Source organism: Lactuca virosa, chromosome 1 (assembly GCF_052849685.1).
Source record: "Lactuca virosa cultivar CGN04683 chromosome 1, Lactuca_virosa_CGN04683_v6, whole genome shotgun sequence".
NCBI classification, from domain to species: Eukaryota; Viridiplantae; Streptophyta; class Magnoliopsida; order Asterales; family Asteraceae; genus Lactuca; species Lactuca virosa.
Window position 1 is genome coordinate 105,517,864 of NC_136426.1, and position 72,089 is coordinate 105,589,952.

Here is a 72,089-nt window from a genome sequence, read left to right on the forward strand (position 1 = left end):
GGATTTGTAATTATAAGATAATTACGATTGGGCTATGGATCACCTAATAATATATAGGTTGGATGAATTCTATGGGAAGCCCATTAGAAATCGTCCAAGGGATATGTTAAAGGAGTCCATGGGCTGCTTAGGGCCTAAGCAGTCAGATTAGGGTTTCCTAGTTGCAAACCCTAATAGCCTACATGTATACAAAGGACCCTTAAGCCCCAAAAACGTGGTGAACACTTCCTTTAGGGTTTACAGCCGTTTTTGGTGGCTCCTCTCTCCTCCCTCTTCATCCAAGTTGCTTAGTGGTATTTATGACTCCATTAGAGGTGCAACACTTGAGGCACTAAGCTTTCTGAAGCCAATCAAAGCAAGGATTGATTGTTATTGCTATATAACAATCAAAGGTAATTACTAAACCCTTATTTCAGTTCTTATTTGATAGATCTAGGGTTTGTAAGTCTTGGATTCATTGCATGTACAATAGAGAAACCTAGATCCAAACATTAGGGTTTGTATGAGCACATAGGATTGTTCTTATGCTTAAAACCCATCAGTGGTATCAGAGCCTTGATTGATTTCTATTGTATGTGATGCAATTGTCGTTTTTCTGCTAAAAATAAATTTTTTTGCCTCTGCCCGACTCAACTCGGCGAGTCAGTATCTGGACTCGGCGAGTTGGCCCTACTAGGCGAGTTTAGGACTGACTCGGCGAGTCCGGGAGTCTGACAGAGTATATTTCGGGATTTACTTGTTGTTTTGTTGTAGGATTGATGCCAAAATCGTTTTTTGATAATAAAATCCGAATTTTATTGTATGTTAATGATTATCCTTACCAAAACAAAAGATAATTTCAAATCTTTTGAATAATAGTTTCTTTATATGAAAAATATAGATTATTCAAATTATTTGGTAATTATCTTGTGACTAAAATTGGATTAGGTCAAATATAGATAATCACAAAATTAATTGTTTGATTTATATTATTTGTTATTTGATCCCTAGTAAGTTTGAATAGTTTCAAATTACCCCCTTTAGGTTTTATAGTTTAAATTTGAACTTAAAAGTTTTGTTTTTGAAATTTAAATAGTTAAACCCAAATGTTTTGAAATGTTTCAAAACTTGCCCTCATGTTTTGGAATTTAAAATTTTTATTAATAGTTTAATTATGTAATATTTAAATTCTAAAACTCTAGTATTTTGAAAAGTTCAAATTACACCCTCATGGTTTTGTTAAGTTAATTAAAAGAGAAAGTTAATAAAACCACCTAGTATTTTAAAAGTGTAAAATACACCCTATACTATATATATGTAACATTAAAAGTCTAATATTATATATGAGTAAAGAGTCAGTCTTACCGTTAGTAGGCCTCATTCACGAAGTTGGTCTATAAGGGGTGTTTAAGGAAATTGCCTATAAAATGGCGATTGAATGGGTATCCACTCTTACCCACCGCACTCTTGACTAGTGGAGGGTCGTTAGCCGAACGGGTAGGATAGGACGAAACCTTCCATTATAAGTATAATGAAGTACAAAGTAACTAAATGCTTTTACAAATTCCCAATCTTAGTTACTTTAGGGCAAAATGTGAATTTGTATGCTAATCCATGGAATTACACTCCGTACCATTGTCAAACGTTAGTGGAGCGTGTGTGGCTAACCGGCACACTAATTTGGGATTGACATTGGTGGCGAAGGGTGGCTCGATGTTTATCATAGATCAATGGAGCGTGTGTGGCTAACCGGCACATTGATTAGGTGATAGTAGCAATTGGGTGCACCACGTGATTCGTATGGTTATTCACACCTTGTTTGTGATCCTCGGCATCCCAGTCGCAAACTTGAAGGGCATAATCGAGATTAAACATGCCACTGAAAAGTTCAATGAATCTCAAAAGATCTAGGAGTTTCAATTCATTTAAAACTTAAAAGTCTTTTTCGTTTTTCATGGTGGGAATTGGTAAATCGTCATTTACCTACCTTCAAATATTCTGCAACTAGATTACGGCATCCCTCTTCTAGTTTGTAGAATGTTGTGTTGGATCCTAGCCTTGATGTTTCATTTGGGTGTTACATCAAGGATTCTTATCAACTAACTTGAATTTTCTCCCGTTTTGTAGATGTCTAAATCTTACAATGGTCTTCCCAAGTCCATTGGAACAAGCTTTCCAAATGAAGATGACGTTCCACGATACGATCAAGGAAATGAGAGTCATGCTTCACTTCCTCCACCTCCTCCAATTATTCTCCCTAACCCAGAAGTTCAAGCTCACTCAAGCCCTTTTGGCAAGTAAACACGAAGATGGGAAACCTGTGTGTGCACACGTCTTAGAGATGAAGTCGCACATTGATAGGTTAAGGATGATGGGTGTCGATATCTCAGAAATATTGGCTGTTGACTGGGTTCTTCAGTCACTTCCTGAATCATATAGTGAGTTCGTAAGAGAGTACTATATGATGGACCATGACGTGACCCTCATTGATTTGACCTATTTGCTTATAGCTGCTGAATCAGAAATGATTTGGCGTGCTGATCAAGCAAATTTGTCTGGCAAATCAAACTCCCAAACTTCAATGGACATTGAAAATGGTGACGTTGGAAATCCAGAAAAGGTAAATTCTGAGATAGTTCCTTGTGCCATTCCAAAAGAGTCCATCTGCTTCTACTGCCAAGAGAATGGGCATTGGAGACGAAGCTGTCCTGTTTACTTGAGAGATCTAAGAGATGGGAGAGTCAAGACGTATGGCTCTACTTCAGGTAAAATCTATTAACTAACTCTATAAGTTCCTATTCTTTGATTTTTAATACATGATGTGATAAGATTACATTTTGATGTTTATGCAGGATCGAAGAAAAGAGAGGAAGCTTAAGGCAGAAGCGTGCTGAATCTGATCATGAAGAAATGGATTTCGATAGCATGGACTCGAGGATCAGATTTTTGAGTTGCTTCTCTAGAGTTAGGATAGATTGATAAGAAATATGTAATAGCATAGTTTTTCAGTTGAATTACATTGTAAGGACAAGTTTTTCCGCAATCAAATAAATTTTGATTTTGTCTTATTTATTTATCCTTGCAATGGTGGGTATGAAAAAAAAATGTTTAATTGTTTCTATAATGGATTTGATTCTTAATTAGGTTATTTGTGGAAATGTCGAGAATTTTTCAAATAAGGGAAGATTCTCATCGCCCAAGTTTCAGTTGGACAGAAACTTGGAGTCATGGAACTTGGTTGTGTGATGAATGAGAAACTTCATATTTGGAAATTAGACTAATTCTTTGACAAAGTGTTAAGAGAAGGACTAGGAGATCGAGTACACTAGGTTGTACGTTGATCAAGTCCACCACAAGAGTGATAAAGATATTCGTCATGATTTACTAAAGTTTAGTAAATATGGTTATACTTATAAGATTAAGTATAATTCTGAGTTGATTGAAAGAGTTTCAATCAATAGCAGAACGAATAAGAAGAATCAAGTAGGCAGAAAGATAAAAGTTTCTCTAAGAAGGGAGAGTACCTTTTATTGTGTTTTATGATAAGTCTTAATGATTAAGAACCATATCTCAATTGATCCTCTAAGTGAGTCTTAGTGCATTTGTATGTCTAAGAAGAGGAATCGAGAATTGTGGAAATGGTTAAAATCGAGAAGTCAATCATACTTCGTTCCAATATCAAGTCTTAGAGTTATATTCCAAGATTGTGAATTGAGTGACAAGTATCTAGTAGGTTTATAACACTCAACAAATGTGGAATTGGAAAAAGTCTTCTTATTCGTGCACATTTGAGATTGGTAAGTTGTGATGTCTTGGATAAGACAAAGACCAACTAGAACCAATTATGTGAAGTGATAGTCTTGATAAAAACTACACTAACTCTTGAATATTTGTTGTGTCAAGGAATGTTTCTTGACAAGAGAACCCTATATGTCAAGGAGTCAGTGGGAGTCTTAATGGTCTTGAAAAGTTTCAAGAACAGATCAAAAGTAAACCTAGTTAATCATCATTAGCGCACGACTTGAGGTTTATAACCTATCGTGTTGACATTATTTGTTTCTGTGCCATTCCAATTAAGCTAAATATGTATGTGAGTTCTATGAGTTCTCATTTGAATGCATAAAGACAAAGCACCTTGATCAATGGAAAGTACATTGATATGTAAGGGTGAGTTGCTAAACCACTTGGAAGACATGGTGGGCACTCGTGTTACCATGAGGCAAGAAATCAAGATTGAACAAGTTCAGTCCATATGGTTTTGGATTTGTCGCAAACTTTCGTTTTGACAAATTCACATGGATAGGAACACATACATCATAAAATCTAAGTGTCATAAGGTTTTCCTCCTTCATGAAAATGATTGTGAGGAAATGCTTTCACTAAGAGAGATTTTAAGAAGATAGCAATTGTGAAAATTGTATTCTCAAATTAGATTATGATTACGGCATCCCTTTTCATAGTTCGAATTGTGAGATTTGGCAATTGATCTGAACATTTGGGACTTAGTAACATAAATTCTGAATTGTTTAGAAACACATGTGAGCTATCTAAGGCAAAGGTGTATGAGCTTAAAAAGCTTAGATAAAGGCTTATCAAAGCATTAGGTATTAGAAATATGAACTTAAGGAATTCAATAAGCATTGTTTTCTAGAAGTTCAATTGTTTTCTGAATACATGTCAAAGCTAGTGGGAGCATAAGTGTTATGCTGGTAAGAAAATAATCATCATGTTAGTGGGAGCATGATTATTATGGTAAGTATTGCAAGTTAGCAATATTAATTATAGAAAACAAAGATTCACTTTGCAAAGTTGCAAGGGTTGAAAAGTTGTTTTGCTATAATTAAGGGAGAGAATATTATACTTCGTTTCAAAATTCTAAAGCTTAGATCGAGAAACATTAATAAATATAGTCAAGGATACATAGTGCATTCTCAAAATTCGATTATGATTACGGCATCCCTCTTCATAGTTCGAATTGTGGGAACAGGGCACATAAAATATTATGGCAGAAGGCTGATAAAGTATCACGTCTTTATGTGAGACATTATGCATCGTGTCCAATACGCTTCGGGTATAGGATCGATTGCATATGCTATAATATTTGACCATTCTAAAATTTTCCAAATGCCTAGGGCATTAAGAGGGAAAAAGGACTAGAGTCGGTTTTGACTAAAATAATTAAACAACTATCAAAGGACGATCTGAGGTTCACTGAGGATTTGTCGCTTGTGAGTAGTTGGAAGTATAGTACTGGATGGACTATATTGACATTATTATGAATAGATAAGATTCTATTAAGAATGAGTTGTCATATGGCAAATATGGAAATGTTTCCATTAATGGGAGTTGGATATTAACAAATATGTCTAGATTAGAAACTTTTATGCTAGAAGGATGTTCAAAGGAATGTACTTTGAATGTGAGACTTCACGTCTATGGAATTGTCTTGTAACAATTTCCGATAGAATACCTTGTAATTTCATTAGCCGGGTCTTGGTGACTTTTGTGCTATGACATTACGAAAGAATCATTGCATAAAATGTTAGAATATGACATATTCTAAAAGTGGGAAGAATTTGGTATTCTTATACTAATAATAAGGATTGGGGATTGTGAAATGAGTTTCATTGGAAAAGTTTTCAATTGATCTATTTCACAAAGTATGGACCATAGGAAACCAAAGTGTGTATGCTTGGAGCATGGGACAATTGTGGTTATAATTCGAGTTATAAGTTGATTTTCTGAAACAGTAAGCAATGAATAATGAGTAATCAATATGGTGTTTAAATAAAATTGTTTTATTTACGCTCAAAAGTTTTGGGACCACATAGGATTAATATTATTATTGCGTTTCACTTTGCATGTTTTGACTTCCAGAATAACTAGGTTATTCAAACCTCCACAGTCGGTCATACGTTGGGAGTAAGTATGAAGGAAGACTGTCATGAATATGTCTGTAGATTGTCTAAAGTGTTTAGACATAGCACAAGTTTGCTTCAGAGTTCATGAGTGCTTTGATAAGATTAAAGTATTGGATTAAACCCACGCTCACTTGAATCACTTCATGGTTTTATCACGGGTGATTGGTGAGACGATAACATTGTATATTCTTGAAACCGAGACGTGTGAGTTGTTATTTGCTGGCAGGTTGCACATTGATGATAAGTAAACACACCAGTAACTTGGTGTCATAAAACTTATTGTTGTGTGTGATTCGATTAGTAGGTGCAAGCAAGCATTTGAGTCAAAGTTTATCCATTCCTTTTACCCAAGGTGGGATAAAAGCGATATCTGTGGGCCCCTCGATGATTTAGTGATGACAAAGGAAAGTGCTCGGCCGCGCCAGGACTGATTTGATTTGTTCAATTAGTCAGTCGTCATAAATCGGAAATCGGGAAACGACACATAGACTGAGAGAATGATTTCAATCCATGTCTCGTATCTATACGATATCTTGTAGAATGGAGGAATATATGATCCCTTATCTAAAGGACACGCGTATCTGATAAGATCAGAGTTGACAGCGGCTTTTGGAAGCTACGATTGCTGATCAGGTTCTGAAGTCATACGCAGAATAGTTATTAGACTTATCCAAGTGGGAGACTGTTGGATTAGTGTCTAAGTCCATAACTATTTTGGTATGTACTTGACCCGATTATGAGCATGGTCCTTTTGAGTTGCCTTCACCATAGCAATATGTAGGATGAATTAAGGAGAGAAAGGTTTAATTATGATTTATTAATATATTATAAGAATAATATATTAAAGGAGAAATCATATTGTTTAATTAATATTAGTCAAGAATTAATTGAGAGTTAATTTTGTGACTAAAAGAGATTAATTGAATTTAGGGGACTAGATTTGTAATTATAAGATAATTACGATTGGGCTATGGATCACCTAATAATATATAGGTTGGACGAATTCTATGGGAAGCCCATTAGAAATCGTCCAAGGGATATGTTAAAGGAGTCCATGGGCTGCTTAGGGCCTAAGCAGTCAGATTAGGGTTTCCTAGTTGCAAACCCTAATAGCCTACATGTATATAAAGGACCCTTAAGCCCCAAAAACATGGTGAACACTTCCTTTAGGGTTTACGGCCGTTTTTGGTGGCTCCTCTCTCCTCCTTCTTCATCCAAGTTGCTTAGTGGTGTTTGTGACTCCATTAGAGGTGCAACACTTGAGGCACTAAGCTTTCTGAAGCCAATCAAAGCAAGGATTGATTGTTATTGCTATATAACAATCAAAGGTAATTACTAAACCCTTATTTCAGTTCTTATTTGATAGATCTAGGGTTTGTAAGTCTTGGATTCATTGCATGTACAATAGAGAAACCTAGATCCAAGCATTAGGGTTTGTATGAGCACATAGGATTGTTCTTATGCTTAAAACCCATCAACATGTACCTCCATTATTTATACACAACCCCTTTCTTGCTAAGTCCTAGGAGAAAAAAGAGGTGCCTTCTTGACCTCTTCACTGAAAGCGTGAATGAGGATTTAGGTACAAACCAAAAAATAAAATTCAGAAGATTAAGATCAGATATCTCTTCCCTATTTTCCAATCACCCATCGTAATCTTTTCCATATGAAAAAGACCCATCCTTCCCATCACTATTTTTCTTTGCTCTTAACCTTCTCCGGTGAAGGATCTTGATCATATCTAATCAGCTTCCCCAACGATAACTGCTCCATGAGAGAAGACTCATTTATCTGAGAAAAAAAATTACATGTAAACAACCTAGATAGAATAATCAGCTTGTAAACAAACCCATTACAAGGATTGAAATAGTGAAATACCTGTAAATCTAAACAAAATCTGAGGCGAATCAAGTATAAGAAGTGGTTTGGGATCAGAGGTGGTTTGAGGGAAACACCGATATCGAAGGAAGTATGAGGGTTTTTGAATCACATAAGTGGTTGATTTGGTTTGACTGTGGTCCAAAAGAGGCGGTGATGGGGGTAAATAGAATCGAACGATGTAGAAAAGAGATAAGGGGAAAGAAACAATGGTGCTTGATTCTGAAAATCGGTGTCGCTAGGGCGAGGGGTGACTTTTGGACGCCAGTGGCGGTAAAGAGGGCGGCGGAAGACAGTGGCAGCAGAGAGGATGGTGAACGCCGGCCCGATGGGAGTTTCAAGGAAGGAAAGTTTAGGTGTCGGCGATCAAGATGGAGAAAGTGCAAGAGAAGAGGGAAGTAAGAGAGTGGGTTTTAAGGGCATCTCCAACCCACCCCCAAACTCCATTTTTTCCCTCATTTCTTCCCCCATTCTTCTCCAACCCTACCCCATTTTCACCTCCATTTTTGGAGATATGAATAGTATTCCCCCATATATGGGGGAATACTATTCATATCTCCAAAAATGGAGGTGAAGTTTGGTTGCCAATTTTAGTCCCTCTCATTTTTATTTTATACATTTTTAGTTTATTTTATCTACTAATTATAATTTAAATGCAATATTTAATATTTATAATATCATGTTATATACTAATTTATATTAATTAATCATAAATATAGAGTTTAATTAGTAGAGGGGTGTATTTGACAATATATATAAGTTATAAAAATGGAATATTCTAGGAATATACTTTTTGGGGTAAAAAATGGGGTAGATAATGGAGTATGGTTGGAGATGAAACACTTTTTACTTCATTTTTTACTCCATTTATGGAGGGAAAAATAGAGATGGGTTGGAGATGGTCTAAGTGGTGGGACTCACATGGATTTTTTAATAAATAGTTTTTCTAAATAAAAATACTAATAACAAATCTGAAAATAAAATTTTAAGGGTAAAATTGTCTTTTTATGTATAGTAGAGACCATTGACGCAACAAAAACATATAGTATGGACGTTCCGAATTAAAAAAAAATCAAGTTAGGACTAGGCACGCAAATTATCCCGAACCACAAGCACCTTCCATGTAATTTACTCTAAAAAAAAATGCCGATTGAACTTTTTAGCTTTTATTTTAAACATATATCGTGGAATCCAAAATAATTTTTTTAATTAAGTTTATAAATTTAAAAGCTAATAACTATTTTAGCAAAAAAAAATCATAAATAAAAGCTATCTTTACGAAATACGCTTAAAAGGGTTCTATAAAATAAGTGTTTATGCTTTTACACGTTACATTAGACTAATCATATTATGAGTATGTTTGGTAAAAATAGATGAATCATTTATCATTTGTGTTGAGTATTTTGAAAAAGTATATGTAAAATTTTAAAATTGTAAAAATTAAATAAAAACTAAAAGCTTTTAAACACTATTTGATATAGTTTAATATTGATAAAAAGTTTTTTGTTTTAAAATAAAAGTTTTCGGTTCCTACTCACAAACAAACTTTGGGATTATTTGGTAAATCATGTAGAATGGTTCAAACATCTTCATGGTTAAAAGAATTTAAGATTGCTTAACCGGACATATGCAGTTTCTAAGCTTTTGATTTGTGCAGAAGTTATTTAAAGGCCAACTTGTTAATGGTTAAAAAATGTAAGATCGTTTAATTAGGAAAAGACAGTTTCAAGGCTTTTGATTTGTGCAGAGGTCATTTAGTGTAACACCAGGCAAATTAGGTATTTCCGTTCTTGACTCAAGTATTAAATTATTGCAAAATTGGTCCTTACATCGGGCGTACGCTGGGCATAAGTCATTAAATAATGATGTGGGTGTCTTCGAGTACGCAGGGCGTACATAAGGAGTACGTAGCGTGTACTCAACTAAATTGCAAACCCTAAATTTGGGGGTTTTAAGCCCTATTTAAACACATTAACCTCCATAAGCCATTTCCATTCTTAGCCTCCATCTCTCCAAATGACTCCCTTGAAACCCTAACCCCATATTTGTGCCTTGTGAGCTAAAGTGTGTTTTGGGTGCTTTTGAAGGAATAAGATGTTGGTAGTGTTTCTTGGAAAGCTTCAAGCATTGTAGATATGGGATTTGCACCTCTCAAGCATTCTCCAAGAGGTATAAAGTTTTGGACTTGGTGAATGATTTGTTAGATCTTGTTAGTCCTTAGTTTTATGTCCTTTTGTCCCATATTCTTGGTCTAGTTGAGTATGAGCTACTCCAACCCTCATGTGTAACACCCGATTCAAGGTAATTTTTAGTTTTGACCCTTGGTGTGTAACTGGTTTTCAAATTTGGTCCTTCGGGGGGGGGGGGGGGGGCATTTTTTCCATTTTCAGAAAATTGGGGGTACGGTGGGTGTACTCCTTATATGTTGGGCGTACGCACCCATGGGACAAACCCTTATTTTAGGTTTTGGACCCTATTTAAACAACATTATGACCCATTATCCCCTCACTTCTCAGCCTCCACTACCCTTTGAGCCTCATTTCGAAACCCTAGCCCCTCTAGAGAAGATGTGACCCTCTTTGTGTATGTTTTAGTGTGTGTTGGTGAGCTTTGAGGAAGAAGAGTGTTGAAGAAGGAGCTTTGATCAAACGAGAGTTTGCAAATCCATATTTTACTCATCATTTCTAGATTCATTAAGGTATAAAGCTTGGAACTTGCTCATTGTATGCTTAGATCTAGTATTATGAAGTTTTGGTCACTTTTGGTCCCCATGAATGAGATCTAGTGGGAATTTTTCCACTCCAGAAGTTCGGAGTTGCTTCTCTTGATGTTTCTGAGGTCCCTAGTTCATAAAGTTAGCATCTTGATGGTTGTGGATCAACCATGCATGTGTTTGTGTCCATTTAGTGAAAGTAGAACGCTAAATCTCGGGTTTGAGTTCTTTTACGCCATGCAAAGGCTCCAAGTTAGTGACTTTATGAATTAAGACATCCCACAAGGCTTGGATCTGAATTTTGGACGTTTAGTTGCAAGCATTAAGTGCTTAATGGGCGCATACGCAAGCGTACAATTTCGAGTCCCCGATCAGGCGTGCTGCCTAGTACGCCGGGCGTACGTCTGGTACGCGCAGCGTACCAGGCCTGTTCTTGGGCTTTGCGGTTTGGGTCATATTTTGCCTACTAGGGTTTTGGGCCTTGTTGGTCCACTAGCCTTTTTGACTTTGGACCATTGTTAGGCTTTAGGCCTTCTCAGATTTGGGCCCATATTGGGTTGTGGGCCTTATTGGGCCACTAGCCTTTCTGAATTTGGACCATTGTTAGGCTTTCAGCCTTCTTGGATTTGGGCCCATATTGGGCTTTAGGTAACCTTTAGGAAATTAGGCCATTATTGGGGTTTTAGTGTCAATTGGGCCTCGAATATTGAGCCAAGTGAGGAAAGGGTAAAATGGTCTTTTACCCTGGGTGTTGGACCAATGAACTAGATTCTCGGTTATGGATTATGACCCAGTTATTAATTGAGGTTTTATTTGGTTGGTTAGTGTGGGGATTCTCCGGTTCAGCAGCCCAAGCATCTATTGACTGACAGCAGACTGAGGTGAGTTTGCTCACTATACTGTAGGACACTAGGATATGTTATGTGCTTGTAGTGTTTGTGACTCATGTTGTATGTGTTATATGCATGTGTCCCTGTTTGTTATATGTATGTGGGGTGAAATAGACTCGAGAGTGAAATAGACCCGGTACAGCCTTGTGCTGACATATGAGTTGAAATAGACTTGGGAGTGAAATAGACCCGGTACGGCTTGGGTCAACGCATGAGTTGAAATAGACCCGGCACAGCCTTGAGCTGGCGTATATGTATGGTATGCGGTATTTTGGGGAACTCACTAAGTTTCATGCTTATTGTGTTCAATTTATGTTTCAGGTACTTCCGGATCAAAGGGGAAGAGCTCGGTGTGATCGCATCGCACACACTGTGATTTTGCACTTATTTGACTCTGATATGTTTTGGATGATTATGAATATATTATGATTTCTGTTGGGTTTTTATTAAACATGTTTGGTTGATGTTTTAATTAATATGAAAACGAAAATTTTTGGTTTGAATTTTGGGACGTTACACAATGAGTAGCATTTTCAGACGTTCTTGTGTGCTTAGCAACATAAAAATGCAATATTGATTCTTTCCTTTCACCCATGCAAAGAGAAATGAAGCTTGGGGTTGTGTAATAAGTTATGGTTTTGGTTTTGGGCACCTTTTAGCCATGCAAAGTCCTAAAGTTGGAAACTTTATGATTTAGGATGATATTTGGAATTAGATCTGAGTTATGGTCGTAAGGTCTTAAGGGAATAAGTGCTTAATGAAGAGGTTGGACTTGGCTTAGGTACGCAGGGCGTACCAAAGGAGTACACATCGCTTACATAGTTGGAGTCTCGTAATCTACGAAGGAACTCTCTACGTCATGCGTAGAGATGGAGTACGCAAGGCGTACTCAACCTGATGTGGGAATTTGACTTTTGACTTTTGACCATTGACCATTGACTTTGACCAAGTTTGACTTTAGTTCAATTTGGGTAATTTGAATAATAGATTGAGATTGGGTCCCTGTTTATCGTATAGGTGACCTGTAGAGACAATATTTGGAGCAGTGATCCGTTCAGCTATCTTTCAGACTGTGAGGTGGGTTTTCCTCGCTCTACCTGTGGGTCGAAGGCACCAATGTCGGCCCATTAGTTTATGTATTATGGTATATAGGATGATGTTATGATATTTATATGATAGATTAGTAGATCTATATTATTACATGTACTTGTTGGATATGTGTTTATGTTTATCTGTTGCATATGTCGTCATATTGTGGTTGGGTTGAGGCGGTCCTGCTTTGTGCTGAAGGCTAAGATACGCAGGGTGGTCTTGATGGGTTGTAGGCCCTGCGAGGCGGTCCAATCAGGTCGAAGGCCTGGAGAGCGGTCCAGATAGGTTGTAGGTCATGCGAGGCGGTCCAGTCAGACTGAAGGCTCATATATGCATGTTATCTGTTTGGTTGTGTGCGGTACTTTGGGGGAACTCATTAAGCTTTGGTTTACAGTTTGATTATATGGTTTCAGGTACTTCAGAAGACATAGGCAAGTTGAAGGCTTGATCGTGCACATCATCCCGAATTTTTGTGTTTTATGATTTTAGGATACTCTGATTTATGATTGTGACTTTTAGAAACTTATTTTGTAAAACTTATGGATTTGAAATGATTTTAAAAATGAAAATTTTACATTAATTATTAGGATGTTACATTTAGAGGCCGTGGCAAACATGTTGAATAATGTTATAGACCAATTCAGAGATGTCTAACAGGCAAACGGTCTTTTTCTTCATTAAATTCAAGTTTTTATTTTATTTTTTAAATAAGCTAAAGAAACTTGCTCCCAAACGCCCTATGTGTCCTATTAGTTTATATTTATATGGTTATGAGGAAGAGTGAAGTTATTGTGCATTAGACATTAACCACAAGATTTGTCTCATCCGGTTCGTTTGATCACTTTGACCTTTCTTTTGCCTTTTCCCTTTGCCCATACACTTTATGTAGTTTTAACAATGGCCACAACACTTTTATCATCTATCCCTTTTCGTCCTTTTGAATTTTATGGAACATGAAGTTATTGTGCATTAGACATTAGCCACAAACCTTTTAATATTTGTCACATTTAGTCCCTTTGACCATTTTGACCTTCCGTTTGCCCCTTTTCCCTTTGCCCACAGACTTTATGTAGTTTTGAGAATGACCACAATACTTTTATCATCTATCCCTTTTCGTCCTTTTAAATTTTATGCAGCAATTTTTTACTAAACCAGTGTTAGGTCTTTCTTCCTTTTTGTTCTTCTTCTATTTTCGTTGCTGACTGTTCGGTCAACACGGGACATCAGATTTACATTACAACAAATATAGCTGGAAACGAGTCAACAAGACACTAAAGGGCAAAGTGGTAATTTCCTTATGTACTACTTATTTATAAAACAAAACCAGTTGAATCTTGAATATTACATTTGACACCATTAAGAACACGTGAATACGCAATTTTGTTTCAAGATTCCATTCAATCCAAATTATGGTTGCATAACTTACTACATAATTCTTGAATCTTCAATAATCTTGTGATGTACAAGATTATTGATAAGATGCACAAATTTATGCATGATATGCATCCCATTAATTATAATAAAACTTTTTAACATTAACATATAATAGTTCCACAAGTTTTATTACCCCGAAAAAAAAAATACTCTCATAATCCAATTTCACAAGGGTACCCAATCATACTGCTGCAAAGTATTCCTTGCTGAGTTTAGGATCTGGCTTCATTGACTTCTCCCCTGGCTTCCATCCAGCTGGGCATACTTCATCTGGGTTCTCTTGTACAAATTGCAATGCCTACAGTACAAACACACATGCATCTCAATTCTCAAACACCACCAACATCTAAAGAAAATGTCTATAAAGACTAAAGAGAAGAATCTTGAAAACCCAAATGGTACCTGAAGTGTTCTCAATGTTTCATCTACACTTCTCCCAATTGCAAGATTGTTGATTGTGGAATGCTGAATAACACCTTCTTTATCAATTATGAAAAGCCCTCTCAATGCGATTCCCTGAAATGTAAAGATCAAGAATTGATATAAGTTTTGTAAAGTGTTTACAATTTAGGTTAAAGAAATTAGTGCACCTGATCTTCTATCAGAACATTGAAAGCTTTTGAAATTGATTTGGTGACATCAGAAACCAATGGATAGTTCAAATCACCAAGGCCTCCGGATTTTCTATCTGTTTGAACCCATGCAAGATGGGAGAACTAGGAAAAATCGAAAAATAACACAATATTGTCATCATTTTAGCATTAAGATATATGAATTAACAACAAAAGCATCATGAAATAATTCGTGAATGTGTATATTGTATACCACACTGTCGACAGAAACACCCAAAATTTCAGTGTTTATCTTGTCAAATTCAGCATGTCGATCACTGAAAGCAGTGATTTCTGCATGTATCAGAAACATAATGAGGTGAAATGAGAATTTGTTTACCAAAAAAAGTAAACAGATTAAGTGAAGAAATGATGGAATCACCAGTTGGGCAAACAAAAGTGAAGTCGAGAGGGTAGAAAAAGAGAATCACGTATTTCTTCCCAATGTAGTCAGAGAGCTTAACCTGTAATCGCAAATTTCATAGAGTTAAAGAAGTTCATGATTATTTCAAGGTGCTATTATCAAAAAATATGAAGGTCATGACGAATCGATTCGATTACCTTGATGAACTCTTGATCAAAAACAGCTTCTGCTTCGAAGTCTGGTGCGACATTTCCAACCAGTGGTAGTCCCTACATACATAAATAAAGTCGAGATGAGAGATAGATTTCACAAATCAATCTCACTGAGATATGACATTTTCAGACTCAAATCAGCGATGTGTAAGATCGAATATCTAACAGAAGCTGAATTCAATTACTCTTCTCTAAAGTAACGACTTCTAAGGAACAGATTTCAGTCAACGAAGCAAAAACAAAGCGATGGGGAAACAAATAACTTACCGCTTTGACAACGAATCCACTGCGACGGGTGGTAGAAGCGCGAGCGAGGAGGTTGGAGCGGAGGGACTTGGATCGGAAGTTGATGGAGGAAGAGTTGGAAAAACTTAGGGTTTGAGAAAGATTGGATGATGATTTGGGGGAAATGTAAGAGGAGTTTCTAGGGTTTGTAGAAGAAAGAAGAGCAGCTGAAGCAGATGAACAAGCCATTGGTGAGCGATCTCCTCTCGAGTCTCTACCTCTGTGATGGAGTGTTTTTAGGGTTGGTTATATGTATGGTGGGGAAGTGATAGATGGGGGATAAATCAAGATAGTGTGGGTGTCGAATAGGACGACTATTTGTGTAGAACAATCTGTTGACTTAAGGTCAAAGATACCAATGGAGTGTGTGCATAATTTGTTGACTTTTGCTCAACAAATAACATGCATATAAACATATTCAAAACTGAAAAACAAAATTTTATTCAAAATTGAAAAACAAAATGTTGATTAGGTTTGACCTTTTAATATTGAAAAACAAAATTTTGATTAGGTTTGACCTTTTAATGTACATTTTTTTATTTACACTTTAGTAACTATTTAAATTATGTTTGTTTAGTCTTTAAAACTTTGTTCAAGTTGTGGTTGAATTTCTTATTTTTAAGGGTTATTGTAATGAAAACTTCATAAACTCATGTTTTCGGTTTTAAATGGTCTTTGAACTTTTTTTTATTTACATTTTAAACCATTAAACAATGAATTGCATTTTAATAAAAGAAATGAAAATTTTAAAAGGTAAATCTCAAGCATTGTTTAGATGATGTGATCTATTATTATGTTCATGCATGCTTTGGGTGTTGAGCAATGTTTTGAAAACCGGACCGGACTTCGAACCGGCCGTCCCACCATGGTTCTATTGGTTTGACCGGTCGAACCGGTCCCAAAAACCGGATGAACCGGATGACATCATATATATATATATATATATATATATATATATATATATATATATATATATATTACGATTTAAAATAAAACAACACATTTTTAAGTTTTGTGTTCTAATAATTTATATGATTCTTTCTTAAATGTTTGTTATAAAGATAATAGAAAAAAAAACTATCGTAGTATCGAGTGTAGAGAGGAATAAGGAGACTCCATTGTAATTGTTTTATGTTTATTTAGTTTGCTCCCACGTCCCACATCGCCAAAAAACTGAGATGAGGGCTTTTAGAGTTCTATATAAAGGAGCCGAGTACTAAGGATGCATAAAAACAAAGAGTGGACGTCTCAAATAAAAATGGGACCCTCCCCTTGGTTTTCACTCGGTACAAATTTTATATCTATTTTTCTAAAACCACCGGTTTTTTCCGGTTAGACCACACCGGTTTTATCCGGTTTTTGGTTGAACCTCTGGTTTTTTCCGGTCTGGTTTAAAAGCGGTTTTAAGGCCTTAAAAAACCGGTATCACAGCCGGTTAAAACGGTTCAACCGGCCGGTCCTGTCCGGTTTTCAAAACAGTGGTGTTGAGTAACGTCCATATAGGCATTGTTTTGAATATGAGTTATTGAAAATGAAAATGTAGATCGGTGAAAGCATCTCAAAATTGAAGTTCTTTGATCTATTGATCTCCGTCACCGATCGCCTCACGTTCTGTCGCCGACTTATTGAAGTTTTTCAATCTGATCTTTGTCACCTATCCCCTTAAATGTCAATGAGTTTGATTCTCTTTGTATGCTCATCTTATCAAATTCCCCAATTGGCTTTTGTTTCTAAAAACAACGACAACGGCTCCGATCGGCACTTGGAAATCTTCCTCGTTTTTCTACCCATCATTATTTTGAATAGCTCGAGATTTGAAAAACAAAATCAATTTGTTATAGTTAAGTTCATTTTGTGCTTCAATTTTCATAAATACGTTATTTTTCAAATATTTTGCAAAATTCTAGAAAATCTAAGATGATTTTGATTAAATACGTTCTTTGTCTCCATATTAATTGTTCTTCTTCCACACATGTGAAGGTGGTGGAAGATGGTGCTCTTAGAGAAAAGTTTGGGATTTCATCATTTTTTTGAAAAATAGGGTAATACATTGTAACATCTCAAAAATCACAACAATTTTATACTTTTCAAAACAACCCATAATCATAAAGTGTTTACAAAATCATTGTTTCCAAAATGTTTAACAATATCAGAGTATCCCAAAATCATAAGGTCATAAAGCGGGAGGATGTGTACGGTCACGCCTTCGTCTTTTCGCGATCATCAGAAGTACCTGAAACAATAAACTAAAACCGTAAGCCAAATCTTAGTGAGTTCCCTCAAAGTACCACCACATAAAACACACAAACAAAAGCATGCATAAATGAGCCTTTAACCCGACTGGACCGCCTCGTAGGGCCTACAACCTATCTGGACCGCTCCCGAGTCCTCGGCATGACTGGACCGCCTCGTAGGGCCTTCAGCCTATCCGGACTACTCGTCGAGCCTTCGGCCTGACTAAACCTCCTCGCAGGGCCTACAGCATATCCGGACCGCCTCGGGTATCTTGGCCTTCAGCACAAAGCAGGACCGCCTCAACCCAACCAACCTTAACATGTCGACATATACATAACAGATAAACATATAACCAATCAACAGACAACAAGCAGATCTACAAATCACTACCGTATGCTAACATCCTATATACCAGGATACCAATCTAACATATCTTTACACCTTAATAACATACTATCATATAACAGGATATCCAATCTAATGGGTCGGCCTTGGTGCCTTCGACCCACAAGCACAGTGAGGAAAACTCACCTCTCAATCTGAACAAAAGTTGATGAGGTCCCGACTCAAAATCTCAGCTCTAACTGTTACCTATCCAACCAAATGACCAATTCTCAAGCACAATCCAAAATACCCTTAAGTCAAACTTGGTCAAAGTCAAAGTCAACACCTAGTCGAGTCAACCCAACCGAGCCAACTCGACCGAGTCGACTCATCTCGAGTACGTTGGGTGTACTTTTCTATATGCGGGGCGTACTCAGTGTTTGACCATCTTACGGGGCGCTGACCGCGTACGCGCAACGTACCACTTGGTATGCCCAACGTACGCGCCCCATTCAGCCCTTTTTCCATTACGAACTTAATACTCCAAACCTTCACATCTAAAGTTAGATCCAAGGCTAAAATACCATTATGAGTCATAAAGTTTCCAACTTTATGACTTTGCATGGCCAATAAGTGCTTAAAACACAAACCCTCAACATCTTAATGCATTAAGATCCTTTATAGCATGCATGGAGTGAAACTAACTCTCAAGACCACATTTTTATGACTCAAGACCCCTCATAAGGTCTGAAAGGAAGACTTATTGGGTCAAGAACATTCCATGCTCAAGAATCACCATTTTTGGGACAAGAAGTGCCTTAGAGGAAGAAATGTCTAAATCTACAAGATAAAGTGCCCATTTCTGAAGTGATCAAGAATCACCATTTTTGGGACAAGAATCGCCATTTTTGGGACAAGAAGTTGTTGGGTTTTTGAGCATTCTAACACTCCTATGGTGTACATGCAACCCTATAAACCTTGGATCTATGTTTTCTCTATTATACATTCAAATATTAAATATTCCAAGGTTTCATCCTAACTAGCATATTATGAAGCACCTATACTACAAAGTTATAGTTAGATGACATACCTTTTGATGTAGCTTGATGTCTTCAAGCTTTAAGAGCTTGGCCCCAATAGTGTGGAAGCCTCAAATGGAATCACAAATCACCAAAACACCTTGGAAGAACTTGAGAGAATATGTATGCACACTAAAATCGGCCCACTCTTATTTTCACACACTTGTGCCAATTTTGTGAGCCAAGGACCCCTTTATATATTATGGAGGATTAGGGTTACATCCATGTAAACCCTAATACCCATGACCTTTCATTTACATAGGATCCATGGGTTAAAAGCTCCATGGACCATCCATGAAAGCTTAGCCCAGCCTAAATGAACTTTGCCCATTCCATATATATAAGAGTCCATATTTAATTAGTTCTTTTTGATCACTTAATTAATTCTAAATTAATTCTTGATCAATACTAATTAAATAATATGATTCCATATTAATATATTAGAACTTATAATATATTAATATAAATCATAAATATACTATTCTCAAAAGACTATCCATATAAATTATGCCGGTGAAGTGCAACCCAAATGGACCATGCCGGGCCGGGTCAAGTACATACCAAATATAGTTATGGACTTAGACATTAATCCAACAGTCTCCCACTTGGATAAGTCTAAAACTGTTATTGAGTATGACTTCAAAACCTAACTGGCAATCGTAGCTCTTAAAGCCGCTGTCGAACTCTGACCTTGTCAATGACTTGTCCATTAGATAAGGGATCATATATTCCTCCATTCTAGATATCATATGGACTGAGACATGGATTATAATCATTCTCTCTGTCCATTTGTTGTTTCCTGATTTTCGATTTATGATGACTGACTGATTGAACAAATCAAATCAGTCCTGGCTTGGCCAAGCACTCACATGTGTCATCGCTAAATCATCGAGGGGCCCACAAATATCGCTTTTATCCCGAAGGTAAAAGGAATGGATAAACGTCGACTCATATGACTTGTTCTACTACTTGTTGAATCATACACAAAGGCACGTTTTATAACATCGAGTTACCAAATGCGTTTTCGTGCAATCAATGTATAACCAACTCATAGTAACAACTCATATCTCTAGGTTTGAAGAATATAAGATATTATCGTCTCATGATCACTCGTGATATAATCCATGAAGTGATTCAAATGAGCGCGGGTTTAATCCAATACTCAGAACTTATGAGCACTCATGAGTGTTGTAGCACCACTTTGTCCACCAACTTGGACCTCTACAAACCAACCCATGACAGTCTTGATTCATATCTACTTCCAACATATGACCGACTGTGGATGGTTTGAATAACTTAATCATTCAGGAAGACTGACTTAGTTATTCTGGAAGTCAAAACATGCAAAGTGAAACACAAGAATAAATGAATCAAATATGGTATCAAACCCTATGAATATAAGTAAACACTTTTATTTATCACCATACTGATTACTCATTATTCATTGTTTCGGTTTTATCAACTTTATACTTGAATTAAAAACACTAGTTGTCTCATGCTCCAAGCATGTACACTATGTTTTTCTTAAACAATAGCTTTGTCATACACCAAGTATGCACTCTATGTTTGTCTATGATCCTTACTTTGTGAAATAAACCAATTGAACATAATTTCAACGATTCTAATTTCACACTCCCAAATCCTTATCGAAAAATGTGAGAATTTCAAATTCCTATCATTTATCGAAATATGTTTAGATTTTAAACTTATATGCACTGACCCTCCTGTAATGAATATGTACAAAGTCACAAAGACTTGTCAACAGTCATTATAAGGTATTCCAATGGAGATCAACTCCATGGAAACTAAGTCTCATATTCAAAGTACATTGCTTTGGACATGCTTCTTGCATTAAGTTTTCTAATCTTACACAGATAACTTCCACCTATGGAGACAACTCCATATTCTCATTTTGACTATCACTTCTGAATAAGAGATGCCTCTTTTTAGAATATGTCAACATGGTCCTTCCAAAATTAGCACTATACTTCCAACTGTCCCTCAGCAACCAATCTTTGGTAAACCTCAGATTGTCCTCGACAATTGCTTAATCATTTTAGTCATATCCAATTCTAGACCTTTTCCCTTCTTAATGCCTCTGGGCATTTGGAAAAATTTAGAAATGACAAATATTATAGCACATGCAATCGATCTTGTACCCAAAGCAAATGGTACACGATTCATGATGTCTCACATAAAGACATGATTCTAGACCAGTCTTTTGCTACAATATTTTTATTTTCCATGTTTTCAAAATTTGACTATGAAGAGGGATGTCGTAATCATAATCGAATTTTGAGAATGCAATATAGAATTTCCTTAAGTTGAACCAATCCAACATGAAATTCATATATATATTCTTGACTAAAGATGATTAAGGTCTCAATCTAAGCCTTTAGAACTGAAATGAAGTATATCCTCTCCCTTAATTATAGCAAAACAACTTTTTCAATCCCTTAATCATAATCGAATTTTGAGAACGCAATATATAGAATTTCCTTAAGTTGAACCAATCCAACATGAAATTCATATATATATTCTTGACTAAAGATGATTAAGGTCTCAATCTAAGCCTTTAGAACTGAAATGAAGTATATCCTCTCCCTTAATTATAGCAAAACAACTTTTTCAACCCCTGCAACCTCACGAATTGAAACTTTTGTTTTCTATAATTAACATTGCTAACTTGCAATACTTATCATAATTATCATGCTCCCACTAACATGATGATTATTAGCATAACACTCATGCTCCCACTAGCTTTGACATGTATCCAGAAAACAGTTGGACTTCTAGAAGTCAATACTTTATTGATATTCTTACCAAAGTTCAGATTTCTGATACTAGATTGCTTTGATAAGACTTTATCAAAATCATACACCTTATCTTAGATAGATCACAGGTGTGTCTAAACAATTTCAGAACTATGAAAAGGGATGCCATAATCATAGTCTCAATTGTTTAGACCTTTTTCCATTTCTCATAAGTCAATGTTAGTGTGCCGGTTAACCACGCACGCTCCACTAACGACTTTGAGAACTGCAAATATCACAATTGCTATCTACTTAAAATCTACTTAGTGAAAGAATTTCCTCACCATCATTTTCATGAATCGGAGAGAAACCTTATGACACTTAGATTTTATGGTGTATGTGTTCTTATCCATGTGAATTTGTCAAACCATAATCACAAGACTAGGTTAGTGACAAATCCTAACTCATATGGATTGAACTTGTGCAATCTTAAACTCTTGCCACCTGGCAGCACAAGGGCCTGCCATTGCTTCCTAGTAGTTATGCAAACAATTGAGAACATGTAGAACTCAAATATATATAGCCAACTTAACTGGAATGGGCACATAAATGTCAACACGATAGGTTATAAACCTCTAGTTGTGTGCTAGTGATGAAATACATGTTTTATTCTTGATTACTTCTTGAAACCCTTTCAGGATCTTTTAGACTCCCACTGTCTCCTTGACCTATAAGACTTTCTTGCCAAATATTCAAGAGATAGTGTGGATTCTAATCAAGACAAACACTTAACACAATTGGCCTAAGTTGGTCTCTGTTTTATCCAAAACATCACAACTTACCAAATTCAAATGTACAATAGTAGAAAACCTTTTACTCTTACATTTCACTAGTGTTAATAAACCTTCTTTAAGATGTGTCACTCAAGTTACATTTGTGGTGGGCTTGATCAGTGCACAAGAATGTGTACTCGATCCCTTAGTCCTTTACTTGACTCACACATCCATGTGAACAAGTAATTAGTCTTAATTTTCCAATGCTTGAAAGTTCTCATTCATCATACTATACAACTTGCATGATTCTAAGTTTCTATCCAACTGAAACTTGGGTGATGAGAATCTTTCATTATTTGGAAAATTTAGACACTACCACAAATGAAAGAATCAAATCCATTTTCCAATATTGCTGTCAGTGGAATCATATAAGCAACAATTTTCCACAAATGCCATTGTAAGGATACTTCAAATAAATAAAATTAAACAATTTTCTTTTATTTTAAAACTTTGCGGAAAAACTTATCCTTACAATCCACATGGAAAATTGTTGTTATCTATTCCTTAGCAATATATCATAACTTCTTAAGCAACTGCTCAAAATTCTGATGCGATCGAAATCCACCTTCGCGATCAGAATCAGCATATACTTCCTTTAAGATTTATCTCTATTCTTTGATTGTTAAAACATCAACATGTGACCCAGTCACATCATGTAATGAGGATCTCAGAATAGGACTTAACAGAGTTAGATAATGGGCTCTACCTGATGTAGAGTCAAACTTATTGACTTTAACATCCTTAGGTAAATTTGGCAGCTTTGCAATCAACGCCCCTTCCTTTGGCAAAATAAACATATGGACCCTTTGGTAATGGGACTATCTCAGACTTCGCCTTTCTCTTTACCATTTGGTCAACCGGGTTGACTATGGCCAATCCCTTTCCATTGGGAAGAGAATGCTTTTTCTGGATTTCCAGTGTCACCATTGCCACTGTCCATAAAGTTTTTGGGAAGTTGATCTTCTAATCAAATTTGCTTTACTATCGTTCCAAATCATTGCTGATTCAGCAGCACCAAGCAAATAGATATGATCATTAAGGTTCATGTCATAGTCTGTTTCATAGTAGTCCCAAAGGAACTCACTATGTGACTTAGAAAGTGATTGAACATCTAACTTTCTCAAGACTTTGACACCCAACTCTCCCGGCTTGTCAATATGTTACTTCATCTCTAAGATGTGATCACACATAGACCTTGCTTGCCATTAGGGCTTGAGTGACCTTGAACTTGTAGGTTAGGGAGAATAATTTGAGGAGGTGGAGGAAGAGAAGTATGACTTCCATGAGCCAAACTCGGGAAGTCATATTCATTAGGAAAGCTTGGTTTGGGAAGATCATTGTTGTCTAAACCAGACATCAACAATGGGAGAAATTCACGTAAAGTTGATTTAAGTCCTTAATATAACACCCAATATGATATATTAAGGCTAGGACCCAACAAACTATTTTATAACTTGGAAGAGGGATGCCGTAATCCAAGCTATAAAATATTTGAAGGTAGGTGAATGACGATTCACCAATTTCCACCAAGATAAACGAAATGTATTATTAGGTTTTAATTGGTTTTGAAACTCCTAGATTCTTTTGAGATTCATTGAACTTTTCAAATGCATGTTTCAATCTCGAGTGTGCCCTTCAGGTTTTGTGACTGGGATGCCGAGGATCACAAAACAAGGTGTGAATAACCATGCAAATATACTTGGTACCCTTAATATTTACCCCTCAATCGATGTGCCGGTTAACCACACACGCTCCACCGATACTATGATAAACATTAAGTTACCCTTTGTCTACCTTGTTAAATCAAGCTAGTGTGCCGGTTAACCACACACGCTCCACTAACTGACTTAAGCAAAGTGCAAAGTGTAATTTCATGGGTTAGCACCAAATTCACATTTTCCTAAGTAACTAAGATTGGGTATTATTAAGAGTTTAGTTACTTAGTATTTATCATTAATACTTTTAATGAAGGGAGAATTATAGTCATTGTCCTACCCGTTCGGCTAACGACCCTCCACCGGTCAAGGAAGCAGTGGGTGAGAGTAGACACCCATTAAACTGCCATTTTATAGGCAGTAACCTTATACCCCCCTTATAGACCGGCTTCGTGAATGAGGCCTACTATTGGTAAGACAACTTGCTCTTATACATATAATATATTAAACTTTTAATATTATAATAGTATAAGGGTGTATTTTAGACATTTAAAATACTTGGTGGTTTAATCTATTAATTAAACTAAACTTTTAATTTAATTAAACTCAAACCATATCTTTATTTATGGATTTAATAATACTCTTTTAATTAAACGCTTTAATTAACTATTAATAAAGTCCATAAGAGTTAATTTGAATTATTCAATAAAACATCATAATTCCAATTATTAATTAAAACCATTTAATTAATTGTTTAAGTTATGAACCCAAGAGTTTTAGAATTCAATTCTTTTTTTTCATAAAAAGCTTTTTCCAAATTCCAAAACTTGAGAGCAAGTTTTGTAACTCTTGAAAACCTTTGGATTCCATAACTTTTGGAGTTAAATACTTGTTTTATGATGAAACTTTTCATGTTCCATAACTTAAGAACAAGTTATGGAATTCTTTAAAACATTAACTCCAAATTTTGTAACTCCATAAAAACTTTAAATCAATTTTTTTTTAAAAAAAACTTTCATATCCATAACTTATGGAGGTTTCAAAACACTTAAGATCACAACTTTAAAAAAAACTTTTGAGCTCCAAAACTTTATGACAAAATTTGTAACTCCTTAAAACATTTAGATCAAACTTTTAAAACTAATAAAATAATCATATCATTTTATCTTTTACTAAATTTGACCTAATTCAACTCATATAGCAAATGATTCAAATTTTACAAATAATTAGTTTTTTCACACAACAAGTAATTATCTTAAAATTTGACAAACGTCATGTTTTTTTTTTCCTTTTTTTTCAACTTGAAAATAAAACATTTGCATCAATATAACAGAAAACAACTCATGGCTCTGATACCACTGTTGGGTTTTTGAGCATTCTAACACTCCTATGGTGTACATGCAACCCTATAAACCTTGGATCTATGTTTTCTCTATTATACATTCAAATATTAAATATTCCAATGTTTCATCCTAACTAGCATATTATGAAGCACCTATACTACAAAGTTCTAGTTAGATGACATACATTTTGATGTAGCTTGATGTCTTCAAGCTTTAAGAGCTTAGCCCCAATAGTGTGGAAGCCTCAAATGGAATCACAAATCATCAAAACACCTTGGAAGAACTTGAGAGAATATGTATGCACACTAAAATCGGCCCACTCTTATTTTCACACACTTGTGCCAATTTTGTGAGCCAAGGACCCCTTTATATATTATGGAGGATTAGGGTTACATCCATGTAAACCCTAATACCCATGACCTTTCATTTACATAGGATCCATGGGTTAAAAGCTCCATGGACCATCCATGAAAGCTTAGCCCAACCTAAATGAACTTGGCCCATTCCATATATATAAGAGTCCATATTTAATTAGTTCTTTTTGATCACTTAATTAATTCTAAATTAATTCTTGATCAATACTAATTAAATAATATGATTCCATATTAATATATTAGAACTTATAATATATTAATATAAATCATAAATATACTATTCTCAAAAGACTATCCATATAAATTGTGCCGGTGAAGTGCAACCCAAATGGATCATGCCGGGTCGGGTCAAGTACATACCAAATATAGTTATGGACGTAGACATTAATCCAACAGAAGTGCCCTAGTACGCTTAGCGTACATAACGTACGCTCAGCGTACAACACTTGGGCAAAATTATGATATTGCCACTATGGGCCAATCTAGCAACCTTCCTCAACTCAAGGGTAAAAAATGTAATATTATTCAAACATAGGGTTGAAATTGAAATTACCTTGACATCGGGATGTTACAATTCTCCCTCACTTGAACTAGACTTCGACCTCGAAGTCGGCCGTCGCGAGTAACTCTGGATAATCCTCCTGCATCTCAGCCTCCAGCTCCCAGGTCCACTCGGAGCCTCTCCAATGTTACCACTGAACCTTTACCAAAGGTATCTCCTTGTTGCGTAGGACCTTCATCTTTCTCTCCAATATAGCCACCGGCCTCTCAATATAATTCAGATGCTCATCTACCTGAATATCATCCAAAGGGACCACTGCCTCGTCGTCCAACACACACTTCCGCAACTAAGAGACATGGAAAGTGTTGTGGATCTGACTGAGCTCACTCGACAAATCCAATCGGTAGGCCACCCTGCCTACCCTAGCTATCACACTGTAACACCCGGAAACCAGAATTCCAATTAAGGAAAGAAAAACCCCAAATCATGATGGCAACTCGTCGAGTTCAAGGAGGAGAACTCGACGAGTAGGAACAGATTTGGGACGCGGGTTGGGTAAACCTACTCGACGAGTTGGAGGGACCAACTCGACGAGTTGGTCTGGGTTTGGGAAACCGTAAATCTGGGTTTTTGTACCCTATTTAAGCATCCTAATCCCCACCTTTCAGCCTCACTTTCCAACCTCCATTGTCGAAACCGTAGATCTCAAAACCCTAATGCTATAGTGAGCCATTTTTTAGTGTTATTGTGAGTGTTGAAGCTTGGGAAGGAAGGTAAAGCTTGGGGAATCAAGAAGAAGCTAATAGATCCAGAAACACCACTTCATTCCCATCACTTTCTGGTAATCAAGTATCAAACTTGACTAGTAGTTGATTAGATCTCTACCTTAGCATCTTTATGTGGTTTTTGGTCCAAATGATATGAGTCTTGGGATTTGGACGTCCGAAGTGAGGAACACTTCAGATCTAGTGTCTAGAGGGACTCTCATGGCATAAAGGTGCCAACTTTATGGCCATGGAAGTCCCATGCAACCTCTAAGCCTCTATTTTGGCCTTTTTAGCTCCAAAGGGCCATGCATGTGGATAAAGCTTGAAGCTTTACGTGATTTTCTCACCCCTAGAGTCCAGATCTACAACCACATGGGTTATCTTGCAGTTTTGGTGAAGTTTGGATTAAGACCTTGACCTTTTTGGGTTAGTGTTTGAGCTTAATCCCTTTAAGAGAGGTATTATTGTGGGGTTTTGTATACTACAACATCTTATGGTGCACATACAACCCTAAATACCTTGGATCTATGTTTTCACTAATTATACATGCAATATTATTTCCAAGGTATTAAGCCTATAACTAGCATGCAATTGAAATATACCATACAAGATACTAGTTAGGGTAACATACCTTTTATGTAGCTTGAAGTCTTGATGTATTTGGCCTTAAGAGCTTAGCCCAATAGCGTGGAAGCCTCAAATGAAGTCACAACACATCATGAACAAAGGTGGCTCTTGAGAGAGAAACTCCATGCACCAAAAACACCTCCATGAACTCCAAGTACAAGTCTCGGCGTTTTTGGCTATGAATGGACATATTTATATGTAGGATTCCAAGGGTCATGGGTATAACCCAAATCCATACCCATGCGTGTTATGATCCATGGTTCATGTGGCCCAACTCTTTATGTATCCATACATAAACTTGGTCCAACATGGATCATAAGCCCAACACATATAAATATAACTAATTACCATAATTAGTCCCCATAGATTTAATTAGTCTCCTTTCATCACTAAATTAATTCCAAATTAATTTTTGATCAATACTAATTAAAACATATGATTTCATATTATTATATTATAACTTATAATATATTAATAAATGATATATAACCTTCTCTCAAGAGTCAATCCTAACAAATTATCCTGATGATATGCAACCCAAATGGACCATGCTACTCTCGGGTCGGGTACATACCAATAATAGTTATGGGCTTAGACATCAAATCCAACAGTCTCCCACTTGGATAAGTCTAAAACTATTATTGAAAGTAAGACTCCAAAACCCGACTAGCAATTGTAGCTCTTAAAAGCCGATGTCGAACTCTGACCTAGTCAATGACGTGTCCATTAGATAAGTGATCATATATTCCTCCATTCTAGATATCATATGGACTAAGACATGGATTATAATCATTCTCTCTGTCCATCTGTTGTTTCCCTATTTTCGATTTATGACGACCGACTAATTGAACAAATCAAATCAGTCCAGGCCCGGCCGAGCACTTACGTTTGGCATCACTAAATCATCGAGGGGCCCACAGATATCGCTTTAGCCACATGGGGTAAAAGGAACGGATAAACTTCGACTCATATGCTTGTACTAACTACTTGTTGAATCATACACACATGCATGTTTTATAACATCAAGTTACTGATGCGTTTTCGTACAATCAATGTACAACCAACTCATAATCAACAACTCATATCTCTAGGTTTGAAGAATATAAGATATTATTGTCTCATGATCACTCGTGATAAAATCCATGAAGTGAGTCAAATGATCGTGGGTTTAACCCAAACTCGAATCTTATTCCAGGAGCACTCATGAATGTTGCAGCAACTTTTGCTATGTCTAAACACCTTGGACATCTACGAGCCCAATTCATGACAGTCTTGATTCATACCTACTTCCAAAGTATGATTGACTGTGGAGAGTTTGAATAAACTAGTTATTCGGGAAGTCAAAACATGCAAAGTGAAAAACAAGAACAATACTAATCTTATATGGCCCAAAACTTTTGAGAGTAAATAAAACACCTTTTATTTAATCACCATATTGATTACTCATTATTCATTGTATAATGTTTCGAATAATCAACTTTATACTTGAATCAAAACAATAGTTGTCCCATGCTCCAAGCATGCACACTATGTTTACCTATGGTCCTTTGTTTGTGGAACATTTCAAATGATACTCATTTCACAATTCCAAATCCTCATCGCAAATGTAATAATACAAGATTCTTTGTCATTTACTGAAATCTGTTAGATTCTAAACTTATATGCATTGATCCTCTTGCAATGAATATGCACAAAAGTCACAAAGACTCGGCAACAGACATTACAAAGTATTCCAATGGAGAGCAATTCCATGGAAACGAAGTCTCACATTCAAAGTACATTTCTTTGAACATCCTTCTTGCATTAAGTTTTCTAATCTTACACAGATTTAAAGAACAACTTCCACCTATGGAAACATTTCCATATTCCCATTTTTGACTATCACTTCTGAACAAGAGTTGCCACTTTTCAGAATATGTCAATATGGTCTTTCCAAAAATTAACACTATACTTCCAACCGTCCATGAGCAACCAATCATTGGTAAACCTCAGATTGTCCTCGACAATTGCTTAATCATTTTAGTCATATCCAATTCTAGTCCTTTTTCTCTTAATGCCCTAGGCATTTGGAAAAGTTAGAACACATAGAAATATTATAGCATATGCAATCGATCCTATACCCGAAGCATATGGGATACGATTCATAATGTCTCACATAAAGACATGATCCTAGACCAGTCTTTTGCTATAATTTTTCTATTAGCCATGTTCTCAAAATTCAGACTATGAGGAGGGATGCCGTAATCATAATCGAATATTGAGAATGCAATTAATATTTCCATATATAGAATTTCCTTATGTTGAACCATTCCAACATAACATTCATATATATACTTGACTAAATTTGATTAAAATCTCAATCTAAGCTTTTAGAATTGGAATGAAGTATAATTTCCTCTCCCCTAATTATAGCAAAACAACTTTTCAAACCCTGCAACTTTGCAAATTGAAACTTTTGTTTTCTATAATTAACATTGCTAACTTGCAACATAATAATCATGCTCCCACTGACATGATAATTATCAACATAACGCTTATGCTCCCACTAGCTTTGACATGTATCCAGAAATCAGCTGGACTTCTAGAAATCAATACTTTATTGACTTTTTTTTTACCAAAGTTCAGATTTCTGATACGAGATGATTTGATAAGACTTTATCAAAATCATACACCTTTCCTTAGATAGCTCACATGTGTGTTTAATCATAATGTTTAGACCTTTTGTCATTCTCACTAGTCCATGTTAGTGTGCCGGTTAACCACACACGCTCCACTAACGACTTTGAGAATGCAAATATCACAATTGCTATCTACTTAAAATCTACTTATTGAAAGCGTTTCCTCACCATCATTTTCATGAATCGGAGAGAAACCTTATGACACTTCGATTTTTATGGTGTATGTGTTCTTATCCATGTAAATTTTTCATAACCATAATCACAAGACAAGGTTAGTGACAAATCCAAACTCATATGGACTGAACTTGTTCAATCTTAACTTCTTGCCACCTGGCAGCACAAGGACCTACCATTGCTTCCAAGTAGTTATGCAAACAACTGAGAACTCATAGAACTCACATGCATAGTCAACTTTAACTGGAATGGGCTCAGAAACAAGAATATGTCAACACGATAGGTTACAAAACTCAAGTCGTGTGCTAGTGATAAACAACAGGTTTTATTCTTGATTAGTTCTTGAGACCCTTTTCAAGATCATTAAGACTCTCACTGACCTCTTGACATATAAGATTCTCTTGTCAAGAACCATTCCTTGACAAAGCAAATATTCAAGAGTTAGTGCGGATTCTTATCAAGACAAACACTTCACACAATTGGCCTTAGTTGGTCTTTGTTTTATCCAAAACATTACAACTCGCCAATTTCAAATGTACAACAATAGAAAACATTTTACTCTACATTTGATAAGTGTTACAAACCTTTCTTAAGATTATCTCCCTCGAGTCTCAATCTTGGAGTATTACTCTAAGATTCAATTTTTTTTTGAAACGAAGTATGATTCATCTCTTTAACCATTTCAACAATTCACGATTCCTCTTTTTAGTCAAACAAATGCACTAAGATGTCCTTAGAGGATTAATTGTGATATGGTTTTTCATAATCATTAAGATGATTATAAAACATGATACTGAAGTACTCTCCCATCTTTTCAGATTGGAGAAACTTTTATCTTTCTGCCTAATTTGATTCTTCTCATTCGTCCTGCCACACATTGAAACTTTTCCAATGTGTCAGAATTATACTTAAACTTGTAAGCACAACCATATTTACTAAACTTTAGTAAATCATGACGAATAGCCTTATCGTTCTTTGTGGTGGACCTGATCAGCGCACAACCAAATGTACCCGATCTCCTAGTCCTTCACTTGACTCACATATACATATGAACAAGGAATTAGTCTTAATTTCCCAAAGATGAAAATTCTCATTCATCATACAATACAAGTTGCATGATTCCAAGTTTCTATCCAACTGAAACTTGGGTGATGAGAATCTTTCCTTATTTGGTAAATTATGACACTACCACAAACGAAAAAATCAAATCCATTTTCCAATATTGCTATCAATGGAATCATATAAACAACAATTTTCACAAATTCCATTGTAAGGATACTTAAAATAAATAAAATCAAAAAAAAAACTTTTATTTTAAAATTGCGGAAAAACTTATCCTTACAATGCAAATACAAATGAAAACTATGTTGTTATGTATTCCTAAGCAATCTATCATAACTCTTAAGCAGCCGCTCAAAATTCTGATCTTCGAATCATGCGATCGAAATCCATCTTCGCGATCAGATTCAACATACTCTTCTTCTAAGCTTCCTCTCCTTTTTCGATTCTACAAAACATCAAAATGCGACCTAGTCACATCATGTAATAAGAATCTCCAAATAGGAACTTAATGTTGTTAGATAGTGGACTTTACCTGAAGCATAGTCAAATTTTTGACTTTTACCATCCTAGTGAACTTTCAGGTAAATAAGGCAGCTTCGCAACCAATGCCCCTTCTTTTGGCAATAGAAACTTATGGACTCTTTAGTAATGGTACACGGGACTATCTCAGACTTAGCCTTTCTCTTTACCATTTGGTCAACCGGGTTGACTATGGCCGATCCTTTCCATTGGGAAGAGAAGGCTTTTCTGGACTTCCAATGGTTCCATTGTCAATGTCCATGTAAGTTTGGGAAGTAGATATTCCAATCAAATTTGATTTACCAATGCTCCAAATCATTTCTGATTCAGCAGCAACAAGCAAATAGGTAAGATCGATAAGGGTCATGTCGTGGTCTGTCACATAGTAGTCCTTAATGAACTCACTATATGACTCGGAAAGTGATTAAAGAACCTAGTCAACAGTCAACTTTCTTGAGACTTCGACACCCAACTCTCCCAGCTTGTCAATATGAAACTTCATCTCCAAGATGAGAGTACATATAGACACTGCTTGCCAATAGGGATTGAGTGACCTTGAATTATTCAAGAACTTGTGGGTTAGGGAGAATAATTGGAGGAGGTGGAGGAAGTGAAGTATGATTTCCAGTCCCATTAATGCACAACAAAGGGATTAATCTTTCACCTTGATTGCCATTTGGGATATCATCTTCATTACGAAAGCTTTATCCAAAAGGATAAGGAAGACCATAGTTGTCATAACTAGACATCTATGAGGGAGAAATTCAAGTTTCAGTTGATTTAAGTCCTTAATATAACACCCAATATGAAATATTAAGGCTAGGACCCAACACAATATTTTATAACTTGGAAGAGGGATGCCGTAATCCAAGCTACAAAATATTTGAAGGTATGTAAATGAAGATTTACCAATTTACACCATGAAAAACGAAATTTAACATTAGGTTTTAAATGAATTGAAACTCCTAGATCTTTTGAGATTCGTTGAACTATTCAATGGCATGTTTAAATCTCGATTGTGCCCTTCAAGTTTGTGATTGAGATGTCGAGGATCACAAACAAGGAGTGAATAACCATGCAAATTAACTTGGTACACTTAATGTTACAACCACCTAATCAATGTGTCGGTTAACCACACACGCTCCATTGATCTATGATTAAAATCAAGCTACCCTTTGCCACACATTGTCGGTCCCAGATTAGTGTGTCGGTTAACCACACATGCTCCACTAACGACTTAACAAGGTGCAAAGTGCAATTTCATGGGTTAGCACCATATTCACATTTTCCTAAGTAACTAAGATTGAGAATTTATAAGAGTTTAGTTACTTAGTATTTATCACTATACTTTTAATGAAGGGAAAATTAATGTCCTGTCCTACCCGTTCGGCTAACGACCCTCCACCAGTCAAGGAAGCGGTGGGTGAGAGTGGACACCCATTAAACTGCCATTTTATAGGCAGTAACCTTATACCCCCTTATACACCGGCTTCGTGAATGAGGCCTACTAGCGGTAAGACTGACTTACACTTATACAAATATATAAATATTAAACCTATAATATTATAATAGTATAAGGGTTGAATTTTAAACTTTTAAAACTTTAAGGGTTTAATTTGGAATTAAAGTATTCATGGGGGAAAACTTTACAAATTCCAAAAACTTGAGGGCAAGTTTTGAACAATTCAAAAACTTTTGGCTTCCATAACTTATGAGTTTAAAGTAGTTTAATGAAAAAACTCTTCAAGTTCTATAACTTGAGGACAAGTTATGGAAAACTTTAAAAACATTTAAAAATGAGACTCTTCATTTTCATAACTTATGGAAATTTTATGAGTTTTAAAATTCATAAATGAGACTTTTCATATAACTTGAGGACAAGTTACAAAAACTCATATTATGAACAACTTTTAGATCAATTTGAATCGAAAACCAATTATCACATAATTTTTCTATTAATCTAAACTAACTCATAAGAACAAGATAATTCATATCATCAATCTTCAAAAAATTAGCATAAACATATAAACTAATACAAATCTTGAAATTATGACAATTATCATTTAATTGGATGAGAATCATCATCACCATAACAACAAAATCAAATTTTATGAACAAAAACACTTTGTGATAATGATTCTAATCCAAAACAGGCCAAAAAAACTCGAATATATGCTGTTAGGGGCTCCAACTCGCCGAGTGCAAGAACCAACTCGACAAATTGGATGAGTTTACACATGGAATCGTCGAGTCCCTCAATGGACTCGTCGAGTCCCCTGTCCAGACAGCAAAAAATTCGATTTTTTTTATCTTTTTTCAGCAAGTAGCGTCAAGTATAATTTGAAAAGAACCCATGGCTCTGATACCACTGTGGGGTTTTGTATACTACAACATCCTATGGTGCACATACAACCCTAAATACCTTGGATCTATGTTTTCACTAATTATACATGCAATATTATTTCCAAGGTATTAAGCCTATAAGCCTATAACTAGCATGCAATTGACATATACCATACAAGATACTAGTTAGGGGAACATACCTTTTATGTAGCTTGAAGTCTTGATGTATTTGGCCTTAAGAGCTTAGCCCCAATAGTGTGGAAGCCTCAAATGAAGTCACAACACATCATGAACAAAGGTGGCTCTTGAGAGAGAAACTCCATGCACCAAAAACACCTCCATGAACTCCAAGTACAAGTCTCGGCGTTTTTGGCTATGAATGGACATATTTATATGTAGGATTCCAATGGTCATGGATATAACCCAAATCCATACCCATGGGTGTTATGATTCATGGTTCATGTGGCCCAACTCTTTATGTATCCATACATAAACTTGGTCCAACATGGATCATAAGCCCAACACATATAAATATAATTAATTACCATAATTAGTCCCCATAGATTTAATTAGTCTCCTTTGATCACTAAATTAATTCCAAATTAATTCTTGATCAATACTAATTAAAACATATGATTTCATATTAATATATTATAACTTATAATATATTAATAAATCATATATAACCTTCTCTCAAGAGTCCATCCTAACAAATTGTCCTGATGATATGCAACCCAAATGGACCATGCTACTCTCGGGTCGAGTACATACCAATAATAGTTATGGGCTTAGACATCTAATCCAACAGATATTGGGTAAAGTTGGAAACTTTACCCTTATAGTAGCATTTCCAGCCTAGACTAGGAGTATAGAGTGTAGATTTGAAGGATAAGGGCTTAATGCATCAAGAAGAGCTAACAGACTAGAGAACTTGACGATTTGGCTTGAAAATGCCCCAATCCTGAAAAGGAAGAACTCGCCGAGTTGGGTGTAAACTTGACGAGTTGGGTCGCGATACATCAATTCTGATTAGCATGGGAACTCGACGAGTTAGGAGATAACTCGACGAGTTGAGTCAACTCGGAGCGTTGACTTTGACCGTTGAGTTTGACTTTGACCAAGGTTGACCTAGTTTAACTTTTGAAGGCATTTTGGACTAAGAGTTATTTTTATATTTATAGCTCGGGGAATTGTCAGTTAGCAGCCAGAGGATTATCTGTAGGACTTCAGCAGTGCAAGGTGAGTCTCCTCACTGTTTGCATGGGTCTACGGCCACAATGACGGCCCATTTAGTTTATGTATGGTAGGAAGACCCGGGGGTTAGCCCTAGGCATTGTATGATAGTATGTTATTCCGGACCAAGGTCCGATGTCGGGCGGTGCCCGAGGAATGTTTACATGTTAGATTATACTTGTTGTATGTGTGATACTTGTATATGCCTGGTAGGGAGGTGAGTGTGGACGAGGTCTCGTATCTCATCACTAGCTAAGTATGTACGGGGTTCCATATCTCATCCATAGTAGAGTAGGGGCGGGGCCCGTGATAGGAGAGAAGTGAGTGTGGGCAGGGGCCCGTATCTCACTATCAGCAGGAGTGTGGACGGGGTTCCATGACTCCTCGGTAGCAGGACAGGGGCGGGGGCCAAGATAGGAGAGGCCTTTAGGACTGGAGTATATAGTATTGTGTAAGATCCTTTATGTGCTAGTATGATTATATGATATTATTATATGGGTATAGCGGGCGGGGCCCAGAGAGAGGCTTGGCCTGGAAGAAACAAATCTATATACCGAGCGGGGCTCGATGCCAGGTGGGGCCTGATGCCAGGCGGGGCCCGATGTAGGGGAGGGGCCCAGTATATGCGATTATGTGTATAGTATGTGGTAGGTTGCGGAACTCACCAAGCTTCGTGCTTACGGTTTTTCAGTTTTGGTTTCAGGTATTTCCAGTTGCAGAGAGAAGAGCTCGGGATGATTGCAGTGCACACACCATTTGTTTAGCCTAGGATGTTTTTACTCTAATATATATTTGACAAATGTTATGATATTTTGAGATTCACGACTTATGATTTTTATATGATGTTTTGATGACTATGGTTTTTTAATATATAAAACGAAATTTTTGGACTGTATTTTTGGGATGTTTCACACACGAAACGGTCCAATATACCGGGGACCCAATTTCCCACTCTTCCTGAAGCGTATCACACCCTTCCAGGGTGAGACCTTCAGTAATACCATATCGCCGACCTGAAATTCCAACTTCGATCGGCGCCGGTCAGCATAACTCTTCTGCCGACTCTTAGTTGTCTGCAGTCTCTGTCTGATCTGCTGAATAAGCTCCATGGTCTGAAGGAATACTTTGGTCCTTCCCATGACCATGTGACCAATCTCTCCCCAACATATCGGGGTACGAAATCTCCGACCATACAAGAGCTCAAAAGGTGGGGCACCAATGCTGGAGTGATAGTTGTTATTGTAAGAAAACTCCGCAAGAGGTAGGTAGGAATACCAACTCCCACCAAATCTATGACACAAGCCCGCAACATATCCTCAAGAGTCTGGATGGTCCGCTGACTTTGACCGTTGATTTGCGGGTGATAAGCAGTACTGAAATGTAGCCTCGTGCCCAGTTCCTCGTGGAACTTTCGCCAGAATCGGGAAGTGAACCGAATATCTCGGTCTGCAACAATGAAGACTAGAGTCCCATGACGAGAAACGATCTCCCAGACATACACATCGGCCAACTTATCGGCCAAAGAGCTCTCCCAGATGACCAAAAAGTAGGCACTCTGATGGGTTTTATACATAGCAAACAATCCTATGTGTGCATGCAACCCTAAATGAAGGATCTATGTTTTCTCTATTAGACATACAAGTATTGAACACAAATCTAGACACCCTAGGAGGCATGTACTATTTTCAAAACTAACATAAAATAGGGTTTAGATACATACCTTGATTTGTTATGTAGTAATAATAAAGAATCCTTGAAGATCTTGAACTCTTGAGAGCAAGTGCCTTAAATGTGACACCTCTAATGACTTACAAACACTATATGCAAGAGGATGAGAGGAGAGAGGAGGAGGAGTCACAAGATTTCGGCTCTACTAGGGTTTTGATAGCATGAGACGAAATCATGAAGGTTGGGGCTCTATTTATAACTGAGGTGGCTTAGATCCAAAGCTAGGGTTTTGAGGTGGAAACGGAAAACGAACTACATTTCCTATCTAAAAATAAGAAAATGGAGCATATCCCTTTTATTGTGTATGAAATTTATGGTTTCTATTGGTGAGAATTCACTTTGAAGCGACTGTTCCCTAGATACATACGTCGTGATATTTTATTTCACAATTGAAACAATTTAAAGAAGACCTAAAGTTAGGGATTTATCAATAGGTAATGTTGCACCAATACCCAACCAAAGGGCCACTGCGATTAGCTTAGGGCCTAAGCAGCCCATGAGATCCCACTCTTAAGGCCTTGGACGAAAACTTATAGGGCCTTCCTATAGTTTTCGTCCACTCCTTCTTAAGGGGTCCAATGGCCCAATTTCACAACTATAAATTAATTGCAAAGCAGCCCATGTACTTTTAATCAGTTCCTTTAATCCCAAAATTAATTCCAAATTAATTTCTAATTAAATAATAATTAATATTATGATTTCTAATTAATATATTATTCTTATAATATATTAATAAATCATTTTATGCACCAATTTATTATTCCAAATAATAAATTCAACCTCTCTCTCCAAAAGTCATCCTGTCAAGTTGCTAGAGTGAAGGCAACCCAAAAGGACTATGCTACTATCAATTCAAGTATATGCCAATTACAGTTATGGGCTTAGACACCTAATCCAACAGTCTCCCACTTGGATAAGTCTAATAACTATAATTGCAAGTATAACTTCAAAAAATGATCAACACATTGTAGCTCTCAAAAACAGTTGTCGAACTCTGACCTAGTCAGTTACGTGTCCTAAGATAGTGGATCATATAATCCTCCATTCTACAAGATATCATGTGGAAAAATGACATGGAATAGAATCATTCTCATTGTCCAATAGTTTGTTTCTGGATTTCTGATTTGTAATGACAGAGAACTTAATTGAACACATCAATTTAGTTTTGACTGAGCTCGGCACATAAGTCAACACCAAATCATCGAGGGGCCCAAGATATCGCTTTTCCCCTTAGGGCAAAAGGAACATATAAACTTTGACTTATATGCTTGTACTATTTACTCATCAAATCATGCACAACAATACATTTTATAACATCAAGTTACTGATGTGTTTACGCATTATCAATGCACAACCAACTCGTAAACAACAACTCATACATCTTCGTTTAAAGATTATACGATATTATCGTCTCTTAATTACTCGTGATAAATTCCATGAAGTAATTCTATGAGAGTGGGTTTAATCTAATACTTAAATCCCTATTTTAAAAGTACTCATGAACGTTGTAGCAAACCATTGTTATGTCTAAACACTTAGACAATCTACAAGCCAATTCATGACATTCTTAATTCACTACTTACTTCCAAGATATGATCAATTGTGTATAATTTGAATAATCCAATCATTCGGGAAGTAAAACATGCAAAAGTGAAACACAGTGATAAACAATTGACAAAAGATAGTAAACAATACTTATAAACAAATCTCCATTTATTTAATCATCAAATGTCAATTACATTTATTTGTTACAAGTTTCTAAGTATCTATCTAATCACTAAAACTAATATTTTCCTTCAGACCAATGCTCCTCGCATGCTGAACGTGCTTAACCCTACTCAGACCCTTTCTGAGGGGATCTACAAGATTATCTTCTGACGATACCCTCTTAACGACGAGGAGTCCTTCTTCTACCCGATGTCTGATGAAATGGTATTTTCTGTCGATATGTCTAGATCTGCCATGATATCTCGGTTCCTTGGTTAAGGCAACCACTCCTTCATTATCGTAGAAAATCTCCATTGGCTCCTTTATGGCTGGCACTACTCCAAGATCTCCAATGAAGTTTTTCAACCATATAGCCTCTTTCGACGCTTCGCTTGCTGCAATGTACTCTAATTCAAAGGTAGAATCAGTCACCGTCTCTTGCTTGGAACTTTTCCAAGTCACAGCTCCTACATTAAGGGTAAACACCCAGCCTGACTGAGAACGGAAGTTGTCTCTGTCGATCTGAAAGCGGACATCACTGTACCCTGTAACTCTTAACTCATCATTTCCACCAAGCACAAGGACCCAGTCCTTAGTCCTTCGCAGATACTTAAGAATGTTCTTAACCTCTATCCAGTGAGCCTAACTCCGGTTTCCCTGATATCGACTAACCATGCTCAAAGCAAAAGCTACATCAGGGCGAGTACATATCATATCATACATGATCGATCCAACGATGGAAGCATATGGAACCCGACTCATTTCCGCTATCTAGGCATCTGTGCTCGAACTATGAGTCTTACTCAGTTTGGTATTGCTCTGGATAAGGTAGCACTCCTTTCTTGGAATTCTCCATGCTGAAACACTTAAGCACCTTATCCAAGTAAGTACTTTGACTAAGTCCAATTAGTCTTCTACTCCTATTCCTCAAAATCCTTATTCCCATAATATATGTAGCTTCTCCAATATCCTTCATAGAGAAACACTTTCCAAGCCAGGATTTAACTTCCTGCAAGGTTGGAACGTCATTTCCTATGAGTATATGTCATCAACATAAAATACTAGAAAGCTGACTATACTCCCACTAGCTTTGACATATACACATGACTCATCCTCACTCCTAGAGAAACCAAACTCTTTAACTTTCTCATCGAAGCAAAGATTCCATATGCGAGAAGATTGCTTCAATCTATAGATTGATTTATCAAGCTTACACACTCTATTGGGGGTACTTAGCATCTACAAAACCCTCTGGCCGACTCATGTAAACATCTTCAGCCAACTTTCCATTAAGGAAAGCGGTTTTGACATCCATCTGCCAAATTTCATAATCATGAAACGCAACTATGGCTAACATAACCCTAATAGATTTAATCTTAGCTACTGGAGATAAGGTCTCATCATAGTCAACCCCCGGGGTTTGAGTAAAGCCCTTCTGATAGCTTCATTTTATTTACTTCTTTTTATAGTTTATTTTAGCATATTTCATTCGCAATTTAGATAATTTCCATGCATATTTTCCTTTTTGTTATTTTATGACCACTTTCGGGTTCTTTCGAGTTTTGTGAGCTTAATTACAGATTTTAAGGAGACTAGCGGAGCGGGATCTTTTGGAAAGCAATTGGACTTGGAGGACAACGAGGATTTTAGGCTTGATGGCTATAAAGGTGATGCATGGAGTGGGATTGTCAATTATTTGAAGGGTTGGAAGAATTAAACTTTAAATTTGAAAGCCACGGGAGAATTCTTGAGTGTGCAAGATCGATGTTTAGGAATTTGCGGAAGTTTTGAGTGATGTGGAGAGACAAATTGGGCTCAAATTGAAGAAATATTGAAGAGAAATGGGCTAGAAGCAGATTGGATTCGAACTGGGCCAATGGATTAGCTGTGGGGGCCCAAGACTTGAAGAAGCCCAAAAATTTCCGTCGAAGTCACGCGGCCCGCGTAAGATTCCCCGCGGCCCGCGTGGATTCCTGACAAGGGCAATTTCGGGATTTTACTTAGAGCTCTATATTGGGAAGGTTGGTGTGCCTCTTCAGCCTAATCTTGGAGGTCCGATTTTGATACTTTCTCTCTGGAGTTTGGAACATTTTTTGAAGGCCAAGAACCCTCAAGAACTTCACCATTTCATCTCTTAATTCTTGCTAAATGTTTGGTACAATCTTAACTAACTTTGTTTCCTTGAGTTTAGTCATGCTTGGCTAAACTAATCTTGGTTGACTTTTGTTGAATCCTTTGAACTTTTGTTGAATATTGAAGAATCCATGAATTTGTGTTTGAATCTTTATGAAAATGTTTTGTGTTTTAACATCTTATCATTACTTGCATGTTTTTATTCATGAGTTTAAATGTGTTTGTGGTGATTAGTTGTCTAATTTCTTGATTAAGTAAAGGATCTTCAAATTAGCAAGCAACAAGTGATTCTTGTGTTAGTTTTACTTCACACAATCATAAAAACATTTTCTCCAACATGGTGGTGAAAGCATTTGACCCCTCTTGGATTTGGTGATTTTTTTGGTTCTTAATGCTAGTTGACTTTCACTAATTACATGCTTAATGGAATTAGTGACTTTAACTAAGGAAATTGTTATGAGCTTCTCTAACCATTTCAACAATTAAGAAAAGTCTAGGTAATCTCAAGCTCCTTGGATTACTATAGCCAAATTAAGGGTTTAAAACAAGTATTGCACCATTTGATTCTAATGATATGTTCATCAAAAGTCAAAGTGAGGAACCTTAAGTCAACCATCCTTCTCTTATTGATTTTACATCAAACTCTTATTTTTGTTGAAATTGTCTATTTAAATCTTAGTTAATTCTAGTTTGTTTCAAGTATTTCAAAACACCAAAACCCCCAGTTTTAATTTATTGTCATTTTCCAAGTATTTTTACAAAGAGATTTTTCATAGAGTTATTAAATTGAACCAATCCCCGTGGATTCGATCCCTTTACCACTATACACTATTTTAGTGTGTAATAATTAGGGTTATTAATTTTGTTGGCCTCGACAACCACTTAATTTTGGCGCCGTTGCCGGGGATTGGTTTATATTTAATCAGTTTGTTTCTCTATGCCTAGATCTCATTGTGCAGGTACTCTAGTTTAAAACTAAAAAAAATTGAAAAAAAAATTATGGTTCAGAAATGAACACTCCTTGCATTGAAGATAAACTTTCTGAGCTAGCTCAGTTAGTTATGATGATTGAAAGTGACCAAAGTGTGCAACCCTCGCCTCTTCTTTGCGATAATTGCGCCCACAATGGACATCATTCCGATATGTGTCCATATTCACAAGGAGAATGGGAAGAAGTGCAAGAGAAGGGAAGCTACTACTGGTCAAACCAATGGATTTATGATCAACCTCAACATGATAAATGGTGGGACAACAACCAAGCTTGGGGATACAACCAATACCAAAGCCCATATCAAGCTTGGAGAAATGAAAAACACCAACCAACTCCACAATTCCAACATCCATATCCTCCACCTCCTCAACAACCTGAAATTCCAAGCATGTCCTTAGAGGACATTGTGAAGAGCATTGCCACATCTACCCAAATTTTCCAAGAAACAACCCAAGCTAGCCTCAAAAGCTTAGAGAAACAAATAACACAAATTTCTCAAACAATAAGTATAATGGAAGCTCAAGACAAACTACCGTCTGAAGAGAGCCCATGGCATAGCACATGTGCCATTCCTTTGAAAGATGAGAAAAGTTTTGATGGCCCAAGAGTGTTATGTGGAGAAGAGGAAGAAGGAGTAGAAATGGAAGAGGCTGTCAAGGAGGAAGAAGAAATTGAGAAAGATGTCAATGAAACTATAGAGGACGTGTTGGGGGTTAACGAAAGAGAGTTTGAGCCACCCACTACCATTGATAAACTAACTCCAGTGGTAGACAAACCACAAGAGCCGAAAACGATAAATCTGTCGAACCCTTTAAATGAAACATATCCCGAGAAGGAAGACACCCAACCGGTCACCAACTCGACCGCTATGTCGAATATGGAAGAGTTGGTCACCTTACTAAACAAGTACAAGAAAGAATATGGTTGGATTCTTTCTATTATCAAAGGTCTAAGTCCGGTATGGTTTTTCCGTAAAAAGAAAGTCAAATACAAGAAAAGAGTCCCAATGGAGATGTGGAAATTAAAAAATGTTGACACGGGGCAAGTTTTCAAGGTTAATGGACATTGGTTGAAGCCATTATATGAAGGTTTTGATTCAAATGTCCAAGATGTCGTCCATTTGGACGCCCCAAAGTGTTAAAGTGAAGTTTGGAGGCGTCTCGCCGAAGACGTTAAAGAAGGGCATTTTTGGGAAGCATTGTGCTTTCGTCTTTTATAAAGCTAATAAAATGATTTTGAAAATGTTCATTTTTGAAAAATTTCAAGCTTTATTCTCACCTTTCGTCCAAACTTTTGTTGTGTTTTTGAAACCCGGGATTTTGCGGGAATCATTTTGGCCAAAAATCAAGTTTTTAGAAAAATTTTAAATTTTGAAGTGCAGGAAGTCACGCGGCCCGCGTGAAATTCCACGCGGCCCGCGTAAGGTCTTGTGCGGCTTATGTGCGGTCCATTCCTTGCCCGCGTAGAAGAATCACCTCCAACCCTGTTCAGCACACGCGGCCAGCGTGCGGGTTCCACGCGGCCCGCGTAAGACTTTGTGCGGCCATCGTGCGGGTTCCATGCGGCCCGCGCAGATTTCCGATTCTTTGCCATTTTCAAGCTTCAGGTCCCGCGGCCTCCGTGCGACCAGCACGCGGCCCGCGTGAAAGGTCAAAAGAATCAGTGAGATTTCGAGAAAACTAGACGCGGCGAACACGCGGCCCGCGCCTTACCCGCGCTCCGTACAAAAAACTCAATTTCCCAGAGATCTACCGGTCAGAATCCTGCGAGACCACCGCCATTCTTCACCATTTTTCCTCCTCTACAAACCCCTATGCTCTACCCGACCCTCCGATTTAGGTTATTTCCGCCCTTTCCTTAAGCATTGAGGACAATGCTTGTTCTTAAGCTTGGGGTGGGGCATTTCCCTTTTGCTTTTACTTTTTCATGCATTTTTTTGTTAGGTTGCATTTCATTTTAGTTTTAAGCTAATTTGCATTCATTTTTTTTTATAAAATTCCAAAAAGATTTTATTTTCTTCTTTTCTACTTTCTATTTTTGCATAACATTTAGCTTAGGGCATTAGCATTCATGCATTTTTGTTATCTGTTTATTCTCACCCCCTTGGATGCCATGGAACAGGTTCATAGTTATTGTATCATTATTGGTCCAGGATCTTGTTGCTATCTCACCCATCGAACCGGGACCACCAGCTGCAGTTTGGGACTTCATACTTGGGATCAGATGCTGGAAGCTTAAAGGGGTAAGTGATCATGGCCAGGTAGTTTTCATGAAGAATTATGCATGCAATACTAAAAACTGTAGGATATACTATAGCAATGGATGTTCTTAGCCTTGCGGTCACTACCGCTGAGAGGATCACACTTGATCATGTTTGAACCGTTAAGATGAAGCACTGGTGCTTGTCCCCGAGTAGAATCCATATCCGGTCTCTTTACATCACCATATCTTTTTGCGATTTTCTTAGGATCTTAGAGAGTCTTTTAGTCCGCATATGGACATTTTCATTATTTTTGAAAAATTGCAAGTTTGAAAAGGAGCTTACATTACATCTTTATGCTCCACACATGGTCATTTTCACACTTAGACCATTCGGATTATATTATTACCCTCTCGGTTCCACTTACATACTCTTGGGAACCAAATTTTGAGTCAAAATGTTTTGTGTTTTAAAAAAAAAAAAAAAAATCAAGCTGCAATAATCGTAGATAGGTGACCGGTTCAATTATTGAACAAATTTTCCTATATTTTGGTCACCCGGCGTTTGATATTCATTTATATAGAGTTGTTTTATTGTATATAGATCGAGTTGTTTTTTTCGCAAATTGGTGATGTTAGGGAGACTATCGAGTCGGATACTACAGGAGGTTTGGGCCAACACTAAGTGAACCGATTCCTACAACGGTGCCCGAGCGATTAAACCCAATTACACATGAGAGTAGCCGGCAGACGTGAGATCAGAGTGTACACTTAAAATAAGAGCTCCACACGAGCCCATCCAACTGCTTTCTCCCTACTACAGATGTTCTTCATTGTATGCATGTTCCATTGGGCTGCGACTGCTCATCCCTCCTTACTCACCTAAAGGAGTTGTCCTGGCTGTGGTTTATGGTCCCATTGTCATCGGATGAAAAATTCGTGAGGTAATAGCAAGATCAATTCTGACCATGTTGACTAACGGTGATCAGGTTCCGCGGTTCTATCCATTCTTTTTATTTTCCCTAGGATAGTTCATCCCGAGTTCATTTTAGTCTTGTCTTACTTGAGGACAAGTAAGGTTTAAGCTTGGGGTGATTTGATAGCTTTATTTTATTTACTTCTTTTTATAGTTTATTTTAGCATATTTCATTCGCAATTTAGATAATTTCCATGCATATTTTCCTTTTTGTTATTTTATGACCACTTTCGGGTTCTTTCGAGTTTTGTGAGCTTAATTACAGATTTTAAGGAGACTAGCGGAGCGGGATCTTTTGGAAAGCAATTGGACTTGGAGGACAACGAGGATTATAGGCTTGATGGCTATAGAGGTGATGCATGGAGTGGGATTGTCAATTATTTGAAGGATTGGAAGAATTAAACTTTAAATTTGAAAGCCACGGGAGAATTCTTGAGTGTGCAAGATCGATGTTTAGGAATTTGCGGAAGTTTTGAGTGATGTGGAGAGACAAACTGGGATCAAATTGAAGAAATATTGAAGAGAAATGGGCTAGAAGCAGATTGGATTCGAACTGGGCCAATGGATTAGCTGTGGGGGCCCAAGACTTGAAGAAGCCCAAAAATTTCCGTCGAAGTCACGCGGCCCGCGTAAGATTCCCCGCGGCCCGCGTGGATTCCTGACAAGGGCAATTTCGGGATTTTACTTAGAGCTCTATATTGGGAAGGTTGGTGTGCCTCTTCAGCCTAATCTTGGAGGTCCGATTTTGATACTTTCTCTCTGGAGTTTGGAACATTTTTTGAAGGCCAAGAACCCTCAAGAACTTCACCATTTCATCTCTTAATTCTTGCTAAATGTTTGGTACAATCTTAACTAACTTTGTTTCCTTGAGTTTAGTCATGCTTGGCTAAACTAATCTTGGTTGACTTTTGTTGAATCCTTTGAACTTTTGTTGAATATTGAAGAATCCATGAATTTGTGTTTGAATCTTTATGAAAATGTTTTGTGTTTTAACATCTTATCATTACTTGCATGTTTTTATTCATGAGTTTAAATGTGTTTGTGGTGATTAGTTGTCTAATTTCTTGATTAAGTAAAGGATCTTCAAATTAGCAAGCAACAAGTGATTCTTGTGTTAGTTTTACTTCACACAATCATAAAAACATTTTCTCCAACATGGTGGTGAAAGCATTTGACCCCTCTTGGATTTGGTGATTTTTTTGGTTCTTAATGCTAGTTGACTTTCACTAATTACATGCTTAATGGAATTAGTGACTTTAACTAAGGAAATTGTTATGAGCTTCTCTAACCATTTCAACAATTAAGAAAAGTCTAGGTAATCTCAAGCTCCTTGGATTACGATAGCCAAATTAAGGGTTTAAAACAAGTATTGCACCATTTGATTCTAATGATATGTTCATCAAAAGTCAAAGTGAGGAACCTTAAGTCAACCATCCTTCTCTTATTGATTTTACATCAAACTATCATTTTTGTTGAAATTGTCTATTTAAATCTTAGTTAATTCTAGTTTGTTTCAAGTATTTCAAAACACAAAAACCCCCAGTCTTAATTTATTGTCATTTTCCAAGTATTTTTACAAAGAGATTTTTCATAGAGTTATTAAATTGAACCAATCCCTGTGGATTCGATCCCTTTACCAATATACACTATTTTAGTGTGTAATAATTAGGGTTATTAATTTTGTTGGCCTCGACAACCACCACCTTCGCAACCAGTCGAGCCTTGAAGGTGTGTACCTTTCTATCCATGTCGGTCTTCTTCTTGAAGATCCATTTGCACCCAACTGTCTTACGACCTGGCGCATTATCAACCAAATTCCAAACTTGGTTGTCATACATGGACTTGATCTCGTTGTCCATTTCCTCTTTCCATTTAGCAAACTCAGGGCCTTCCATGGCTTCCTTGTAGTTAGAAGGATCATCCAAATTTACCAGTGTACTATCACTGATAAACGTATCACCATCTGTAGTAATATGGAATCCATAAAACTCAGGTGCCATTCTAACTCTATTGGAGCATCTACGAGGTAATGACTCGTCAATAGGTTCAACATGAATTTCTTCCTCAGGTTGAGCGCTAGTGTTAGAGGTTCCTTCATCTCTTGACTCTTGAATTTCTTAAAGATCAATCGTACTCTCATTGTCCTCTTTGCATATGAGTTCTCTCTACCGAAAGACTCCTCTTCGTGCTACGAAGACCACATTTTCACTAGGTCTGTAGAACAAGTATCCGAAGGATTTCTGTGGGTAGCCGATGAAAATACATCGCTCACTTCGAGGTTCAAGCTTGTCGTGAGTCTCTCGTCTAACAAAAGCTTCACAACCCCAAACCTTGATATGTGTCAACGAGGGAACCTTCCCTGTCCACATCTCATGAGGTGTTTTGGCAACATTCTTTGTCGGGACCAGATTTAAAATATGGGCGACAATCTCTACGGAATACCCCCAGAATGAGATTGGAAGTGAAGCTCGACTCATAATGGAACGAAACATGTCCAACAAGGTTCGATTACGCCTTTCAGCCACACTATTAAGTTGTGGTGTCCTAGGAGGTGTCAATTGTGAAACAATTCCACATTCCTTGAGGTAGTCGTGGAACTCGATACTAAGATAATCACCGCCTCTGTCGGACCTAAGCATATTTATCTTCCTGCCCAATTGATTCTCGACTTCTTTCTTGAACTCTTTGAACTTTTCAAAGGTTTCTGACTCATGCTTGATTAAGTAGATATAACCATATCTGCTATAATCATCAGTAAAAAGTCACGTAGAATCGATTTTCATCCCTTGTGGTTGATCTAAAGGGCCCACACACATCCGTGTATATGAGATCCAACAATCCTTCACCTCTTTCACAAGTACCGGTGAAAGGTGATTTAGTCATCTTTCCAAGCAAACAAGATTTGCATGTATCATCTAGCCTTAGGTCAAATGATTCCAACATTCCATCCTTTTGGAGTTGGGCAATGCGCTTCTTGTTGACATGTCCAAGACGACAATGCCACAAGCATGCTCTGTCTAAACCATTGGACGAATCAATTTTCAATACACTATTTCCTAAATTGTGTACAACCATCACAGTTTCCATATACACCGTCGCAAGACAATGCTTCAAAATAATATACACCATTATAATAAGCATTGATAGAACCGTTCTCATTATTGAAAAAATATCTAAAACCTTGTCTGTACAAACCATGAAAAGAAATAAAATTCCTCGTCATCTCTGACGAGTAGCAATAATTGTTTAAGTCTAAATACAACCCATTATTAAGCACTAAAGAAGAAACGCCGATCTTGGTAACAGGCGATGATCTCCTATTGCCCATTATCAGGTTCATCTTCCCATGCTCCACATCCCTACTTTCTTTTAGTCCCTGTAAGTCAGAGCAAATGTGAAAACCACATCCTGTATCAAGGACCCAAGGATTAGAATGCGATGAGATTTTAGACATAATAGTGTAAATACCCGTCGAGGTAGGCATGATCTTTCTATCCTTGATATACTGCAAGTATTTGGGGCAGCTTCTCTTCTAATACCCCTTGTCTTGGCAGTAGAAGCACGTTGCCTCCTTTGGATCTGAGGCAGGGAGAGCATCGGAATTGGCTTTGCCTTTAGGGCCATTGCTTGACTACCCGACATGGGATTTTACCTTCCATTTCTGCTTTGAGGGAGCTTTCCTCTTTTTCCCCTTCCCTTGCCCAATGGCCAATACGGGAGCAGCAACAGTAGGAGTGGATTCAATACTTTTTTCTTTTCAATCCACTTTCAGCGGTTCTCAGCAAGCTCTGAAGCTGACTCAACGTGACTTCCTCTTTGTTCAAATGATAAGTCATTTTGAACTGATCATAACAAGAAGGAAATGAGTGCAAGACTATATCGATAGCCAATTCCTCATCGAAATTCACATTAAGTTTCAGTAGACGATCCACATAGCACTGCATGCGTTGTAGGTGGGTCGTGACGGACTCTCCGTCCTTCATCTTGGTGGTTATGAGTGACTTGACTATCTCATACCTTTCTTGACGTGATCTTTGATGGTACTTCTCCATCAAGTCCTTGCATATCTCATAAGGTCAGTAGTCCTCATAGAACCGCTGCAACTCAGGAGTCATAGTTGCCACCATGATACATGACACTTTGGTCGCGTCTTTGCAGTGGGCTCTATACTCAGCTATTTCTTCAGGAGTCGCTTTAGTTACATCTATCTCGTTCAGCTCTTTGTCGAGGATATATTCATTGTCCTCGAATCGCAAGGCCATCCTTATGTTGCACATACAATCATTAAAGTTGGAGCCATCGAATGTGACATTGGCACAAATGCTCAAGAGCGAGAAGGTGTTCGAGGAGTTGTTGTTGTTGTTGGAGCCAAAAGCGTTGGAGGTTGACATCGACAAAATAAGAAAGACAAGTTTTGATTAGATAAGAAAATCCTTAATATCACACCCAAATAAAATATTAAGTGTGACATCCCCAAATTTCTCGGCCAGAAAAGACCGATTTCGTTTATGCTTTTTAAAATAAAATCAGAGTAATCTTTCAAAAAGGTGTTACGGAATTTGTTCCCAGAAAATACATGATAAATACTTTATCAAAACATTTCCGAAGAAATGTATTTTATTTATTTAAAACATTTGGGATGTCATCGTCAATACTGAAACATAAGCATAAACAAACCTTACATTCATTTACACTAGTGATCTACATCTCTTTTAAATCTCTCAGTGTAAAGTAGCTTCATATCGACACCTGTGATACAAATAAGCTTGAGTGGGTCAGGTTGGGAAACCTGGTGAGTACATAGGGTTTTCAACCCACAATAATATAATTATTATATTTAATCATCAAACAATAAACCCAATTACTCATCCCCATTATCTTATTTATTCTTAAGGATCTACCCTAAGAATCATCTAACCTTCATTTATTCATTCCTAGGGATTGACCTAAGGAATAGGCACAAAGTCCATCGCTGCCAGGGTTTATATCAAATAAGACAACCATCGGGGTGACAACACTGCTTTCCTCAGCAATTTATGTCAAATAAGCAAACATCGGGGTGACAACACTGCTTTCCTCAGCAATTTATGTCAAATAAGCAAACATCGGGGTGACAACATTGCTTTTCCTCAGCAATTTATGTCAAATAGGCACGAAGTCACATTGTCGTCAGGGTTTATACAACAGGCACTAAGTCCATAGTTGCCATGGTTTAGGCACCAAGTTTGCATGGTCACCAGGGTTTATACAATAGGCACTAAGTCCATAGCTGCCAACGTTTATCTTATAGGCACTAAGTCCATAGCTGCCAACGTTTATCTAATAGGCACTAAGTCTGCATGGTCGCCAGGGTTTATACAATAGGCACTAAGTCCATAGCTGCTAACGTTTATCTTATAGGCACTAAGTCCATAGCTGCCAACGTTTATCTAATAGGCACTAAGTCCATAGCTGCCAGGGTTCTTAAATTACAACTGGTGAACACATAGTTCAAAAATAACTAATCCATACTCCCAGATCTAAAACTAAACCTCTCTACCTGATCCATACTCCCGGATCTGGTATGTATGATCCATACTCCCGGATCAATAACTAATAACTATGTTTATATTCTGCTAGATGACTAGATCATCTTAAACATTGAGACCTCTCATCAATTTTTATTTCATCACACATCATCTAATTCATCTACCCATGTTTTACCCAACATATTTGTAGATATAAAATACATATACAGTTTAAATCAATTAAAACATGTATAAAATGGTTCATCCATCATAGATAGCAAGTATACAGATAATATGCACACATAGCACGTAATTTATATAAAATACTTCATATCTATGTGTAAGATGAAAATAATATGCACTCACTTGATAAGATGACGATTGGACAGCGCTTCGTCCCTTAAAACAAATTCTCCGATGAAACCGGGATGTTTCCTAAAAAACCGGGCTTCTCGTGGGCAGAGTTTCGGCTCGAAAAACTCTTTTTCTCGGAATATTCGGGGCGTCAGGACTTCCTTCGGGTGTCGATATGTAACCGGGGTGTCGGGGCAGTGTAGAGGGGCTTAAAGATGAAAAAAGTAGGAGAGAGGTTAGAAAATGGCAACCAAATCCGGAGAGCTTCGATTCCTATTTATAGGTTGAAAAATCACATTCACGTCGTGAACCAGGTATATTCACGTCGTGACTTTTGATCCTGGTCATCCCCTAGGCTTGCCGTGTGTCTTCTAGGCTCGAAAGGTGTCGTTCACTGAGTTCACGTCGTGAACGCAGTCACGTCTCGAAGTTTGTGCTCCGAACTTCAGAAATTCATATCTTTCGCATACAAACTCCGTTTTTTACGTTCTTTATATCCACACGTAGGTGAAATTATGCTCTACAACTTTCGTTTAGACTCCATCGGCTAATTTTGACTTTATTTTTAATATTATATTTTTAACGGGCCGGGACAGGAAAAGTCCGTTAAAAATTCATAACTTCTTCATCCGACGTCCGTTTTTGTCTGTCTTTTTACCGTTGAACTACTATCAACAAGATCTTCGATTCTCGTTTAGATTGTTTTGGCTAAAAATCACTCGATCTAAATTTCGAGTTTTGGGTTGCATACTGCTAAGTAGAAACTTAGAAAAATCATAACTTCCTCATACGAAGTCAGATTTGGGAGTTCTTTTTATGTATGCTCTCGGTTTAACGAACTCTACGACTTTCGTTTAGATCACTAAGGCTAAAAATCATTCTATCGTAAATTCACTATTTACGTCACGCAGTGTCGTGCCGGTTCTGTCGCGAAACTACGACATGTCATAACTCCTTCGTTATAACTCGAATTTCGGCATTCTTTATATATCCGAAATCCTTGTAACATGTACTACGACTTTTATTAAGACTATTCATTCTAAGTAATCTTCTATCAAAAAGTTGTTTTCGACACTTATTGTCTCTTAATTGACTAGCCCTGATCTACGGGCGTTACATTAAGGCTAGGATACAACTAAATAATTCACAATTCAGAAGAGGGATGCCGTAATCTAATTGCAAATTATTTAAAGGTAGGTAAATGACGATTTCCCAATTTCACCACGAAAAACAAAATTTGAATGAATTAGGTTTTAAATTAAATTTCTAGATCTTTTGAGATTCATTGAACTATTCAATGACATGTTTAATCTCGATTATGTCCTTTCCATTTGTGACTAGGATAGCGAGGATCACAAACAAGGTGTGAATAACCATGCAAATTAGCTTGACACTCTCGATGTCATTTATCACCTAATCAATGTGCCGGTTAACCACACACGCTCCATTGATCAATGATAATTTACGAGCTACCCATTGCCACCCTTTATTAGTCAATATTATTGTGCCGGTCAACCACACACACTCCACTAACGACTTTTATAAAGTGCAATGTGCAATTTCATGAATTAGCATCAAATACACATTTTCCTAAAGTAACTAAGATTGAAAATTTTATAAAAAACATTTAGTTACTTTATATATATTCCATTATACTTATTAATGAGAAATAAGTGTCCTATCATACCCTTTCGGCTAATGACCCTCCACTAATCAAGGAAGCGGTGAGTGAGAGTGGACAACCATTCAACCGCCATTTTATCGACAGTTTCCTTATACCCCCTTATAGATCGGCTTCGTGAATGAGGCGTACCAGCGGTTCGACTGACTTGTCTTATACATATATAATATTAGACTTTTAATTTTACATAGTATAATGGTGTATTTTAAACATTTCAAATACTAGGGTTTTTAATCTAATTTAATATTTTCGAAAAATTAATACCTTTTAATTTTAAATTTTAAATTTAAAAACCTTGATTTAATAATTATCCAAAATTAAACAATTAATTTAAATTATTAAATCAATTAAGGATTATCCATTAAATTAAATTAATTAATTTAACCTAATCCTTTAACCCCTAGATTTCGAAAATGGGGAAGGATAATTACAAGATTTTATAATTATCTAGTAAACAATTAAAAGATAATTATCAAGTACAACTACCCTATCCAAAACCCTAATTTCGAAATCCATGACTTGGGGGGAAAGGCAAGGCTTTCAACCATACCTAATTTTCGAAAACCCTAGGGTTAGGAAACCCTAGATTTCGACTTTAAGGAGGACAAAGGAACGGGTTCAAAAACCCTTTACAATTTTTGAAACTAGGGTTATGAAACCCTAATTTGCGAAAAATCCAAGCCCTAAGGTTTAATTGCCATAAACCTTAATTTTGTCAAGTTCAATCTATTGTATCAAATCTAATTGAAAACAAAAACCATACGCTCTGATGTCACTGATGGGTTTTATACATAGCAAACAATCCTATGTGTGCATGCAACCCTAAATGAAGGATCTATGTTTTCTCTATTAGACATACAAGTATTGAACACAAATCTAGAAACCATAGGAGGCATGTACTATTTTTGAAACTAACATAAAATAAGGTTTAGATAAATACCTTGAATTGTTATGTAGTAATAACAAAGAATCCTTGAAGATCTTGAACTCTTGAGAGTTAGTGCCTCAAATGTGACACCTCTAATGGCTTACAAACAATCTATGCAAGAGGATGAGAGGAAAGAGGACGAGGAGGCATAATATTTCAGCTCTACTATGGTTTTGATAGCATGGGACGAAATCATGAAGGTTGGGGCTCTATTTATAGCTGATGTGGCTTAGATCCAAAGCTAGGGTTTTGAGGTGGAAACCCTAATCCCTTAGCTTAGGGCCTAAGCAGCCCATGAGCTCCCATTCTTAAGGTCGTGGATGAAAACTTATAGGGCCTCCCTATAATTTTCATCCACTCTTTCTTAAGGGGTCCAATAGCCCAATTTCACAACTATCAATTAATTGCAAAACAGTTCCTGTACTTTTAATCAGTTCCTTTAATCTCAAAACTAATTCCAAATTAATTTATGATTAAATACTAATTAATATTATGATTTCTAATTAATATATTATTCTTATAATATATTAATAAATCATTTTATGCACCAATTTATTATTCCAAATAATAAATTCAACCTCTCTCTCCAAAAGTCATCCTGTCAAGTTGCTAGACTGAAGGCAACCCAAAAGGACTGTGCTACTATCAATTCAAGTATATACCAATTACAATTATGGGCTTAGACACCTAATCCAAAACACTCTTGGTCAATCGATCCACGATGACCCATATAACATCAAAACCCTTGGCAGTCTTCGACAACTTGGTGATAAAATTCATGGTGATTTTTTCCCACTTCCATATGGGAACCTCCAAGGGCTGCAGCTTGCCATGCAGCCTCTGATGCTCGGCCTTGACCATCCTACAGGTCAAGCACCTCTTGACATACCATGTTATCTCCCTCTTCATACACGACAACTAGTAACTCAATCTCAAATCCCGATACATCGTGGTGGCTCCGGTTTGTATAGAAAAGAGAGACTTATGAGCCTCCTCCAACACTATCTGCCTGATGTAACTAGGAACTGGAACCCATAACCGACCACACCGAGTCAACAACCCCCGACTGTCGGTGACAAACCTGACGATCTCACCCTGGTCATTTCCTTTTTTTCCAGATCTCCTTCCTAACTCCCTCTGTCAGTGCCTCTCTGATCAGACCCAAAAGTGGAGAATCAATGGATATCCTCATACACATTTCTCCAACTAAAGATCCAGTCGACTTGCGGCTCAAGGCATCCGCTACCACATTCACTTTACCCGGATGGTAAAGGATCCCGCAGTCATAATCATTGACCACATCCAGCCACCTGCGCTGCCTCATGTTCAGGTTCGACTGGTCCATAATATATCGCAAACTCTTGTGATCCGTGTAAACGGTACAATGGGCCCCATAAAGATAATGTCTCCAAATCTTGAGGTCAAACACCATTGTCCCCAACTCCAGGTCATGAGTAGGATACCACGCCTCATTCGACTTTAGCTGCCGAGAACAAAGGGTATACAAACTAAGATACCTTATAGTTTGTTTACATAATTGAGGATGCAATACATATTTTGATAACTAGTTACCGAATCACTTGATCATAAGAGCGTCCATAATGGTCGAAATATGTTATAACTTAAAACTATCTGTGCACTTTATGTGGGAAGACTAATGGTGAAGAAGTAGATGTAAATGTATGGGAGGAAGCTCTTATCCCGAAATAGAGCTACACGTATTTGGGGTCTATGATTCATAAAATAGGGGTATCGAGGTACACATCACAGATCATATAAAGGTGGATTAGTTAAAATAGAGAAAATGATAAATATTTAAAATTGAAGTATAATAAAGTTGCACTGAAAAAACTATGTTATAGTTATAAAAATAAAAATGGCATTGAAGATATTATACAATTATTATAAATTTAATATTTTATAAATAAAATATTATTAGATTTAGTAAAACAAATTAATTAAAAAGAAATAATAAAATTTTAAATTTTAAATATAATAAAAGTGTAAAATACAATATTATTAAATGATAATGAATGTATTTATAAAATCTAAATTTTTTAAAACCAATCTATTTAGTAGTTAATGGAAAAGCAAAAAAAAATATTCAATCCAATGGTGTTGAATGACCAATCACATCATTTTTTGGAAAATAAACTTCTCTAACGATGGCTTTGTGGAAGACTTTCGTACACCGACTAATATACCGCTTCAAACATAAGGCTATGTCTCATATGTTAGAGTCACTGCAACAAACCTTCAAGGCCACAAGGACAGAGTAGTGACATGATTTAAACATGAGTCAATAGATTATTCACCACATTTTCCACATGCTTTAAATCGCCGCAACTCAAATGCTTCCAACTAAATATTAAGTAGTCAAAGAATGAGACTTAGATGATAGTCGTTACCATTAATTAGATATTACGTTTTTGTTAAGTTATCATGTCATGTTGCATTTTACTTAGCATATAACTTTATGAATAATATTGTATGTAGGGCATTGTTGGGTTATGAGAGATCTAAAAAAGCCACAAAGGCGCACAACGAAAACAACTTAAACATTAACCTCATAAACTAGACAATGATCTATGTTCTACCAATCAATTGCAACTTAAACTATAATAAGAAGGAAACTAGAATACATACATTTGTTGTTGTTGAAACATTCACAGATCTATATCGAATAATGAGTGCTAAGAGCCTAACGGAGAGACCCTCTTTAGTAGTCGCACCCAAGGACATAGCCCAACAACATCTCACTTCACCTATGGACGAACACACTGAACGCCATAAACTAGAAGCTAAAATCGACTCCTACGCGCCGCGTAATCGACTACAGGTTAGGGTTTCGAAATTGGGTTGGTATTGTCGAATACTAGGTTTTTTTGGAGAGAATTACATGATGATATTCAGCCTAGGACCCCTCTATTTATAGGGAACGATTAAAACCCTTAAAAGATAAATATTTGGTCACAAGATAATTATCCTTATGTTTGGTAATTATCTGACTTTCCAATTCCTTTATCTAGAACATTCAAGATCATCAGATTTTTTCAATTAATTAACAAATCAGGTCCCTATAATTTTCCAGTGTCATTAATTGTTTATTTTTGAATTTGTGTGTAACCTAAAAGGATCATACTATTAATAATAATATTTCCACTAAAAATAAACCAACATACAACAAGATCAAATACGGGGAAAATACAAAAATTTAAGACACATCAAGAGTTCACGCAGTAAAATGAGCTCACTATCATTCATCATGGTGAAAGGATGGATATAAATAACTTCAAATTAATAATAAAAACTGAAATATGGAAAAAAAATGTTACCAATTATAGTCCTTTATTTACTTCCAATAATCTTCTTCAATGCTTCAATATCATAAACTAGTTCCTTTTTACTTGATTGTAGACAAATGTTGGAGGCCTAGAATTCAAGCAAAATCAAGCGCAAATCAGTTCTAGGAAATTCAAGCACAAAGCCGTTCCTTTCAAGCAAAAAACAGTTCTAGCAAAATTAGATTTGGCGTGTGAAGAAGGGGGGATTTGTTATAGCTCTCAAGAAAATCAAGCACATCATATTTTTAGGTTGTTTGTTACAGTTCTCAAAGAAATCAGTACACGCATAAGGAAAATCAATGAATTGTTACCACGTTGGGGTCGCCGGAGGAAGGCGGAGGTGGATGGCGTTGGAGGAGGGCGGAGGTGGATGGCACTGGAGGTGGGAGGAGGTGGAGGTGCATTTTGGCATATGAAGAAGGAAGAGGGAATGCGTATTAGGGCAAAGGGGCATTGATGTCAAACTTTTCATGCAATGAACCCTCATATCCGACCGAAACATATGGTGTTGACCAATTCAAAGGTACGGAAATGAAACCTTTCGAATCTGATCGATTCAAAGTCTGTCTCTGCCTCTTAATGAAACCATTAAGATACTTACCAAACAACCCATTACTTGCATTGGGGTTACTCTAGTTGTTGGTCCTACTCCTTTGGGTGTTATTTCCTTGTTAACATTCTTGCGAGTTGTATCAGAATCATCTGCCACACAATACAACATGCTGGATTGTGTGGTTGTTGGGATTGCCAACTTTATCATTTCAACAATTTCTTTTATTAATATTTAATTATAATTATTTGATAACTACTTTTTGTTATTTCTAAAACCAATAATAAAGAAAATATGAAAACATATATTTATATTCACACATTATAATTTCAAACAAAACAATTTTAAAACTAAAACGAGCTTCCATGACTTATTTAGTTGATTACAGAAAACAAAATAATCAGAAAATAAAATGTGATATGTTACAAGAGTAACCTTTGTAATTTGTATTTCCACAACGTGGGCCCCCAACCCTTGTATAATTCTATTCGTATCTCCACCTTTGCAACCTCTTTCTTCCACAAATCTGCCACGACAATTTTGTTTTATTCAACTTTTGCCTCTACAAAAAGAACAACACAATAAGTAATTATTAATTAAGCCTTTCACTTTTATTTCAAAATTTCACATTAAAAGTTATGTCATTAATCATTATTTTTAACAACTATCATAACTTTCGCCTATGCTCATGATGTTTTTAGTGCGATTTATATTTTTAGCGAGTTAATCGTGATTGTTATTTATGATGACAATTCTTCCAAAATAATATTTTTTATGGTAGCATACTATTTAATACGCTATTGCTTTGTAAAAATATTTTATTAACGATAAGTTGCAATGACTTATTGGCTCTAATAAGAGGGTGATAAAAGGTTGGGACTTGGTAAGGTGTTGACTTAATCAGATCTTACTCAATCAAAAAACTATCAACTAGCCGCGAAAGTCTAATATAATTATTAATCCAACATAATACAACAATAAATGTACGAATTGTTTGTCGAAAAACTCATAGTCCCTGTGATCGTTTGAACCTTAGCCAAACAGGTTCTTTCTCACCGGGATTCAAAGGGGGTCCACTTGGAGATCCAGGGGTCTCCAACTCCCCTGGGTTTGCAGGGTGGCGACGACTAATGTTCGGCATCGGTGGAGCAGTCGGTATCACTCTCTCCTCAGCCTGATCAGGCTGAGGAGTTGTGATAGGAGCAACCGGATGAGGAGGTGGTGGCGGCGGAGTACTTCTGTCACCAAAGTTTTCATAATTTCGCGGCCCCTATACAAATTAAAAAAAAAATCATTAGAGTTTTGTACCATTATAAAAAGAGGGAAATTGATTGTTCACATTACTTGGCCCAATATGTAATTTTGTTCATTTTAATTGCCAAATTTTTTATGTAGCCTTAACCCATAATCACGTAATGGGCTATAAGAATGTCTATACAAATCTTCCCTATCCACATTTTTTTGCGATGTTTTAAATATAAATTTTGTTGTAATCATTCGATCAATCAATTAAAATCGCCACTATTAGTCTTCTAATTTTTTGTTGTCTTGATATCAAATTATTATCGAGTTAACTCGGTGTCACTTGTCTTTTAACACATGAATTTTGAGCGGATTTGTATCCTTGTCAAATTTGATACGGGCTTATCTACAATGCACGATATACAATTTTCACTATAGTAGTGTCGTTCCCTAGAATAGGCAATTATCATAATTTGTAATCCTTGTTGGTTAATTTTCAACCAACCTGTCGTTCCCTAGAATAGGCAATTATCATAATTTGTAATCCTTGTTGGTTAATTTTCAACCAACCTGCTTGTTTGGATGATATTAGATTATTTATATCAAATATCATCCAACTGGATGAGGAAGTGGGGTGGTGGCCAACATGAGCTGACCATCACCATGATTTGTAGAGCCTACGATTGGATGATTCTCATCCAATCAACGATGGTGGCTAAAAATGTAGAGGTTGGATGAACGGATCTTCATCCAACAGGATCTTGAACTAATTCAAGATCTATTGTAAAAACTATTTATTATATCTCCAAAGGTAATAACAAAGTTCAATATACACACAAAAACTGTATAAAAAACAAGTATCACCCTATCGACTTGACGACTTCTTTAGTTTTAGTTTAGTAGTTTTCTTTGAAAGAAACAAGGAAAAAAACGGTACCTCGGATCTTGGTCTTGTAGGTTGCGAAGCTATATACTGTAAAATCTCTAAAAATTTAGCGTGTCCCAACTCCGAGGAATTGTTCCAATAGTGAATCGCCACATCATACGCTCTCGCTCTCATTTCATTTAAATGTCTTTCTATATCGGTCTCATGTCGCGATAAAAATGGCCTCAACAAGGTTTCATATACATACCCTGTTCCCTAAAACACCCGTAAACTTTCCTTTTTTAGAAATTAAATTCAGTAAAATGTTATAGAACAAAATACAGTCATTTTTTTTACCTTGGTTTTAGGATACCATAAGTAGATAATAAGCCCTAGCTTCATTTCATAATACATTGGTACCCTATCGACACATTTTCCACACAATGATTTATATACATATAAAGAATAATCAAATAATCAAATAATAACAATTAAGTATACAAAAAGTTTATTGATACATACCATGAAACGAATATATCCGCGAATCTTTCAAAAACTGTAAGTATTGCGATTAGGACCCTGAAAAGAAATCATAAATTCATAAGCAACAAATCAAAGATTGAGACATGAACAAATAACTAATTAAAACAAAAATGGGAATATTTCCATTCTTGAATTTGTGGAAGATGAAAGAGAATAATGTTTTACCAATATTTACACCAAAATCTTAATTCTGCATTATCTGTACCACGTCTTTCAATGGTTTTAAAGCACTCAAAAGCTGGATATGCGTATCCAAGAATTAACCTGAACCCATGAACAAACATCAGAAAAGTTGACCTAAAACCCAATTTCGAGAACTTAAATCTTGTGATTTTTCGTGAGAAATTTGAGATTTGATGAATGGAAATTGCTTACACAAGAGTGGTTGTGAGGAGTCCTCCCAGCATCTTCTTACAATTTCTGCTAAATTGTCTGCAAAAATAGAAAGAAAGAAACAGGTTTTGGGATGTTCGTCAAATTTATCAACATTTTTGTAGAACTATAACCTAAATTCGATTCATACACAACAATGGTAGACGATTTTATAAAGTAATTCTGCTAATGAATTGAAATTATTTGAACAGTGAGAGGAGAATAGGAATTTGGATGATTATTACTTTTTTTGCTTTAATCTTTTCAGAAAGTATCCATAACCCAATTAATTCGAATCGAATCTGATTAGAAAATGAAGATAATCAACTCCAGTTAACTTCCATTCCCGTAGTGAGTGTACTCAGATTAGATAAACGCAATCAGAAAGAGAAAGAGAAGCACATTTTGTTGTAGATAAGATGAAACGATCTTTAATGGGGATCTCTTGATGAACAGGAAGAACATTACCTTTGTAAGCAGGAAACGATTCGTTGATGCTATCTGGGAATTTGAGCAGATCAATAAAATTAGCGAAATCGATCAGAGAAACTTGAAATGAAAGGATATTTACTGAAGAAGAAGATGATGACGATGATGAAGATGGTTGTTTTATGTATGAAACTATGGCTGGAGCTGTGTGTAAGTATTTAGTGAAGGGGCCCAATAAACGCACAGGAGACGACAAGGGGAGGGGATGTATGCTTGGGAGATGGTGATTGCTGATTACATTGCTTATTTCTCAACTTCAAAACTTATTTATTTATAATTTTCATGATTAGGTACCAAAGTTTATAACTTTGAAAAAGTTTAAAGATATATTATACATCTCCAATGATAAATTGAAGTTAATGATTTAAAAGATATTGTCATTCACAATTTTATTAATTTTGATCTTTAATTATTATTTTTTGTAATAATACTTTTTATGAGTTTAATTAATTCATCTAGGTACATCTAAAATATACATGAAAACCCTTTCATTTAATTAATTGTTTTTAAACACAATATATTTTAATAAATATTTAAATTTTACTGTGGTTTGTAATATATAAACGTTTATAACATTTAAAAGAAATAAATATGTATCAAAAATAAAAATTATTTAAAACTAAAATAAAATTAAGAGGTAAATATAATATTATTAAAAAGAAAGAGGTTACATGGATAAACAAACCATTATTGTATATTGACTATAGTGGTCAATATGTAAAACATAAAAACTTATCCCTACAACAGTATTGAGTGTTCAATAGAAAACATAAAAAATTTATCATCTCCCATGGACAATGGTGTTGAGTGATGTTAAGAAGTCAAAAAAAAAAAAAGTTTGCATCGGAGATGCTCGAAGGATTTTCTTTTTTGGAACGAAAATGCTCTAAAAGTTATCTTTAAAAATAAATGCAAGTAATATTTTGTAGATTGACAACAACAATCATATACTTCAAAGATGTGGTTCTCAACATGGTATGTTGCCGTAATCATTATAAACAAATTTTCATAGATGGTTCTTAAGCTTTTTATGTTTGTCTTTAAAATAATCTTTATTAAATCTTTTTTGTATGGGTAATCCTTACGGAACAAACCTTACATATAAATGGTCCTTATCAATGTCAGTTAGATGGATTCGTTAAATTGAAAGAATTTTGAATAATGACTATTTTTTGCCATTTTGTGAGACTTGCCTAAAGATCATTTGTGAAATTTCGTTCAGGGATCATTTGTAAATTTTTAAATAAGTATTTTAAATCTTGTGTTAATTACCATAAATAAAATTAAAAGGCAAAAAAAACTAAAACATAGAAAATAAAATATTTGTAAATTAAAACTTATAAAGTTTAATCACCATGCAAATATCTTTTATTTAATATATAAATACTTTTTGTATGTATTTTATCTAAAATATTCAAACTACAATTCATTATTATATATATTTGTTTTCTATTTTTTATCAAAAAATATTTGAAGTATAAAAAACATCATTTTATTATTATTTTTAATTTTTACGATTTATCTTTATTTTTATTATACATATATATTTATTTTATGAAAAATTATGACGTGTTATTATTAAAAAAATGCCTTATTATAAAAATAATAATATGTTGCTATTTTATTTAAAAAAATAAATATGTTGTTTTGAGTTAAAGATAAAAATATGTTTCGATTTCGGTTTCGTAATATAAGTACGGTAAATTTTCTATTAGTTAGATACAAAAACTTTTAATTTTAAATTTTTAAAAGTTATTTAGTTTTATCAAATTTTGAATAGATTCCTTAATAAGACATAAATTTTTTAATAAAATTTTTTAAAAAAATTAGCTAATAATTAACTACACTGCTACATATGTTAAAATAATTAACCATATGAATAATATGACACTAATTTCGTTTACTTTATTTTATTTAAAGGAAAATAAAAATATTTTATATGTTAAAAAGGCTTGTAATTTAGAAATAATAACCTATCATATTTTTATAGAAATAAATATATTTCTATAATAACTTATACAATTATATTTATATTTTATATGATTAAAAGGTTTATGTTTATGTTTCACAAATGATAACTTATACAAATATATTTTTTTATAAAAAATATGATACATTATTTTTTGTGAAACACAAACCTTTTAAACATATAAAATATTTTATTTCCCATTATATAAAACGAATTAAACATAAGTTAATGTCATATTAACATGGGGAAATATTCAAAAAAGTTCCAATATTTTGAGAAATTTTTTTAATAAAGTCCTAAATTATATTTTTTGAACAAAAAAACCCTGACTTTTTAACTTTTTGAATATTGTGACTTTTCTAGAGATTTCCCTATAGACATGTGTAGGCATGTAGCAACGTAGTTAATTATTAGCTAACATACATTTTTTTTGAAAAGTTTATGTCTTTCTTAAGGAATATATTCAAAATTTGATAAAGCTAAATAACTTTTTAAACCTTAAAATAAAATGTTTATATCTAACCAATGTAAAATTTATCGTAGTTATATTATAAAACCAAAACTGAAACATATTTTTAACTTTAATTCAAAACCACATATTTATATTATTAAAATAACATAGCAACATATTATTATTTTTATAATAACACATCATATTTTTTTCATAAAAATAAATATATTTGTATAATATAAAAGAAGATAAATCTTAAAATTTAAATCATGTAAAAATTAAAAAATAATAAAATAATGTTTTTATACTTCAAATTTTTTAGATAAAAAAATAGAAAACAAAACTATTTAATGATGTGTTGTAGTTTGAATACTTTATATAAAGTCTAGACAACAAAAATTCTTTATATGTCAAATAAAATATATTTACATTATAAATAAAATTTATAAGTTTTAACTTTTTATCTATAAAAATACTAGTTTATAACCTGTGAGAACCACGGTTATGAAATTAATTAAACTTTCATATTAAAAAATCAAAATTATTAATCAATTATTTTAAATAAATTATTACTTAAGAAATTTTTTTTAGTTATATAAGATTGTAATCCTTGATTTAAATAAATACGTGAAGTTATATCACCTTATAATCAGTATTAATTTAATTTTATTTTTTAATCTAATGTTATTAATTTAATATAATTAGAGTGAAAAGATTTAAAATTTGAAATTTAAAATGTAGAATCAATTAATAATTTAATATAATTAAAGTGAAAAATTTAAAATTTGAAATTGATAATTAATAAATTGACAGGTGACATGATATGTAACATACAATATTAATGAGAAGTTCTAATAGTATAACACTTGGAAATATGAGAATAAACCTATTTATTTATTAGAATAGAGAAGATTACATTTTCTATGTTTTAGTTTTTTTGCATTTTTAGTAATTAATACAAGATTTAATATACTTATTTAAAATTTCACAAATGGTCATTGAACGAAATTTCACAAATGGTCCTTAGGCAAGTTTCACAAAATGCTAGAAAAATGTTCATTATCCAAATTCTTTCAACTTAACGGATTCATCTAACGGACATCCACAACAAGATTTGCTCCATAGGGACCATCCATGCAAAAAAAAAAAAGGTTTCGTTAGGACTATTTTAGGGACAAACGAAAAAGCTTAAGGACCTTATGTGAAAATTTGTCTTAGTTGTATATTTTAAACAATTATTTAATAAATAAATCTTAAATGTTATATTCGTATATGATTAGCAAATGAAAGAATTGGAGCTGATTTGAGCTGATAAGGGCGAACACGAAAAACAGTCAAAACTGAAGAAGCGTGTCGCACCTCTTTAATAAATGTGTCGCACCCCTGCTGACGAGTTTGTGTATATTGCGGATTCTTGACTTCCAAGACGCAACAATGACCTGGTAGTGAATATTATTCGTTCAAAAACCTTTTTGGGCTGATTTCAAGGTTGGAAAAACACTTTGGAGCAAATATTTGAAGAATTGGAAGCTAGGAGCATTTAAAAATTGGTTTGCTTTATGATCATGTTTAGCAATTCCTTTTTTATGTTTTTATGTTTTTATTTACTGGCTATGGGGGTAATATTTTTGGCTTCCTCCACCTCAATTAGAATAAAAAAAAATGACTAAACAAGCACATACAAAATAATTGGTAAATCATGATGTTAACGGTATGGGTAACCAATAAAACATGTTATAACCTTTGTTATAACAAGTCATAATGGTACATTTTGACAAACATTTACCCTCCATTCCTGATATCGGGATTCAAGTCTCGTCTGATCCATATGTGGAATTAAGAGTAGATTAGATTTTTCGTTCTTAAAAAATGAACACATACGTTATAGTTGGTTGCTAAATCATGATATAAATCCTTATTATGGTTATAATCTAGCTTTTAAATTAAGTTATTTCGAAGGTCTATATATTTATACATGTTTAAAATCAAGTAGGGGTCTAAAATCGGGAAATCTTTTCGTGTTTTTGTCTGACACTATACGACAAGTCAATTTTGTATCGAGTTTTGAACACAACACGACGTCGTGTTTTTTACACTTGACACTTGACACAAATTCGAATTTCGATTTCATCCAAATTTCTTTTCATATCATGTATTTTCGTCATGACGTATCATTGATTGACACCCTAAAATTTGAAACTCCTTGATTTTGTTCAAAAGAATGAGTTTCACACTTTGTTTCGATATTAAGGTGGAAAATGAAAGTATTTTGCTTCCTAAACATGTTTAAAATAGTGCAACAAAAACGTTTTAAAGTTCGAGCCTCAAAGATACAAGGATTTGGCGATTGTAACAGGTAACCGTCATACCATTTTTCACAAAAAGGGCAATTGCTATAAATCTCCAAATCCTAATTTTGTCCAGTATTTCGAAGGTCATCCGTTAAAAATAACAAAAAATTTATACCATGATAATTATATTTAATCAAAATTTCTAGATATTAACAAAACATGACCTAAAGATTGTTCCATTTTTTTTTATAAAAGTAATACGGTTGCATGTATTACAACATATATATCTTAGGGATGCCATTGATATAGTTGATTATAAAACAACGTTAAGATCTCAGTTTTCATATAATTCTTTGTCATGAAACACCGAATTCATTGCATATTTTGTATCGATTCTTTATACACAAATTTACTTCTTAATTTAATTTTAATGTTATTTATTTATGTGTGATAGGTGTGTGTCACACCTTTCTATTTTATGAAATATTTTAAGAGGCCTTTTATTTTAATTGACCTGTACCCAAGCCTCAAGAAATATAAAACGCACGCTCTCAGCCCTACTCCGCCTGTCGCCGCCGGTAAAAAGGTAATCATGCATTTTTTTTAATCTATTATTATTTGTTATTTGTGGATTGCTAAAACTTGGTTATTTGTTTGTTTGTTGTTAATTGTCATATGTGAGTGCATAAAAAGTGAAATTTAAATTGGGGTTTGTTTATCGGGAGAATGTCAATCTGGTTTAAATCTTTTGTCCATTGTTAATTGTTAAAATTAACATATATGGTAAGAAACTTATAAACCTACTTATTCAAAGTAGCAAACATTTTTGTGGTTTGATGGTTAAATATCCATAGGTTTAGTTGATGCAAGGATCTAAACACCCAAATCATGGTGCCTTTCCTAAACAACCGAGCACACGACTTTTTGTCGTTGTTAAGGATAAATTAAGAGCAATCCTACATTGCAACACGAGTGTTTCCACATAAAGACCTAATGACATGGAATATATTTGCATAAAGATGCAGAGAATTCAATAAGACATGCACAAAAAATTGATACTTGTTACTAGATACGGGCTTCGTGTAGAGTCCCGCGAGGTGTTATGATGAAAGATGTACATGTTTCTTAAATGCCTACAAATGTTACCACCACATGCAAATGACAAGCACGAGTGAGGAAATAACCATGTTTCATATTGATAAGGGCACTTTTTATCATCAAAAGATGTTTGAACTCAAGAATGACATGGACACAATCTTCGGTCTTCAGAAAGGCCATAATTATCTACATTGGTGATATGGTCATCAAAAATCCTTGAGGAACAAACATTCCTTAAAGACACTACTTTTTCTCGCCTCATGAGGCCAAATGCATCTTTAGATTCGAGGGAGTAGAGTTCCACTTATACACTACTACCGGGGGTACACAATCCTCAGATAACGTTAAAGAGATGCAAGTGTTAGAAAAATGACCATCTGAGGATGTTTCTTGTCAGTACCATAATAAATAAATTGAAAATGTATATACATGAAAGACAAAAAAGATGTTTGTTGTCAGTATCATAATAAATAAATTGAAAATGTATACATGAAAGACAAAAAGGCCGAAGCAGAGACAACTTTCTCAAAGCTCAAATGGAGCCTTCGATCTACTTACCAGCAACTAGGAATCTAGGGATGACAATTGATAACACTACACGACAAAAATACATGACACGTAACGAAATTGAGACGAAACTGAAATTCAAATTTATGTTCATGTCAAGATTGAAAAACATGATGTCATGTCATGTCGTGTTTGTGTTCAGAATTCGACACGATTTAGCATTTGTTTCTCGTGTTTGTCGTGTTATGTATGATTAAACATTACTTGAATAAACTAATTGGTATTTTATGTTATCTTTGTCGTGTTGTGTTTGTCATTTTTCAATTGGTTCGCTTTCGTGTTAGTTAAAAAAAACACTATCGTATCATGTCTGTATTATATAAAATATTGTCGTGACGTGTCAGACAAAAACACGACACAATTATCCAATTTGTCACCCCTACCAGCAACACATAAGGCCATTAGTGTCCACTCTTGACTATGGGCTAAACAAAATAAGCCCATTTTACAGGTCCAGGTCCAGAGAGCTGAATTACCCACCTTCTTTGAAGGTAAAACCCATTTACCCTATAAATATCTAAAATAAATTAATATGACTTAGGTTCATACACAAAAATATGTGCCATTAATGATCTTATACTTGTTATAAATTTACAACATGGTCCCTATTTTTAAAACAGGAGAATGCTAAATCCTATGGGATATTTACACTTGGGCTTGAGTCAAGTGTCAGTTAGTAGTTTTCATCTTTTATAATAGACAATATCTTGTTCCAAAACGTTTCATGTTGATCAAACCACAATGTAGTACTTTACCAAAAAACATGTACGAAACACCATTACGATAATTAAAAGATCATTTAGCAGGAAAAATAATATTGTATATGGAGATATCTACATGATTTTAGTAATCAAATGCATACAATATATAGATAATCCTTGTATCCTTTTTCACTAACAATTTTGTTTTCATTCTTTCCATATTTATCTCCCATTCTAAAGTTTTGGTGTTCAAGTTCAAATGTACTTGTCTCTTTCTCCACATAGAAATGTCACAAATTTTGGATTCATTGAGTTAACTCTTGCAAGTTGCAAATGCATGATAATAGATGTATTCACAATTTCATGTTACCTTCATCCAGAATATATGAGCACATGCCTTTGAGTCATTACATTCCATTATCATATTTGGTTGTCCAGTTGGAATGGAACATGAAAATACAATGTTTAATTTTAACTCTACTCAGTAGAAATTAAAATTGGACTTTTCTATTTACACAAATAAAACCACTGTTTTCGTTAAATTTCCCAATTTTACCTTGAGATGTATATATATACAGTTATATAATAGCAAGAGCAACTAGTTTAACTTGAAATTTAACTATGTTTAATATCATAAACAATAGATGTCAATAACTAAACATGGAAAAGGAACCTCACTATAATGTTTAAACCAATTTTGATAAATTAGACTCTAGAAAGCACACTTATTCAAGTATAAAACATAAGCAATACTTTTGATGATGAGAATATAAAATCAGCAGGGGATAGGATATAGATACTTCATGATCTTCCATTTCATACAAGATGGTGATCAAAATTGGCAAAACTGATAGGAGAAAAAGGGAAGAATAGCAACAGAGGCACATAGCTAACATCTACAAGGTAACATTAGACATGATTTTAAGTTTTAGAGTTCAAGAAGTTGCTTCTCATCTAACCTCATATTTGATCATTTGAAAGCTTGATGCAGAATCAGCAGAGTTCTTCTGAATCCTGTTCCTCCTGAAGAAAAGAACCACAAAGATCACAAGTTATACACAGAAAGATCCTTCACTAACCAGTAACCACAAAGCATGCTACTTTTTGCAAGGTGTCAAAGAGTGAATAAGCCTACCTCTGTTACAAAATGTCCAAATCTGAATAATATACTCCGTGCCCAACATTCAAGCTTTCAGACTTCACCTCAACATCTCTCCAAACCCTTGTGGTTGTCAAACTCACAAAAACAATGTTACTGAAAGACAAAAACTGCCCTAACTTGAACATATCCCAACACCTTAAACAAGAATCCATGGTTTCAACATTCACCAGATGAGAGCGTATATTCAGTTACACCATCTCCAACAAAATCATTTCAATCAGAACCACAAGAACAGCTATAACCTCAACTGTTTATATATGTTAGTATGTTGTTGTGTGTGTACATGTATAATTGATTAATAGTAGTATATCAAGTGTGCAAAATGAAAAGACCCCGGATAAAAGGAATATCAAAAGGAGAATGATATTAAAAAGCCAACAAATATACAACTGTTGATTTGCTAATAGGATTAAAAGGGGAAATTCTACTATCTACCATGATGAAAACATTTCAGAAAACCTCTAACCCATAAAGAACGCCAGCATATTTCTCATGCCCACCGCTGCAAAGATCCCTAATCTTCTGAAAGGTGTGCCATGTCAGTAAGCTATCTGACCCGGCCTGATGAGATTTACCGACTGCCCTCTCCACCTCGAGGGTCTTAGCCACCCGATCCAAACCACCATAAAGACCTTCGCAATACCTCATCAGGTGCTTAACATCATACACCTTATCCCCAAAGAAAGTTTTCAAAAGCTCCATAAACAACGTCATTTCATCGGGTAAACCTCGCCCAGTCAAGATCTTAACCAAGTACCCGAAATCGTAAGCACTGTGAAACGTAACCCAGCTCACAAGCTCGTTACAGACCAACCCCGACGACATCATCAGCTCAGAGAATTTGACCGAGTCTATCCCGTAGTCGTGATTCTTCTGAAAATCAATCCCTTGTCGCTTCAGCAGCTCGATCGAGTCAGAAGCGTACTGATCCCGTGACGGATCAAAATCCTTGAAGTTGAACTCCCATATGAAACGGGTTTGGGAGTCGGTTTCGCCTAGATCGGGGAGGTTTCCGTTCGCATCGGTGAGGGTTAGACCGACCTGGATAAGTTTCAAGACATCAACATTAGATTTGAGAAGGAGGTAGTGGTCGGAAGGGGTCTGTTGAAAGATGTAGTTGTAACCGGCGTTTGGGCGAACAACGACGCCCGGAAACTCCGTGTCCATTGAAACGTAAGGGTAATCGTCGATGATGGATTGAATTAAGCGAAATTCCGGTTCTAGGTTATAGGCCCACACAGATCGTATCACAATCGGTGGCGATGGTGATGAACAGCCCTTGCTAGACATGATAACGACCGTCGGATCTCCAGATCGATGTGAATTTTGGAGAGATCTGAGTATGACGATCTACAAAGGCGGTGATCGGCGGGCGCTAATGGTTGATTCGGATTAGGGTTCGTACAATAATATTTATAAGCAGGTTGTGTGTGAGAGAGACAGGGGAAAAAAAGGACGTGTTTGAGTGAGTGGGGGAGGAGAGAGAGTATTGTTGCAGGATCTATAGAAATATAATAAATAAAATGATTTTGACCAAAATAACTATATTTGTTAATTACATACAAACATATAACAAAAAGATTGTTCAGGGAGAATTATAATAAGTTTGAAAGTGTCAGTTTTTAAAGGGTTAATAATATAAAACATTTCAGATTTTCAGATTTCTTATGTTTAAATTGTTTTAAAAAATGATTTTTAAAAAGTCCTCATATCTTTTCAAAAACATTTGTATACCATGTGTCGGATAATTGATAATTTTATCATTAAATATTTTTAAAAAAATTATCTTAAATTTTGTTTTCATTCGGATCAACTTTTCAATTTATCTTATAATTCTCACATTCTTCTTTATTTGCTTACACGGTTTTGGGTGGTTTCTAACATTAAAACTTGAAAAGAGTATCAGATTGTTTTCTCATAAGAAATGTTGTTATATCTAATTTTTGTTGGCAAAATAATATCAAAATCTATTTACGGGGTGTTTAAAGATTGTTGTAGTGAAAGAACATATGTCTAGGTTGGCGTGACATCTTAAATTGTTTTCAACATCAAATAGAAATAAAGCTCTCAAACTCGAATATATGTTTGAATTTAGTTTTCATTTGATGTAATCAATAATTTCATTATATTCATTTGAGAATCAATTTGTCAAAGAAGTTACTTAAGTATTGTTATTCATTTTCAAATTAGCATATGCAAAACCTGATGGGTTTTAGCCAAAAGAACATTCTATGTGCTCATGCAAACCCTAAAGCTTGGATCTAGGTTTCTCTATTGTACATGCAATTCATCCAAGACTTAAGAACCCTAGATCTAGCATACATATTTCAAAATTAACATATGAAAACATATCTAGATGAT

General features: G+C 35.5%; 2 protein-coding genes and 1 pseudogene across 3 annotated transcripts; all 3 read right to left on the minus strand.

Moving 5' to 3' along the window:
- Window positions 1-13,961: 13,961 nt before the first annotated feature.
- Window positions 13,962-15,671, minus strand: LOC145155288 (2-Cys peroxiredoxin BAS1, chloroplastic-like). Its single transcript, XM_079075588.1, has 7 exons — window positions 15,362-15,671; window positions 15,080-15,151; window positions 14,901-14,982; window positions 14,733-14,812; window positions 14,498-14,623; window positions 14,310-14,423; window positions 13,962-14,205 (listed from the first exon to the last, which is right to left on the minus strand). Exons 1-7 carry the CDS (start codon window positions 15,566-15,568, stop codon window positions 14,089-14,091), a joined length of 798 nt encoding a protein of 265 aa, XP_078931714.1. The 5' UTR covers window positions 15,569-15,671; the 3' UTR covers window positions 13,962-14,088.
- A 42,591-nt stretch (window positions 15,672-58,262) lies between these two features.
- On the minus strand, window positions 58,263-61,763 carry LOC145155304 (putative HVA22-like protein g). 2 transcript variants are annotated; one of them, XM_079075590.1, is made up of 8 exons: window positions 61,469-61,761; window positions 61,004-61,060; window positions 60,794-60,892; window positions 60,608-60,664; window positions 60,443-60,506; window positions 60,158-60,361; window positions 59,035-59,248; window positions 58,263-58,540 (listed from the first exon to the last, which is right to left on the minus strand). In XM_079075590.1, the coding sequence occupies exons 2-8, from the start codon at window positions 61,033-61,035 to the stop codon at window positions 58,524-58,526; spliced, it is 687 nt and encodes a 228-aa protein (XP_078931716.1). In that variant the 5' UTR covers window positions 61,036-61,060; window positions 61,469-61,761; the 3' UTR covers window positions 58,263-58,523. The 2 variants fall into 2 exon arrangements, with proteins under 2 accessions (XP_078931716.1, XP_078931715.1); XM_079075589.1 differs by lacking the exon at window positions 58,263-58,540 and having other exon boundaries at window positions 58,900-59,248; window positions 61,469-61,763.
- An 8,312-nt stretch (window positions 61,764-70,075) lies between these two features.
- Window positions 70,076-71,210, minus strand: LOC145155330 (putative CCR4-associated factor 1 homolog 11 pseudogene; annotated as a pseudogene).
- Window positions 71,211-72,089: the final 879 nt, after the last annotated feature.

What these genes read in the sequence shown, in the direction of transcription:
- LOC145155288 (XM_079075588.1), bottom strand. Translation starts at nt 15,568, where the DNA reads ATGGCTTGTTCATCTGCTTCAGCTGCTCTTCTTTCTTCTACAAACCCT. An exon ending in ATGTTCTGATAGAAGATCAG is followed by an intron (nt 14,424 to 14,497) that starts GTGCACTAATTT and finishes TTTACATTTCAG; the next exon opens with GGAATCGCATTGAGAGGGCT. An exon ending in AAACATTGAGAACACTTCAG is followed by an intron (nt 14,206 to 14,309) that starts GTACCATTTGGG and finishes TTTGTACTGTAG; the next exon opens with GCATTGCAATTTGTACAAGA.
- LOC145155304 (XM_079075589.1), bottom strand. Translation starts at nt 61,035, where the DNA reads ATGCTGGGAGGACTCCTCACAACCACTCTTGT. An exon ending in TATGGTATCCTAAAACCAAG is followed by an intron (nt 60,362 to 60,442) that starts GTAAAAAAAATG and finishes CGGGTGTTTTAG; the next exon opens with GGAACAGGGTATGTATATGA. An exon ending in CTACAAGACCAAGATCCGAG is followed by an intron (nt 59,249 to 60,157) that starts GTACCGTTTTTT and finishes TAATTTGTATAG; the next exon opens with GGGCCGCGAAATTATGAAAA.